Raw genomic sequence first — 72,089 nt, 5'->3', positions numbered from 1 at the left:
ATGGATGTGTTCTCGTAATAGTTGAGATAGACCTGGGTTATAAATCATTGCAGATATAGAGTTTTGGGTTATAAATCTGTTTCATGGGGATGTGTCCCAGGTGAGCGTGGGGCATACTTTTTTTGTTTTGCAGGTGGGGCATGTTTTTTATGTTTCCCATGCTCTTGGGCAGGACAGCACAGGACAGGACAGGACAGGGTGCTTAGGGAAATGTTTACTGCAAATCTTTTTTTGTAGAAATCTGGGGAAACATTGGGCAATGGGTATCCCCTCAAAAGGGGTTGGGCTTGGCTAAATTTTGATTAGAGATAATATTTTATTTTTTCAGAAAAAGAAATAACAATAGTTTCTTAGATATTATATAAAAACCTATTTACATATGCAATTAATCCGATCACAAAAAGAGATGAATACTAACATGTATACAAGATCTAAAACATGTTTAACTTGTAACATTTTAATACATGATATCTTCAAATAAAGATATACCAGTCTACCCAAAAAAACAAACACAAAACATATAACTAGGATGCAACAAGTGCCTATCTGTCCGGTAACTAAAACAGTGTCATGTCATCACAGCAAAAGGTCCCACAAAATTTAAAGCGGGCAAATGGGCAAAACATATTAAAAGAATTTTCTCTGTCTTGAAAGGAAATGATATCGCTGGCCCAATTTAGAAAGTGTATTTGCAACTTCATTTTGTTTTCTACCCATATGAGAAAAAGTTAACTTTGGAATAGCCTATTAATACTCTGATTCTTTTCATCTTTTCATCTAATTACTAAGCATAGGTGGTTCACAAGTATACTGATCCATAATCTAATATATGTAGCTTTTCAATCCCCAAAGATATCTAATAATTTGATAGATAACTTGAAAGCATAAAATAAAATCCCACCAAGAGCAATGATCTCCACTTAGGTGTTGAAACCCCTCCCACTGTTCCAGCTGCAGTGATAAGAATCTTCAGGATTTATAATAATGTAACCCTCACTGCCACACAAAAACTTATTAAATACCTTATCAAAAAATCTCACTGGAATCTACACCAAATATTAGTGAGTTGGATGTTCCTCGAAATTCTTTGAGAGACCCTCTTTCATTAAAATATGCACATATCTTCATGCAAATGTGTTTAATGCTCTAATAATAACTTTCAAATATATAAGCATTCCTAGATCTCCATATACCCCAAAAGATGTAAAAAGTTAGCACACAGTGTTCTTTATATCCAATCATCTAATCCAACAAGCAAGTCTCAATAGATGTAGAATTCCAATGAACAAACAAGTTAAAGATGTTCATGACTCCATACTATATGGAGATTGCAAGGGGACATTTAAGGAAAAGATAGACCACATCCTCAACCTCCGCCTTACAGAATACACATTTGTTGGGACCATTAAAATGACAACGACACAAATTATTCCATGTTAATATTCTATTCTACTAAGCCAACCACCCGAAGCATTTTAGCTTTTGTGGAAGTTTCCACTTCCAAATTTTGTAGAACCACCTTTTACTTTTGGATTGTGGTTTGGAGAGAGAGATAAGTTTGTAAACCTCTAGTACCGAGATCTACCCCTACGAAAGTTTTCCATCCCATGTGAATATATCATCCTTTTGAGTCAATGCAATACCAACTGAATTGTTGGGTTGTGTTATATTCTTTCCACGACTAGCCCACATAGTTAACCGGGGGGTTAGAGGGGGGGGCGTAGCTCCCCCTTCGTTGTGCTGATTGGGTAGCGAGGGGAGTCACAAGGGGTTTGAGGGGTACAGGGAACCCCACTCTATGGGGTTCGGGGCAGCGCCCCGGAAAATTTTGGTTATGGACCCTATGTTAGGTTGGGTGGACCTACCTATGGTTTTGTGCATGTTTTTCGCACATGGATTTGGACGTAATGGTTTTCGGTCCATGGTTTTGGACGTGATGGTTTTCGGTCCATGGTATTGGATGCTTCAACATGTATAAATATGTATTGTAACATTGAAAGGAACATAATGAAAAATCAAGCTGGTAGTCCCAGTTTTGGGATCTAGGGGAAAATCTCTGTGTATGTGTGTTTGATGTGTTATGCTCTTGCATTGTTTATTTTCTGTGTTTTAGAATTCGTATGCAAGTAATTTCTGTACGGGGTTAAAACCTATATTTGGTATCAGAGCTGTTTTGGCTTCAAGGGTATGCCTTTGTCGTTGAAGGGTTTCGCTCGGGCTTGTGGTAGACCCCGTTCAGTGGGAGATCTACGAGATCGTTTATGGTGGTAAAAGAAGATGGCGAGAAGTGGAAAGATAGAGATCGAGAAATTTAATGGTCAGAGTTTTGAGTTGTGCAAACAAAGCTGGAGGATCTATTGGTGGATAAAGATCAGTAGATTGCGGTAAATCTGAGTACTAAACCAATGGGAGTGTCCGATGAAGAATGGAAGAAGTTGGATCGGATGACAAAGAGCACAATACGATTGTGTGTCTCAGATTTAGCATTGTTGAATGTATCAGGGGAAGCTACGACGAAGGATTTGTGGGACAAGTTAGGGACTTTGTACCAATCTAAGTCTCTAGTGAATAAATTGCTCCTGCAGAAAAAGCCGTATAATCTGAGGATGAAAGATGGAGACTCGGTGACAAAGCATCTGAACGCATTTAATACTGTTGTAAGTCAGTTAGCATCTATTGATATTAAAATTTTAGATGAAGATAAGTGCATCAGTTTGTTGTGTTCTCTACCAGATTCGTGCGATAGTCTAGTTATTGCAATAAGTAGCAATGCAACTCCCTTGCAGTTTGATGAAATAGTCTCATCCTTGCTGACGGAGGAGATGAGATGAAAAAATGTGGAGAGCCAGAATGGTGATGCCTTGTCTGTACGAGGACGATCCCAGAACAGAAAAGGAAAAAAAAAAAGTCATCAAGTGGGAGATCTAAATCTCCAGGAAACCCTGTAAAGGTGGTGTGCTGGAAATGTGGAAAGTAAGGGCACTACAAAAGGGACTCTAAATCTACAGCTCCTGATAAAGGAAAGGGATCTGATGATGCTCCTTCTGCAGAGGCGAAAACCACCTCAGATGAAGGTGGAGATGTGTACTTGGCATATTCAAGTACACATGTAGATCATGAGGCATGGTTGATTGACTCAAATGCATCCTTTCACTTCACTTCCCGTAGAGAGTGGTTCTATGAGTATGAGAAATATGATGGTGCTAATGTCTTCTTGGGGGATGACAGGAAGGCTAGAATCGTTGGTTGCGGAAAAGTAAAGTTGAAGTTGCAAGGTGGAAGGGTTAGAACACTTCCGGGTGTTCTACATATTCCTGCATTATCCAGAAATCTGATTTCTGTAAGCAAGTTGGACGATGCAGGTGTAAAAATAGTGTTCGAGAAGGATACCTGCAAGATGGTTCGGGGAGCACTGGTATTGATGCGGGGAGTTCGGAATGGAACTCTGTACAAGCGGTAAAGTAGCACTGTTGTTGATGGGTGCAACAGTTTTGTGGTTCCTGAAAGTGGAGCAGAAAATCTGGTGGTCTCTGGAGAGAAGACCATGCTGTGGCATCAAAGGCTTGAGTCAATGCAATACCAACCGAATGAAGATTGTTTACATAAAAAACCCACCGCTCCACCAGCTCCCCGTATAGGCCTAAATCCCCTCAACACATCCAAGTGAAATAAAGTTTATGTTCTTGTGAAAGTTGAATCTAATTTAAATAGTAGATACCCACATTATGGATGTGTATTATAAGAGAGACAGGTAATGGATGATCTCCATCGAAACCTTTCATAGGATTAAGACCTACCTGGACTAATGTACCAACTCCTATCTCTCATTTCAAATGCCTAATCATCCATTATTTCACTTTTAGCATATTGTTCCATATGTAGGAGACCATGCAAGGTGCACAGGCACCATCCTTTAGCCACCCCAAAAAAATTTTTTGGTACTTCTCCATAATAATCCTCTCCCAAATTCTAATACCATTTACAACAAGCCACCTGCTCTTAACTAGTGGAGCCCATCCAAAATTTTCAATTCCCATTATACCCCAACCAACCTCCTCATGGCTCTTAGATATAGCCTTAAGTCGAACAAGATGGATCTTACGTGCATCCTTGGACCCAACCCATATAAACTTGGAAATACATGAATTAATCCTACAGATCTCTTGGGCAATAAATATAAATGCATCCAGTAAATAGAAATACCCTGTAGAACCGATTGAACAAGAACCAATCTACCCCTAAGGGTTAACCATTTGTGTGCCCAGGTAGTAAGTTTGTGTTCAAAATTATCAATTAGCTAGCACTAGTCTTTGATTCCATAATTGTTTGATTTTAGATGGCATCTAAGGTACTCCACCTCAAAAATGTTAGCAATCTCCATCACTAAGTCCTCCACCTGCATCGCAGTAATCAATAGTGATTTGGATTTGCTCATGTATAATCCTAGAGCATCACCAACAAAGCATATAATTTGATCTCAAATCTCCATTCTGAAACAAGGAAACTTCCAAGAATGAGAACATCGTCCACAAATATAAGATGGGAAATAAAAAAAAATTGTGATCTGGAGTCTCGAGAAAGACCCACTATAGTGTGTCTCAGAAATCAACCTACTCCATCCATCAATCACCAATATAAATAACATAGGTGCTAGTGAACATTCTTGTCTTAAACCTCGAGAAGCCTTGAAGAAATGAGATGGAACTCCATTAATTAAAACAACGAAATTGGCAGTAGTGACACAAGCCATAATCCAATCTACAACCATCAAAGAAAGACCAATCTTATGCAAGACGAACCTCAGGTATCTCCAGTCTACAGAATCAAATGATTGATTAAATCAATTTTCATAATCATAGCATCCATCATTTTTTGTCTTAATAGTATGAATGCCTTCTTGTGTTATAGCCATATCATCCTAGATCTAACAATGCTTTAAGAACCCAAATTGTTTTGGGCTAATGTATTTTGATAGTGTGTCTTTTATACGATTTGCAATGGTCTTGAAATTTATTTTGTAACTAATATTATATAGAGATATAGGTCTGTAACCAATAAAGGATGTAGGCCTTGAGACGTTAGGAATTAATGTGATGAAAGTGGAATTTATGGCACCCAAAATCTTACTCGTAGTCTGCGACTCCTCAACCAGATGAAGCAAGTAGGGTCCCATGATATCCAAGAAATGTAAAAAAAATCTCTGCAGTCCACTCATCTAGGCCAGGAATAATGTAAACTTTGAAAAGAGAACTATAAATTCAAAATGGGAACTTTGGCCAAAAAACCCCATAAAAACATTAAAAACAGTGTTGAAAACGAAAAGTGTTGATGCTGGAATAACACCTTTTTTTTTCTACGGTAAATTTTCAACATGTTTTAAAAATGGTGGTGAGTACCAATTTTTTGTGCAAAAATTGTCCAAAAAACACCCTTAAAACGAAAAGTGTCGACACTGGGATAACACTTTTTTTTTTCAATGGTAAAATTTCAACATTTCAAAATAATGGCCTAAAATATTTTATCATGAACCCGAAAAACATTAAAATTAAAAAAAAAAATAATGAAAACATAAAATAAAATAAAAAATAAAAAAATTAAAACAATGAAAAAGCACAAAACAAAGAAAAAGTTAAAAAAAATAACAAAACATAAATTAAAATATATACTAAAAACAAAGCATAAAAAAAAAAAAAAATAAATAAATAAAAAAAAATTCAAATATATAAAAAAAGACGAAAAAAAAATCAAACATAAAAAAAAACAAAATTAATGATAAGAATTAAAAAACTAAAAAAAAAAAAAAAAAATTATAAACAAATAAATAGTAAAAAAAACATATTTAAAAGAAATGGACAAAAAAAAAAAAAATCTTGTAAACCATAAAAGAAAATGGCAAAAGAAAAAAAAACCAAAAATATGGAAAAGATGAAAGAAAAAACATTAAAATAAACTATAAAATTAAGAAGGTAAAAATAGAAAAATTTAAAAAACATTAACAAAAAACTAAAAAAGAAAATGAAAATTAAAAGCAAACTAGATTTAAACAAAAAAAAATAGAAAATTAACAAAACAAAAAAAATTAAAAACTACTAAAATTAATATTAAAATGTTGATTACTTAAAAAAACAAATATAAAAATATATATATAAAAAGACAAAAAATAAAAATAAAAAATGTTAAAAACAAAATTATCTCATAAACCATAAAATAATTTGTAAAAAAAAACCAAAATAATATATATATATATATAATTAAGTAAAAATAGAAAAATTAAAAAAAACACTAACAAAAATTAGGAAAAAAACATTAAAAAATTAAAAAACAAACTAGATTAAAAAAACCCAAAATAATTAATATATATATATATATATATATATATATATATATATATATATATAAGAGTAAAAATAGAAAAATTAAAAAAAAACACTAACAAAAACTAGGAAAAAAACATAAAAAAAATTAAAAAACAAACTAGTTTAAAAAAAAAAAAAAAAAACTAGTAAAATTAATATTAAAAACATTTAAAAAAAATTAAAAAACAAAAATAAACTCAAATTACAAAAAAAAAAAAAAAACCAAAAAAAAATGAAAATAGTGTAAAATATATGTCTTTTCAAACAAAAAAATAAAAACATTTATAAAGAAATATGTATTTTTGATTTAAAAAAAAAAAAAAAAAACTTTTAAAATTTAATTTTTTTTAAACAAAAAAAATTATTATTATTATTATTTTTAAACAATTTTTTTTTTTCTTTTTTATTAAAAGAAAAAAAATCATAATTTTTTTTTTTTAACAAATTTAATTTTTTTCTTTAAAATTTTAAAAATTATTGAAAAAAGAAAATTTGAAAGAATTATTAAAAAAATTTGATTTTTTTTAACGAATTTCAAAAAATAAAAAATAAAAAATTGGTGGCCCCTTCGCTCGAATCGTTGCTCCGCCTGCCCTCTGCCCGTGGTGGCGCGACACTGGGCCGAGGGTTTGTGTGCAGGCCCTCTGCCCAGGGCTGCGCCACCACGGGTGGTGGGCGAGTGAAGGGGCCACGAATTCTTAAAAAAAAAAAAAATCGTTAAAAAAAATCACTTTTTTTTTTAATATTTTTTTTTTTATTATTTTTTTTAATTTTAATTTTTAAATGCTTTAATTTTTAATTAAAAAAATTGTTTAATTTTTTTTTACTAATTTTTTAATAATTTTTTTTTTTTTAATTAAAAATAAAATTGTTTAAAAAAGATGTGTTTAAAATTTTGTTTTTAAATTTTTAATAATTTTTTTTAAATAAAAAAAAAAAATCGTTTAAATTTTTTTTTTAATTTTTTAATAATTGTTTTTTCTTTAAATTAAAAAAAAAAAATTTATAATTTTTTAATCTTTAATTTTTTTGTTTTTAAATACAAAATGTAAGTTTAATATTTTTTTTTCTTTTTTAAATTAAAAATACATATTTCTTTAAAGCTTTAAATGTTTTTTTAATTTTTTTTTTTTTCTTAATTTGAAAAGAAATATATTTTTAAAATTTTCATATATATATATATATATATATATATATATTTTTAATATTAATTTTACTAGTTTTTGTTTTGGTTAATTTTCTATTTTTTTTTAATCTAGTTCGTTTATATATATATATATTTCTAGTTTTTGTTAATGTTTTTTTTTTTTTTTTACTTTTTATTTACTTAATTTTATATATATATATATATATTTTCAAATTCTTTTATGGTTTATGAGATAATTTATTTTTTTTACATTTTTTATTTTGTTTTTTTGTCTTTTTTATATATATTTTTATATTTGTTTTTTTTAAGTAATCAACATTTAAAAAAATAAAAATAAAACAACTTGAAAATTCATTAAGTAATCATAATTAAAAAAAAATGGACATAATAAATTTTAAAGTGTGAAAAATAAGTCCTCTAAAAAAAAGGTATGCTGCATCAACACATTGCATCAGCACGTTTCAAAATCAGCATGAAAATCACTAACATTTAAAAACAAATATTTATATTTGATACATAAGAAAATTTAAAGTGTAAAAAATATGCTCCCAAAAAAAAGAATTGTATTCTGCATTACCACTTTTCAAAATCGGGTCACATTTTTACTACCCCTATGAAACGGATAATCGTATCGGTTATTTAAAGTGCCAAAAACTATGCTCTAAAAAAAAATAAGTGTTCTGCATCGCCCCTTTTCAAAATCAAGCCAATTTTTTGCTATCTCTACGAAACGGGTAACAATATCAGCTCTCGTTTCAAAGTTTACGTTGTTCAAGGCTCTTGTCCCTAGCGAATGACTTCAATGCAATAACCAATTCATCATATGTAATTTCCTTATTCATAATATCATTGTTTGCATAAAAAAGCATTCTTGGATATAGTTGGATGAACTTCAATGGATTTTCTATATCCACATTCTCCTTGGCACTATATAAAATACCAAAGAAATGAATTGTTACCTTATGTAGTTCTTTCTCAAAATTTATGCTCCTCCCCTCACTATCTAGAAGCTCCTAAATGGTGTTTTCTCAAGGCTGTTGAGAAGGAAATTTATGATTTATTTTGTGTTTTTATCTCCAACTCAGATCCAAATTGCACAAATTTTTAGTCTCCACTCTTCCTATTGTTGTTTAAAGATCACCCACTTATGTCCTTCTAAAACCAACATCTCTTGGTTCTGTGTATCTGAGAAAAGAGTAGTGTCATATGGATAATGATTAGTGCCCTATTATTACTATATGATTAATGGTAATGTTAAATTCTAAAAGTAAAAGTAATCCTTTTACTTAATTTGTAACATTACCATTAATTGTTTCAGGATGTTTGAGAGTGGTTCCAACATCATTGGATTTTATATGGAGAAAGTACAATTTTAGATCCCACTTAGAATCCAATAGGTTTAATAGTTTCTAAGATTTTGTTAGGATCATCAAGCCAAGAGAAGTGGCGGTGTCTAAATATACCATTGCTCGGACCCCAATGGTCACCAAGACAAACTAACATGGAGTCTTTATGCCTTTAAATATGCTACACGAGATGAATACCATGGACAAAGCCATGTGTTCCCATAAAATCTGGAGATCGAAAACAGTTGATAACTTCACTAAGTCAAGTTTACTAGAACTATCATAACGAATTTCAAGAATGGGGAGATTGCAACATTTCCATTGAAATCTATAGGAGCATCAAGCCCTGTATGTACCTTGATGTTTGTGGCATTGATTGTTGAACTCCTATATTATGAAACTAGTAAAAAAGTATTCATTACTCAAAGAAGATATTGATTTAACATGTTAAGCTTCTTTTATCTTATATTAATGTTTAGAGGTTGATATTAATGATGAGGATCATGATAGAGGCAATGGTTTTGATGATATCTAGGTATTTTTTGTAACATGATTTTTTTAGACTATAAAGACCATTTAGAGTATTTTTGTTGATGTATTTTTTATTCAAATATAGATTGTAGTTGGTGTTATTTTGGTTATATACACTTTTACTTGCTATATATATACTACAAGGAAAATACCTTCTAGCAGAGGTTATAAAAGAGGGTTTTAATGTTATAAGATTGACAAAAATTGTCAAAAAAACATCCACTAGAACATCCATTTGGGATAGCGGAGGTTTTAATGGAACTTCATACAATTGGAAAATTCTAGGCGGCTTGAAGTTCTAGAGGATGTTTTTTTTCGATGCGCTTAATGGAACAAATAGAACTGATGCACTACATACATAAAAACACCGAGTGACATGCATAACTAAAAAGAATGAGGCATTGAATGCAAAGAGCATTGGTGCGTAATATATACCACAATGGTATCAAGGGATGAAAAAACCCCAGGGTGTTGTTCTAAGGAATGACACCCAGGCACGCAAAAAATAATTGATGCGCTGGTGTTTTTTTTTTTAATTCCTAATGTGTTAGTTATACAAAAGGACTGATGTTGTTAGTTATTATAAAGCACTAGGATGGAAACAATATTTGTAGGACTAGGGAGTTAGTTATATGAAAGAAATAGTGCGTTAAGAATTACAATGCACCAGAGCGTTAATCGTAAACATGACCAACACTTGAAGTGATAGACACACCAAAAGATGTCATCACAGTGATTTTATATAACATAAGGCACCAATGTTTTTCTATGTTATAGACGCACCGGTTTTTTGAATGACATTTTCTCTTTTTTGAAAAGTTTAACCTATGACAGTGAAATTATTGTAATTTTTAAAATTTTTATTCATCGAAAAATCAACATATATCTTATAATAGCATTCATATAATTAAAATTTCATTAGTGCATTTGTATATGATGTTTGGATTAATTTTTTATATTATCAAATTTCACAATTCTTCATTATAATATTTAATCATCCATATATTTAATCAATTGTGTAACATTTCACAACGACACTCAATAATAAAATAGAATAAATTAAAATGTATTTTATTATATATCGATAAGGAACTCTTTGTCATACAAAATGGGATTTCTATTGGTAACCACTTGTCTTTCAATTGGGACACTATCTCCATTACATTAAAAGAAATGTCTGATTTTCATAGATAATTATTTCAAAAAATACAACAAGTTGGATTAATATCCAAATTGATCATCATTTTTCGCTGGAACTACTGTCACTGCTCGAGCTACTTCCATAACTTGGGTTATTTGGAGGAATGTTTTGTTGACCGCGTCAATTGTTTTCGTCTTCTTGATCTTGCAGTTCCATATGAAAACATAAAAATAAAGTGTAATGAGTGTATCTACATTGGTGAGAATAATGAAAATTGAAATAAATAATATACATCAATATAAATCAAATAGAGATGGACCATAACAAGAAGTGACTCATAAATAGTGCACATGGTTTCAAAACCAAGTCTCATGCCTTGTCACAACACATCTTTTGCTGGCATAGTTCCATACTTTGTTTCCTGCATATTTTAAACCCCATTATAAATCATAGATTTAATATAAATGATTTTTTTGTTCTATTAATTTGAAACTCAAAGAAGTAAACAACAGAGATACTTACAAATTCCACAATTAATTTTTGATATGCCAACATATACTCACAATCTTTATTTAACCCAATGTCAATACATTCTTTTGATGGCTCTTTTTTATATGTTAGCACCTATTTGAAGACATTCAATGATGATTGTTGTAAAACAACTTAAAATATACAAAATGAAACCTTGAGTTGTTATAAGGAAATATTAACAATTACTCACAAACTTTGAAATCAACCATTTTTTTCATTGTCATTATGTTTTATGTTTGCTGAATGAGTTCCATCTTGTTTTATTTTCTACGAGAGAATACTTGAAATTTAATATTTAATGTTAAATTACTTTTTTATATGTATAAAGCCAATCGTGATTACATACATTTGAATCATGTTGTTGTTCAGATGGCTCCTCCCGCGATGCAATTATGTCCATTTATTTCACTATCTCCTTATACACATTTTTTGACATTCTTACTGGCATGTTTTGCATATCAATGCATTGATCATTTTGGATTTTCATAATCTTCCTGAAAAAAGTAATAAATTATTTTTATAATGTTATATGAAAACTAAATATAACAAAATCTATATTAATAAATTAATGGGTTGTAGTAATATATACATATAATTCTAAAAAATCATTTTATGGAACTAGGAATATTATCTTTTGAATGATTTTTTTTGTTTTTGTATGTTTTTGCTATTGCAAGTCTGACATGTCTCATTGACCATTGCTCTAGATACGCTTCTTGTGCTTTGGATATAGTTTGGTTCTTAAAATCATTAGATTGCTTTTTGTATTGTAAGTGGAAAGTATGTATATACATTTGTTCCACTAGATCCCTCATAGTTATGTAAAATCCCCCCCGCCCTTTCATTAACCTCCAACACCACTTCAGATAAGCTAAGGACCAATTCATCATCATTTACATGTTCTATATTTTTTGTTTTCTTAGAAGGACATTTTTCTTTTCCATTATTGTTGCTCCCTATAGTACATTAAATATATATGAATTAATAGATTGTTTGAAACATGTTATCTAATATTCTTAAGTATATAATTAGTAAAAAAAACTCATATTTAATAGTATTTTTTCTTTCACCTGATTCATCATTCTGCAATTTTTCTATCAGACTTTTATGCTCTTTTACAATTAGGCTAGAAATAATCTTATCGACCTTTTTCATTTTTGTAGCTCTGCATGACACATAATTTTGTAAAGAATTTACAAAGAACTTGTCTTGTCTTCTTTTTTTGATGTGCTATCACCGAGTCGATCAATATTTTTGTTACTTAAGACCTTTTGAGATATTTTTTAATCAATATATAACATGTAGCATTCAATATAAAATTTATTAAATATATTTTACAGATAAATCATATATTTTTCAGCCAAAAAAAACTCTAATAATGAGTGTGTTTATCGAAATAAACATATCGTACATTTAGAACTTTAAAATTCACCTAGTGTTTAATGGTTCAAGCGTACTATCATGGAAAATTAATTTTTATTTATTATGGTGCGATTTGTAAAGATAAACACGTTGAAATGATTTAATTGTGCTATTTGGAAGAGGCGCGTCTGTGCGTTATGTTACACCGGGAGAAATGATTAACAAACTAGACAGAATAGGTAGTGTTCTAATATGCTGGTGCATTGTATTACACAAGAAGCACTCATATATTATATCACAGAGGGTGCACCATGGAACATATATCCATTTTTAAAATAACGAAGACTACTGATAGGGTTTAGATCTAATTCAACAATTGACTCCCCTACTTTACATGTCAAACACCCTATATATATTAAGTACACAAACCCATTAAATCTAAAATCCCTAAATTGAAAAACCATAATTGTGAAGTGGTAGAAAAAGTTAAACCCTAAGGTGAGCAAGAGTTCAAGGTAAATATTGATTTTCTTTTTGTTTGAATTTTAATTAAATTTAAATGGAAAAACATATCGTAATAAATTTTACTAGTAAAATATATAGTAAATTTTTTATTATATACAGTTTTTACTCTTTTTTTTTTTGAATTGTGAATAAATCTAAGAGAAATTGTAAAATATTTTAACAGTAAAATTTAAGATTGTTGCTATCTAGGGTTTTGAATGAATCACCATACCTTTCAACTTCTGATCTTTCAATGGATCCAAACTAGTTTGGAGTTCCACAGTGCTCTTAGTATGTCTCTCTTGCAAATGATATCTCTTTTAATTAAACCCTAACAAAAATTTTATATTTTTTTATTAGTAAAATAAATAATAAAATTTACAAATTTTAGCATGCAGGATTTTTATTGAATCACCATACCTTTCAACTTATGATCTTCTGAATAGTTTTGGTGCTCCAAAGTATTCTGCTACTACACAATACTCCTCATATATTTCTCCTGCAAATCACTCGCTTGAAATTTTGGGTAAAATAATGAAATGGTGAATAATTTTTAACTATTTAAAAGACTATGAATTTATATTTCGAAAAATATATTCCTTCTCATTTTTTAATTTAAAAAAAGAAAACAAAATTGCATTTTTTTTCAATTTCTTTGCACATCGGTGCGTTCAATAGTCAAGCACATCGGTGCATTTATCCAAAAAACACACCGACATTCCCGGGGCGGGGAAGTTTTTCAACACACCGACATAATAAATTTTTTATTTTTTTTCAAAATCCCGAAACAGTGCATTTTCTATTTAAAAACATCGGTGCTCTAATTGTTATAAGAGCACCAAGTTGTTGAATTCATTTTTATTTTTTAAAATCAGGAAACAAGTGCATAACAATGTTATTTTTTTTTAAAACTCGTCGATGTGTTTTTGTAGAAGAGCATTGATATGATACCATTTTTTTCTTCAGAATGTCAGAAATTGGTATGGGTATTATTTGAATGTCCCAGTGTAGTTAATCTTTTAAACGCATCTGTGCGCTTTGTTCTAATAACCACACCAGTTTGGTTTAAAAGCTATCTGAAGTTTAATTTCTCATAAAATGGCATATTAATCTCAAATTATCATTTAGAATGGATCCATATGAATTAAAATAGTTCATAGTATACATTTTCCACTTAAAGTTTCCTTATTCTTAAAAAATGGTCTGAAAACTATATGGAAATTCATATTGAGATTATATCGTTGTCGAGATTAATTTTGGATATGCACACAATTTTTTAATTATGATTTTTACCAAATGAAGGGACAAAATCTCAATAATATATGCAAATGGCCAATTCTTCAAATTCCAACTTGTTCCATATTGTTGATCAAAGTCCTTCATAGAGTTATCCCTTTCCATCTCTAGTAAATTCATATTTTATTTGTATTTCGATTCTTTAATTGATTTTTTTTAATCCATGTCAATTTGAATAAAAATGTATCCAAATTTGCAGGAACCTAATTCAGAATCAAGTTCAGATGCAAAAAATATTACTCCAAAGTTTCAAAAATGCTAGAACCTCTTATAAGGAGCAACATATCGCAAGCAATTGGTAGATGAAAATGGACAACCTCTTCACCCAGCCAATTGGAACATGACATCTTCCAACAACAATCCTGGATCAACAATGGTACTCATTATTTGGTATAATGTAATTTCAACAAACCAATTGCATTGACATGCTTACTAATATCATTGATATTGTTGACGTTAAATATTGTTTGAAATTAAGATTCTAGTGATGATGAAGAACCCACCTATCATCTTCTGGAGCACCCCACTAGAATGTCAACTCAAGAGAAGGTTAAATTTAGAGCAAGAATCAGAGAGGAACCATACAAGGAATGGTTGAATCAACCACCTATGTAATACCCACTAAGTCCAGATTCACTAATTAGGAATGATTACAACAATAGTAGTTCTACACCACAAGTTCGAAATGTAGGAGGCAGCCAAATGAAGGTTCATATGGATGATTACTTACGAGATACGACTGCCATGGAGGCAATGCTGCTATATGCTTTCCAAAATGATGAGTTAGGGAATGATTCGCATATCATTGATAGCTTATTCAAAAGCCTAAGATTTGCTTCTACCACCCCTATCTTTGGACCCAACGAAAAGTCAAAGTCTACTCAACTGGGGACAACAATGTTGTTGTACAATGTGAAAGAAAATTTTGGCATGTCAAATGCATGTTTCTCAACAATATTGAGGTAATTGAATTGCATGATCAATCAAGTTCCTTATATTTTGTCACATAATCAAATTTAAAAATGGTTGATTTTATGAATGTTAAATGTTTACATTGTACAATTATATTCCCCACCAACTGTGGATATTCGAGGATAAGGTTCTTCTACGTTATAATGTCTTGTCGGGTAGTTGTGAAGAGGCAAAAAAATTGTTGAAAATGTTGGGTGTTGAGTACATATCATATGATGCATGTCTGAATGATTGTATTCTATATATAGGAGAATATGTAGACAAAGGGGTATGTTTGAAATGTGAAATGTGGGCATGACAGGCACCGTAATTAAAAAAAAATGGGTAAATCGAATGGTCTTTTATGGGCCTCTAAATTAGACATAATATAAGGCCCGTGCCTCTAAATTAAACATAAATTAAGGCATATGACCATCCTTCAGCACATTAAACCTCTCTTTTTGCATTAGATAATGCATTTTTAACTTTAATATATTCATTAGGAAGGTTTATGAATAATTTCATATTTGTGTCTAATAATATTTATTTTTATGGAATATTATGATAATATTGGGAAGATTATGAAGATTTGGACGAGGAGATAATTTAGGGACTTGCTCCCTACTACAAGAGGATCATTATTAAATAATAAATCAACAAAATATTATGGAATTATGGAACAAATTGTGGAACTCCAATGATTGAGAAAATCTAGGAATGTGTTCCATGCCATTTAATGCAGATTCCTAGTATTGGGAACTACATCCACTAATCAAGGGATTTTGGTGGGGAAAGCTTCCTCCTTTCATGAGGAATGATTCCTAATCATTTTGTATAAGTACCAAGTCAAGTTTGCCTCTAGGGAGATTTTTATTAGTGTTCTTGTGGAGAGAACTCGTATTTTTGCAGCTGCATTGTATTTTCTTGCACGAATGTAATTGTCTTGATGAAAATAATGAATATTGGTGTCATGTTCAGCTTCTAAATCTTGTTCTCCTCCATAGGTCTCTGATATTCCTTGGTCTTGGCCATCCCAGGAGCCTTAGAGCCTTTTTGTATCATTTTCTTTCCTTTTTTTCACTTCTTATTCACATGCATCTTTTGTTTTTATTTCTTTCTATTTCCCCATTTAGTATTAATCATTTCTTGTTGTAGGATTGGGTTAAATGGTTGATGTATGTTCTTTTGTAGGATCAAAAACAGCATTTCATCTTTGGAAAAGATTTGGAAGGTCATATGAATCATTGAGCTACTTGGATTAACTTTCTTGTTCCCAAATCTAGATTTCTTGAACTCCTTTGTGGCAAAGAACAATAAATTTATGCTATTTTTTAGAGCATGATAATGAGATTCAATCAACTTGGTTCCACTTGAATTAGATCACAAAAAAATTCTAGTTCACAACAAAAATTACCCGATTGCATTTGCACTTGATTAGGTTACGAATTTTATAGATTTACGAGCTCACTAGTTCTCGAATTTCTAGATTTTCGACTAGTAATTTTTTTGATATCTTTTAGCATGGGTTAACAGAGGTATTTTTGAGTGATTCCACTTAGAATGGGGACCTAAGAGATCCTATTCAATAAAAAAATTTGTCCCATCCAATTTGGATTTGATTTTCTTGGTCATTCGATGAATTATAATTTCATATAGTGAATCTGTAACATCCTGTAGTAAAACTGGGGATCCTATAGGAGAACTAGTACATCCTGTAGGAAATCCTGTAGTGGCCTGTTTTGATCCCGAATTGAGAAAATGATCATTGATTATGGGATTAGGCCCCTACTTGACCTCCAAGCCATCAAAATCATTGTACCTGTCTTCCTCCGCACCTGTCTCCCCTGCCAAAGATCAAGGAAAGATTAGCATTTGCATTTATAAAGAAAAAAGATTAAAAAAATGAGTTCTTTTATATTTACACATGCACACAGCAGTTAGTACACTCTATATCAGATTTCATGCTTAGATTTGTTAAAACATCACATGTGACAAATAGGGTTAAAGTAAGGTTCTTTTACATGCAAAGTGTGTTAATAAGTAGATAGAGGATTTCATGTTACTTTACAAGCATTTTTAAATTCAGTGTTTCATTCTTGCAAATAAGCAACATTTCTTTTCTCTCATGACAGCAAAGGAATGACACATTGTATGTTGTACATATAGTGCCAATACCTCTTAAGTTTGTATGAACCCCGGGTTGATAAGTAAAGTCAGTAGCCTTGGGAGTTGTAGCATTCTTGTTGCAATACCGAGGCTCATCACTTTTTGGTGCCGTTGTCGGGGAGGTGTCAAAGTATGCATTTTTTTCTTCCCTAGTTGATTCATTTCGTTTCACTTTTTGCAAAAATAAAAAAAAAATGCATTAGGCATATTTCATTTTAAAAATAGAAAAGTGCATTGCAATAGTCTTTTCATTCAATCATAAAAGAAAAAAAAATTCTCCAATACCAACCCACCCCACATTTGATCACATGGTGCAGTAAGAGCCATATCAACATCCACTTTTACAGGTAGAAGAAGAAGTGATGACAAAGAAGGTAGAAGAAATGGATGGAGATAATGACAATGAGGAAGATCCCCTTGGATTTCCCATTCAAGATATTGATGTTAGTTTGAACATGAAGAACATCCCTCCATCTTTTCTGCCAAAATTTCATGGTCTAAGGTTAGAGGATCCAGAAACATTTCTCTTTGAATTTGAAATTATTTGTAGGTCTTATCATTACTTGTTAAACACTCAAAAACTAAGATTGTTTCCAGCAACATTGAAGGATAGAGCTCTTAAATGGTTCATGAGTTTAGGGGCTAATTCAATAAGATAATGGAATGATATGCAAAAGATACTTCTAGAAAAATATAAAGATGATGATCTTAAAGAAGAAATCTTTAGAATGAATAAAAAAGAAGATAAGAGTCTAGAGGATGTAATAGAGAGGTTCATGTATAATGTTAAGAGGGAAAAACTACATCATTTAGGATCTGACACACTAAAAACCCTCTTACTTAGAACAATTAGGGATGAGTGGATTGATCTCATGAGTAAAGGTGATGTATACCAATTATAATTTGAAAAAAATTGTGAAACATGAAAACACATATTAAGAGGAAGGGCAAGAGTAGGTAAATCAGCATCAAGATCAATAAGTCAAGCTAAACTTGAAAATTTGTTTCATGATTTTAAAATAGAAATTCTTAGCAATCTAACCAAACAAGTAGAAATGTTAAGAATGCAAGATGAAGAAAAAGAAGATGCTGATATTTATGTTGTCCATGTAGAATCACATGATGTTAAACATTGTCCATCATTACCAAGGTTGAAGGAAGTTCACCAGGAGGAAAATGGAGCAAGTCAATTGCCAATGCAGCTATGTTATGTAGCTCCAAGAGGACCATGGCAGCATATTCAAACTAATATGATACAAGAGCCTAATTCACAATTTCAAGCTTATGCACATCCATCTCAAAGTTATCTTGGCAACAAGGTTGGCAAGGAACCTATGGGAGCCATCCACAATATCCTCAATGTTTTCCTCAATATCCTCAATACCCAACTTAATGTTATCCCTGTCATTCACCTACACGACAGCCACAACCCCAAACACATCCATCTCAAATATAAACTCCCACTCAACTACTTGTACCACCATTTCCAAACCCACACAATGAAGTATCTCAACCCACTTACAACATTGAGGTACAACACTTCCAAATATCTCCTTTCGATCTCAATGGTATTCATCTCAGCTTAGGAAGAATATTCAAAAAAAGAGATTCTCTTGATGTCATTGAAGGATAGCGTGAAGAAAAATAAGATTCAAATGAGAACACCAAAGGATCATGGGATGCATTTGATGCAGAGAAGACATCAAAATCAGAGATCGAGAGAGCTCCCTCATGGTTGCCATCAAATCCTCCATGTATTTAAGAGAACAATCAACAAAAAAGAGGAATTTTTGAAGGTCATCGTAGAAGAAGACATGAAGAATGATCCAAATAAGCAAGGAAACCAAGGACATCAAAGCTATATTGAAATATCGTTCCAAACAGTCACTAAGTTGCAACATTATTCTCTTCTTCAATTGTGCTTGATATCATTAAAATCAAAGCATTTGATCACTCAAATTCAGGTACATGTCAAAGCATACATTTCAAGCATGCACATCAGTTTTTCTATTATCTTAATGTGCACATGGATCCATTGGAAGTATTCTTATACTTGAAAGTGATTTTGATATTCAAGTAGGGTAGGGTAAAAAAAAATAAGAAGAAAAATAAGAAGAAAAAAAAAATCTTAGGTGAAAACCTCCTTTGAGGTGCCTCAGATTGGCTCATTGATTGAAAACCTCCATAAGGTGGTCAATGGATTGGGAAAAGAGAAAAAAGAGAAAAAAAAAAGATCCTAGGTGAAAACCTCCTTTGAGGTGCCTAGGCAGGACTACTAGTTGAAATCCTCATTGAGGTGGCTAGTAGGCCTAGAAAAAAAAGGAAAAAAAATAAAAAAATCCTTGCTCCATGTATCTCTTTGATGAACGTAGGTGCTCTCCAACATCTACAAGGAACAAAAACAAGTTTCCACCAAAGAAAGATAAGATAGGTCAAACCTAGTCAAAAGAAGTCAAATCTTGACTTTCTCCTCCTTTTCTCGAGTGCTCCAACAAGGCCAAGGCCATGTCAATCCATCACCCTCATCTATTTCGACCATCCACCCATCATTCTCAAGCTTTTTCCATTCAGTTTGCTTGCTGTCCTAAAAAACTATAGGAAGGCTTTGTTTTACTACAGGAAACAAAAATATATAGAGCAGAAATTTGTCTTTTCCATAACTTGAAAACAATGCATCCATTTTCTAAGAAGTTTCAGTGGGAGATTCATATGGATGATGGTAAAATGCTCACACAATTTTAGCAAATTCCAGTGCACAGTTTTCGATAAATCAACCTCCATCACCTACAACCATTTTTGCATTTTCTCAATATCCGTACATCCATTTAAAAATTTATTTCATAGGGAAATGCATATGGATTATGGTAACATGCCCAAGAAATTTAAGCAAATTCTAGTGCACGGTTTCCAAGAAATGGGCCTCCATCATCTTAAGCCATTTTTAGTCTTTCTTGATATCTGTGCATCCATTGACCATTTTTTTTTTATGGGGAGGTGCATAATGATGATGGAAACATGCTTAGAAAGTTTCAGGTCAATCCATTCTACTGTTTGGGAGATATGGACAAAACAAGTCTGCTACAAGAGATTGTCCTGAATTACTATAGGAGTTTCCTGTAGTACTACAGGAAGTTCTAAAAATCTACAGGAAAGGCAGTCCGATGGAGAAATTTTGATGCAAACCTGTTTTGGGATAGAAAAAAAGGACATTGAATTCAACACATCTCAGCCAACACCCATCATGACCATGTCACTCTATGGCCACACCTTCCACTCATTCCAATACCTATTTACCCTCCAATAGGGAAAGGACACAAATATTTTAAAAAAGGTAGCTACAACAACCTATTGGAAGTAATAGCAGGCTCCAAGCCTAACCTTCATCACCATGATTGAAATAGGAGAAGCATAACTACAAGCATAGTGAAACTCCTCTAGAGCTCAGCAGCAATAGAGGAAGCCATCACCTGCACATCAACAAGAAGACAACCCATCAACAAAATAAGATCAACAAAAAAGAAAAATACAATCAAGAAGATGTACCTGAGTCATGAGAAGCACAAAAACATCAACTCAACAGCAACATGCATGTCTTTCCAACAACCATCAGGTAGGTAAAGGTATGCAATATTCTTGACATCTTCTCTTAAGCATATTATAGTTAGAAATTTGTTGTCAATGCATGAGAGATGAGGTTTTATAAGCTAGGGATGGGTCAGTAGTTTCAGCCACCTTCAACTAGTTAATTGCATCTCACTCCTTCACTAATGCAATGTTGAAAGTCAAATTATGAAGGGTGATGATCTCAAGGAATGAGGACAGAAGTTAAAAGAAGAAATTTTTGCAAAAACCAAGTCACCACAACATTCCAAGCCCTCCATCCACTTCATATTCACTATCTATCCATCATTCATTCATCCCATTTCATAATTTCAAGAACAAAAGCTATCTCACCCTAAAAATTTCTTGAAAAGGAAATAGAGAATCCTCTCCATTTTCACAAACCTACATCATTTCTCATCACTCCCATACAGTTAGAAGACTTTGAAGGAATAATGACTGACTACTACAGAAAGGCATAATGCTGCTACAAAAAGGAAGAAAGAAAAAATTGTGCTAAAACACAAAATGACAGTGCTTAAGAGAGACCTAATCAAAACAGAGAACTCCAAGGCCATTAGGAAACCATCTAGGCCACAAGAGAGAAGAAGAAGAAAACAAAAGGAAATGAGGCATCCACCATCGAAACATAACTCAAACTGCAGTGATGAAAAGAGACTTTCCAAGAGGTCTCTAATCTCTTTCTAGCTTTTGTCAAAGGCCTAAAAGATGTTATAGAAATGAGAGAAACACATGGGAGTCAAGTTGAGGGCTTACCCTAGACTTAGACTAACATTTATGCTAAAAAAAGGTTTCCTGTAGTTTTAACAAGGTTTCCTATAGTTTTGATAGGAATTACTACAGGATGTCCTAGTTCTTCCCTAAAAGCATTTTCAAGGTTTCAGAGGTGTCCATACAGTGGAACAAGGTAGCCAAAGGTTGATAAGGAGGTGGAAGACCTTGCCAAACTGAAAAATATTCAAAAATCATCTTGAATAAGGGGAAGAAGGAAAACTAATGGTCTTAAGAAACAAGGATTTTTCTTTGCACAAATATGTTTTTGGGCTTGTCCTTGCATAACTTACAACCAATATTCTTAATGCATAAGAGAGAGGCCACCTGGGCCATGAATGAGGCACAATGAGGTCACTAAGTTGCTCAGAGGATGACCAACACTTTCAGTAGGGGGTATGATGGGCCTCTAAATTAGACATAAATTAAGGCCCATGGCTCTAAATTAAACATAAATTAAGGCATATGACCATCCTTTAGCACATAAAACCTCTATTTTTTCATTGGATAATGTATTTTTAACTTTCATATATTCATTAGGAAGGTTTATGAATAATGGCATATTTGTGCTTAATATTATTTATCTTTGTGGAATATTATAAGAATAATGGGCAGATTATGAAGATTTGGAGGAGAAGATAATTTAGGGACTTGCTCCCTACTACAGGAGTATCACTATTAAATAATAAATCAACAAGATATTATGGAATTATGGCACAGATTGTGAAACTCCAATGATTGAGAAAATCTAGGAATGTGTTCCCTGCTAATTAATGCAGATTCATAATATTGGTCGAACCAGATCCACTAATGAAGGGATTTTGATGGGGAAAGCTTCTTCCTTTCATGGGGAATGATTCCTAGTCATTTTTTATGTGTACCAAGTCAAATTTTCCTCTAGGGAGATTTTGATTAGTGTTTTCATGGAGAGAACTTGTATTTCTACAGCTGCATTGTTATTTCTTGCAGGGATGTGATTGTATTGATGAAAATAATGAAGATTGGTGTCATGTTCAACTTATAAGTCTTGTTCCCTTCCATAGGTATTTGAGTTTCCTTGGGCTTGGCCATCCCAAGAGCCTTAGAGCCCTTTTGTATCATTTTATTTCCTTATTTTCACTTCTTATTCACATGCATCTCTTGTTTTTATTTCTTTTTGTTTCTGCATTTAGTATTAATGATTTCTTGTTGTAGGATTGGGTTAAATGGTTGATGTAAGTTATTGTGAAGGATAACAAACATCATTTCATCTTCGAAAAAGATTTGGAAGGTCATAGTAATCATTGAGCTACTTGGATTAGCTTTCTTATTCCCAAATCTAGATTTTTGGAACTCCTTTGTGGCAAAGAACAATAAATTTATGTTAATTTTTAGAGCATGCTAATGAGCTTCAATCGAGTTGGTTCCAATTGTATTAGATCAAAAAAAAATTCTAGTTCATAACAAAAACAACCCCATTGTATTTGCACTTGATTAGCTTATGCATTTGATAAATTTACTAGCTCACTAGTTCTCGAATTTCTAGATTTTCAACTAATAATTTTTTGATATTTTTTAGCATGAGTTAACAGAGGTATTTTTGAGTGATTCCACTTGGAATGAGGACCTAAGACATCCCAATCAATAACAAAATTTTCCATCCAATTTGGATTTGATTTTCTTAGTCATTCGATGAATTATACTTTCGTATAATGAATCTATAACATCCTTAGTAAAACAGGAGATCCTATAGGAGAACTAGTATATCCTATAGGAAATCCTTTGGTGGCCTGTTTTGAGCCCGAATTGAGAAAAATCATCATTAAATATGGGGTTAAGCCACTACTTGACCTCCAAGCCATCAAAATCATTGTACCCATCTTCCTTCACACCTATCTCCCCTGACAAAGATTAAGGGAATATTAGCATTTGCATTTATAAAGCAAAAAAAAAAAATGAGTTCTTTTATGTTTACACATGCACATAGCAGTTAGTACTCTCTATATTAGATTTCATACTTATTTTAGTTAAAACATCACATGTGACAAATAGGGTTAAAATAGGGTTCTTTTGCAAGCAAAAATGTTAATAAGTAGATAGAAGATTTCATGTTACTTTACAAACATTTTTAAATTCAGTCTTTCATTCCCGCAAATAGGCAGCATTTATTTTCTCTCATGACAACAAAGGAAGGACACATTGTATGCTATACATATAATGTCGACACCTCTTAAGTTTGTAAGAACCATGGGTTGATAATTAAAGTTGGTAGCCTTGGGATTTGCAACATTCTTGTTGCAATACCGAGGCTCATCAGTCCTCCTCATAAGATATTGAGAAACATGCCTATAATCCCAATGATTCAAAGACTCTTTTGTTGCAAAGAATTAACTATGTTGCAGGGATGACATGCCTCACATAGAAGTGAGTCAGGAGTTATGCGAATCCCAATAAATTAAATAACCATGAAGCATATAGAGGATACTTAGCCTGAGAAATTCAAGGATGAAGTGCGAAGTCTATGAATCAACATAGCCATGGATGGTGTCAACCCATATTCCCTCCAAAACACCAACTATTATGTTTGGCTTGTAATAGTGATCAATAATAATACCCCCCATGGTTGTCCGTGAAGAATGACGATATTATGTTGGTTTTCATAGTCCATGCTAGAATATAAGTGAAGAATATGGATGTCTACTTACAACCATTGGTAGATGAATTGAAGGAATTATGGGGCCTTTCCCATAGTTAAGAAAAGAAGTAAAGTGCTTAGGCCATATGTGAATTTTCTTAGAAGTGAACCTTGCCATGTAGTTCTTAAGCAACCAAGGTCTATGTAGGGGTTCTTTGGCCTATGTGGTGGTCAGCATAGTTGAACATGATTAATCGCAATCATCATGCCTACCAAATTCAACAAAACTGAACGTTACATAATCATTACAAAATGTCACAATGGAACATAGACATTAAGGAATATAACAATTTGAGAGAAGACAAATAAGATGAATGCCTGAATGTGCCATAATCCTTATGGAATATAACAATACAACATAATTAACCAAAATTGATTATGGTCAACTACAATGAACCATAATTTCTCATAGTTAACTAAGATGAATGTCGTAATGAGACATAACCATCAAGGAGCAACAAAGTTAGTCAACCATAGCATACAGTCAACCCAAGTCAACCATTTTCAACAATAGTTAAACATCACAAATCATGGTTAAACATGGTCAAATATACTCACCATTGATCAACCATAATCAACCATGATCAAGTCATTTCTATGTGGTCAACTATAGTTGTTGACCACATCGACATTAATATTATTAATGTGATTTTTGCTAGTACACTATATCTTTACTTGGACTTTGGTGGGATCCCATAATAATATAATGGGATGGAAGGATGCATTAGAATTCATAATATTATAAGTTTCTATCTAGTGTATTGTGGAAACTCAATTAAGTGTCATTAAAATTAATTACATCGAAGGTATTTGTAGTGTGTAGCTTTCAAACCTTTTGTCTCTAACCTAATATGCACTTTATCATCTACATGCAAAGCGATTATAGTCCACTTCAATTACTAGTTTATATTTGGTCCACATAACATGTGCATTCATGGGATATTAAAGAATACCTCTAATCTCATTAGATATTGATAAATATCTCCCAAAATATTTTTATTAATCACACTCCCAATACATCTTTTTTTTATAAGCTTGGTGGGACTACATCTTCATCATGCCCAATATATCACCCTGATCGGGGTGGGAAATTAAACCAGTGTCTTAACAGAGCAGCCAATCACCATCTATGCAAGACACCATGGACCACTCCCAATACATCTTTTTAGTTAAGAAAAACACCATATTTTTAATAGATGCATTTTTCATATATTAAAGACTTATAAATCGACCATACCCACATCCCCATCTCCAATATCAGTGATAGACTGTAATTTTGACAATTTTAAAACCCCCTTTATAAATTAGCATGATAAGGTATTGGTAAATAAGTGAAAACCCTATGTTGTTTTCTTCTTTCCCTTGTATTTATCTGAAATATCCTATGCTTTGTATCCAATATTTAATTGAGGACAACTAGTTTAAATATCTGTAACTCTAAGCATAGGACTTCATTCCTTATAATTACTCGATAGACTTGTATACCAATAATACTTGTTAATTTAACTTACTTTCACAGTGTTCTAGTGACTATTGACATGATCTGAGTTCGAACCATTGCATATTTAGTCATGGATTATAATTAAATGATGAAATTTTATTAAGGTCGATCTCGTTTATAGAAGGTAAGAGATCACTTGAAATTGTATTTGAAGTCATTACAATGGATTACCATGAATTCTAATCGAACCAAGTACAACATAGCTTATCTTGTGACTTGTGAGAATTGAACTACAGTGGGGAGGATAACAATAATTTCTTCCAAGCACCAAAAATAAACCCAATTGATAGAATGTGAAAAGTATCAAAAACTTAAATTGCACCATTTCTAAAAACTTAGAGAACCATTGACATAAGATATGAGAGTAACTCTAATCTTATTAGATATTAATAAATACCTCCCATTTTTTTTGTTGAACCACACTCCTAATTTTTTTAGTTAAACCACACTCCTAATACATCTTTCTAATAAAAAAACAAGAATATTCTATTTTTACTAAATACCTTTTTTATACCTAAACACTTATAAATCCCCATACCACATTCCACATTCCACATGTCTCATATAGATGATAGACTCTATTTTTGAGAATTTTAAAACCCCTTGTATAAATGATCATAAAAGATATTGGTTAATAGAAATTCTCAACAAATTTTAGATACTATATACTATTTAATTTAGATTCTATATTTTTACGAAATTTATATAATTGAAATTTTATAAAAATTAAAATAATAAAATTTCCATGATACCATACCCATTGAAAAATAAAATCATATAAAAACATCATACCACTGGGAAGTCTTTGTCAGGTCCTGGTGCATCCATCTTGGATCGAGCCAATATTCAAATATTTAATACAGGTCAAGTTTTAATTTAAAACGCGCAATTAACCTTCGAATTCAATAGTGTTGGATCAGCCAAGAACCGTTCTCAATGATGAAAACTCATATAATTTTTTTAATTAAAAAATCGATTGGTGAGCAGAACGCTCTCCGCGTTGTTACATAATTTCAAGAATATCTTATGATACAATTGAATAAAAATTCAAGTGGTATCTTAGTAAACAATTGAATAAAAAGATTGCAGTGTTTATATAATAATATATTTGTTAAATATAAAGTTTTGACAGTGTGAATGGTTTTAATGGCTAAGAACGTATGTTTTTAAAATTATATGTTGTGAATAGGTTTAATGGCTAAAAATGTGTGTTTTTTTAAAATTATATGTTCAAAACTAGAAAGATAGAATATGCACGTTTTAATAATAATTAGATTCTTTATCCTATAAATTATATGACAATTTAGCAGACTTGGCTATAACTTTAATTGAATAAAAAATCTAATGTACACTTGGCTGACTGGGCTATAACTTTAATTGAATAAGAATAAAAAATCTAATGTACACTTGGCTGTAACCTCACCTCAAAATGGAATAAAAAGTCCCATCTTTGTGCGTAATGTACCTGGTCAAAAGCAAGGAGCAAGCGGCGCATAAGGAGGATCGTGTGTATTTGGTCCCAATCCTTTGTGTACAGTAACCAACTTGACCTGGATCTTTTCACCCTTCTAGATTTTCATCCCTTGCTATCTTCTTCAAGTTGGCCTCTTATTTATCTGAAATAATCCTACGCTCTGCATCCGAATTTTAGTTGAGATAGCTGAATATCTGTAACTCTGAGCACATGACTCCATTCCTTACAATTACTCAGTAGACTTTTATATAAGCAATAACTGTTGATTTAATTCGGTTGAGCTGTGTTCTAGTAACTGTTGACATGATCTGTCTTCGAACCATTGCAGATATGCAGTCATGGATTAAAAATTTAGTCATGCATGTGTTCCAGCAACCGTTGAAATGATATGAAAGGGCTTCAACCGTGTAGATGTTATGGATTATATATAAATAATGAGAGCTTATTAAAATTGATAGGCTTTATAAGGGTAAGATATCACTTAGAACGAGTGTTTAGGCTTTTGTGAGAAGTAATTATACTAAAGTTTATTAAGTTAGTTGTCGGAATTGAATTTAGGTGGCGGGAGGATAACAACAATTTTTCCAAGCATTTAAGATAAATCCAATTTACATAATGAGCTTTTTTATTATCTATAAAATGCGTGATCTGATTAACAAAAGTTTTGACATTGGTGACACAAATTTGGGTTAGATTATAATTTCTTTTTTAAATGCATAAATAGATTCAACGCCCTAAAATTTCCCTAAGATACTTAAATTTGTAGATTACACAACTCAAACTTAAGATTTTAAAAATGCTAGACTTGGGGCAAAATTAACTAGAAAAAACCAAAACATTTATAAATTAAACCATACTCCATAAAATGTGAAGTGACCTTACTTATCTCCCTCAATAATAAACAATGATCATATTGATTAATTTGTAATTAGTGGCATCCACAAAATATAAAATATTGTCCATATATTTGTTTATGTATATAATAAGTGAAATGCATAAAATATAAAATAGTGTCCACAACTTTGTTTATATATATATATACTACTGTAATGTATCACTAATTAGTTGGTGTAATTTGGGTGAGGCCTAAAATCAAACTTAGCAGCTGCCACTATAACATCAAGAGTATATTCAACATCTAGATATACCAGGAATTTATGAACCAAGACTCCACTAAAGTGGGTGTTAGGCCTCTCTGCATGAGCCCCATGAGTGACATGAGCTAGATGAGAAAAGTCACAAGCCAAGGTGTCCATTGCACCTTTTGCGACATTTATGCAACGTTTTGGGTGTTGTGGCACGAGGGGACCAAGAGTGCCCAATGTGCCTGAATCATCATGAGAGCACTTACCTAAGGTGTCTGAGTTGCCATGAGAGCACTTGCATAAGGTGTTTGACTTGACATGACCACGCTCAGAATTTGGTGTCCATGGGTTGGTACGAGTCTGCCCAAGACAATTGAGGTGGAATGTAAGGCACCCTAAATGACCTAGAGTGCACCCACATGATGGTGATTGAGTTGGAATGGTTGTTCTTGATGATTTCCCAAGGTGCCTAGTCGAAACAAATGCATCCACCTAAATGCACTCGAGGTGGAACATGTGTGACCACCTGCATTCGCCTGAAGTGGAACAAGCATGCTTGAATGAAGGAGATGATGCAAGACTTCATGATCCCCACGCACGAGATGAAAGGAGTCGATCACCTGGAATTTAAGGTTTCTTGAACAACAGGGGATGAAACAAACATCACTTCGATTGACCAAAACCTACTTGAGTTGGCATGATGGAACTGTATATATAGGACAAAATGGATGGAATGAAAGGCAAGCAGAGGAGGAACATAGTCACATGATAGGGTGAGGTCTTGGCATGAATCAAGTGTAAGACTAAATGAATGAAGTGTAGGTCCAAATGAATTTGAGGGAGCCAAGCCAAATAGAGGTGAGGTCATTCCAACCGAGTTGGAAGGTGAGATGGAATGGAGTGAACAGAGAGGAACCATGCACACCCAAAACCATGTGAGAGAAGTTTTGAATAAAGGGTGTGAGGTTTTTGTTCTTGGGTTTTGGACTTGGTTGGAGGAATCAAGATTTGTCTTCCTTGTTTTCTGAGAAAGGTCGAAGGGCTTGGATTTATGTAAGTCATAATTTGAAGAAATTGCAATATAATTTGAAGAAAGGATTGAAGTGTTCTATTGTACAATTTTGGTGTCTATTCTGGTGAAATTCTATATTGCATATATTTGATGAAGCAATGTCTCTGATGAAATACTGTAGCATATTCATTTGTGATGATGTTATGAATGTGAACTATATGATGGACATGAAAGTGTAGTTTGGCATTATACTTGTGTTAAGATTGAATGTTGGATTTCACAGACATAATATATGTTACATGTGAATAAGTATAAGTGATAGAGGCATAGTCTAAGAGTCAAGTGCTCATGAGTTGGTCAAAGCCATTGTGAGGAACTTCGCTGATACCGCATATTCAAATGGCCTCAACGTGACTTCACTCGAGGAGATTGTGCTATGGGGGCATGGTAGGTGGTATTAAAGCGAAAGAAGGTTGAAGGTAGTTTGGTATGCTATTCCTAACGTGAAAAGTTATTTGACAATAGCTCAAACCAATGGAGGTCGAGAATATAGATATGTACACTAAGAGGTGGTGCTTGAGAGTCAAGCTTGTTTAATTTGATTCATCAGGTACTTGATAAAGTTGAGGTTGATGGAAGAATAATGGATCAGTTGGAGATGTAGGCTAGGGAACTTGTGTCAAGGGTTCGAGAGTAGTCAAAGATGATTGTTGTATTGAAGAAAACAGTTGGGAAGGGTTTGTCTAGTACTTCAGTAAAGGTGAAGGTAAAGGAAATAGAGTTCTATTATCATACCAAATGTGTTAACGTGATTGGAAATTTCTGTTGGGATGTGGGGAAATATCTTGGACAATTGGGTGCATCCCTGTAGGAGGACAAGGTTAGAGTTGTTGCTATATATTTGATAGGAAATGTGAAGGACTAGGGTAGAGGATATTGTTGTTGGTCACATCTAGGATGACAACACTACATGGGTGGATATGCAAGAAGCTTTCTACATGGAGTTTGCACCAAGAGACCAGATTTCAAATGTAAGGACTAATCTAAGGATTTTGAGGTAAAATAATAGCATATAGACTTACATACATGAGTATTTGGGTCTCATGTTGGAGATCAAGGATATCTCCAATGGAGACAGATTGTTTAACTTCATGCAAAGATTGCAGTCACGGGCATAGATAGAAGTGAGAAGAAATAATGTTTAGATAGTCAGAGAAGCCATCACCGTAGCAGATAAGCTCTTTGATTTTCATGCAAATGGAAAGTCATAAGGGAAAAATTAGGGTGGTGATAAATGCGAGAAGAAGGAAGATAAAGGAAAATGGAAGTCTTTGAATGGGGATGGAGGGAAGCAAATAATTTTGTGAAAAGAGAAGAAGTCTCTTTCATGTTGGTTATGTGGAGAAGATCATATGGTGAATAATTGTCCGTGGAAGCAAAAGGTGTATGTTATGAAATAAGTAGAGAAGCCATATGTAGGGGTGATGTAGGCTTTGGGTGTAGCTTCTTCGAAAGAGGCTACTCCAAAGCATGATCATAGCAGGAAATGATTAAACTATCTGAGAATATGTGTAGGTGCATGGCAAAAAATTGCTTTGATAGATAATGGTGCTACTCAGAACTTCTTCAGGGAGAATGTAGCAAGGAGATTGGGTTTACATATTACTCTAATCCATATTTCCTTCAAAGCAATGAATTATGAGGATAAGATTCATTGGGATAATCATATATGTTCCATTGAAGATTGGATGTTGCAATGGGAAGATTGACTTCACCACCATTTAGGTTGATAACTATGAAGTTTTATTGGGATGGGAGTTTCTAATGTGAGGGAGAGTTTTTCCTATACCACATTTAGAGTGATTGTTCATTCTTTCAAGAGTAGAGCCTATGATTGTTTTGATCATGTAGTCCATTATAAATGGAAGTTATAGAATGACAACTATTCATGTGGAGGAGAGACAATTTGTTGATGAGATTGTTATGAGGTTGGACTATGTAGATTCTACTCTTCTATGATAGACAAAGATGATGATTGATTTGGTAGAGATGATTTGGAGTCTTGCTAGGAATCTTGAGATGGTTGATGCTGAGACTTCAATATCTAGATATGTTGACTTCGTTGACATATATTATGAGGAGGGTGATTTGATCTGGGATCACCTTGTTGATGATGATGGATTCTGAAGGATTTCATTTGTAGTCTAAGATGATGCTCAAGATGATGAACCTTGGTATTAACCATCATGTAGAGAGCTTGAGGATTCGAGTGAGACAACTATAGCAAAATATTGGCTTGAGGATCTAGAGTTGGAGACATTGATTGAAGAGAACATGGGTAGGATAGGTTCCTAACCTCCTTTGCTAAGATACATTTCAAGCAGGTTTGGAGGGTTCATTCCAGAAGTAGGAGGACCATTTCTAGGATTGGATAGAGCTTATTTGAGAAAGAAGAGTAAATCTTCAAGAGATGGAGTCAGAGTTTGGAGAGACAATCCTTGAGGCTACCCCACTTCATATTCTTTGTGAGCTCTTTGAGATGGGTTGATTATCAGTTTCATAGGGTGACGAGTTTGATGACATGTGGAGTTCCTAAAAAAGGTACTTCTTGATGAGCATATTTGAGATGTTCAGATGGCATGGAGAGATGTGATGGTGTTTACGTTTATTTGAGTGATGTGAGTTCTTGTGGATTTGGTGCTATGATTAGATTAGCTACCGGACTAAATGACGACACAAGGGGATCCAAAACATGTCATCCTTATAGGAGAATTAATAGAGTCATAGAGATGAGTAGTGTCAAGAGATGAGTATTCTTCATAAAATTGATGTAGTTGGGAGGTTGTTTGATGGTAAGAGGTGTTAGTTTAATGAGTAGTCTTCTTAAGGTTTTAGTTACTTTTGTGATGGATGGTTTTGCATGGGAGGTTCATTATTGAGCACGACAACGTTTTCTTGGTGGGCGAGGATATTTAGGCCTCTATGCATAAGTGCCCATGAGCAACCTAAGCTAGAAAAGACAAGTCATTATGTGTGATGGCCATTGCACATTTATGACATTTATGCAATATTTTGGGTGTTGTATCATAAAGGGACCGAGAGCACCCATGTTATCACGAGAGTGCCCAAACAAGGTGCTTGAATCAACATCAACATGCCCAAAATTTGGTTCCCATGAGTTGGTATGAGCCCACCCAATATGATTGAGGTAGAACAAAAGGCACTTGAACTAACTTGGAATGTGCCCATAGGATGGTGCCCAAGTTGGAACAATTATGCCCAATGTAGTTGTAGATTTTTACTTGTAGATTCAAACTAATCATGTGATATACTAAAACATAAGACAAGAATCTACTCTATTCTTCTTAGAGGAAACCAAACTTGATTGATGAAAACAGTAAACAGAAAGAGGAAGAATATCAATCGCACATAACACAATATTTCTCTGGGAAAAATAACTGCTCAAAACCATGACTATCTATATTGCATTAACCAGAAGATCAAAGAAGAAAATACAATGCTTGTTCATCTTGAACAATTCTTGCACAAGTATGATCTAACTCTTTGCCTCGCAAGCCAGCTCAATCCAACACTTTGCCAATTTTGTTGCATTCCAAGTTCCTACTTCCTTGTCCAATTTCTAAGAGAATTGGCCCATATTTAGTTGGAAAATCCTTCCTCCATAACTAAACAATCTAAACATAGGTCCTCAACTGATTGCATGCACCATCTGTACAACTCGGAAAATTATACAACTGATAGTACACTATCCCTGCACTCTAGTCTCAACTAAGTCTTCCTCTGAATTGACATGCATGAGTTATTTATGAGAGAATATTCAGTTAGCTGGTGTGGTACTGGGGATGCACTGGTGCACTAATCTACTACTAGACCTCTACTAGTTCCTCCAATAGTTAGAACTAGTTTAACTTATTATAACCCAGTTAGACTAAGTTATCTAATTACAAATCCAAAGAACTCAAATTGGGCCCCTAATATTTAGGGATCACTCTACATGACTCTAGATATAATTCCAACTCAAATTTCCCAAGTTAATTGACTCAATTTAACTTAATTAACTATTACAAGTTGCTATGAGAATATAATTACAATTTTAATTCACAATTTAATTCAAGGACAAATTAAATTGGAATTTCTTGTTGCTATTTTTAACACTCCCTCTCAATAACAAAGGGATTATAAGCTACCCTGATCCTGTCCCTATGAAACTTGAATTTACATCTTGACAATGCATTTTTGAAGGTATCTGCATCCTACTCCTCTGTGGGAATGTACTCCAATAAAATAATCTCCTCTGCACACAATCTCGAAGATGATTATACTGGATATCGATATGCTTGGACAGATCATGAAAAGATGGTTTTTCAAAGATTTTGGTACAACTCTGATTGTCATAGTAAATCACAGTTGGATCCATCTACTGACCAAAAAAACCAACCGGAATCTTCCTCATCCACATGGCCTCATAAGCTGCTTGACTAGTAGCCATGTACTTTGCCTCTGTTGAACTGAGTGCAACTGATCTCTGTTTAACTATTTACCTAATACTGAAGATCCCTCCTGATGTTCTCTTCTTGTTGGATGTACTCCCTACCCAATTTGCATCGGTGAAGCCTTGAATCTTAACTCCCTATGTCTGTATGTACCATAAACCATACTGAGTAGTGCCTCTAAGGTATCTCAGCACATGCTTGGCCATCTTCCAATACAACTTGGTCGGCCTAACCATCACTTACTATGCTAGTTAACTTCATAACACATGTTTGGTCGTGTGTTTTCCAGATACATGAGTGAACCCACAACATGTCCTTAAATGGTAACTTCCACTAATTCACCAGAAGTAGCATCCTCCTTCCTCAAGTTACCTACTAGAGGAGTCTCCATGGGTTCACTTCTCTCCATGTGGAACCTTTTCAGTATCTCATTGGCATACTTTCCCTGAGAGACAAAATTCTCCCCATCACCTTTCCATACTTCCATGCCCAGAAAGTAGTGCATGAGCCCCAAGTACTTCATTCGAAACTCTCGTGCAAGATCCCCTTTGCAAGACTTGATCAACTTATCATCACCAGTCAGAATCAAATCTTCAACATATAAAACAATAATCAACAATTTACCTTCAACCACAATATGGTAAAGGTTCACATCTGCTTCAATTTTGGTGAAGCCCAACCTGGTCAAGTAGCTATCGATCCTAGTGTACTCTCGGTCAAAGATCTCAAAAACTTCAAGCTACGCAATATACAACTCTTCCTTAATCATGCCATAAAGGAAGGTTGTCTTTACATCCATTTGATGTATATTCCAACCCATCTGCACTAACACTGCCAAATGGATTTGATTGATGAGTACCTTGCAATAGGAGCAAAGGTCTCATCCTAATCAATCCCCTTCACCTGAGAAAATCCTTCGGCAATGAAACTAGCCTTATGTTTCTCCACACTACCATCCGCTACTTTCTTTACCTTGTAAAGCCACCGGGAACTCACCACTAACTCGTCTGCTGGTATTGGGACCACATCCCAAACATTGTTCTTTACAATGGATTCATACTCCTCAACCATGGCATCAACCCAAATCAGTTGTTGCACTACCTCGTCAAAAGAATATGGATCTATCTCAACACATCCCCTCATAAGGGCCAGGTATCCAATGTACCTCTCTGGTGACCTCCTCTGCCTGTGCTATGATGTGGGTGCTCCCACATTCTCTCTTGCATAATGAAATAACCTGTCAGCCTATTTGGTGCACTTTTTCCCATCTTTGGAAGACTTTTCCTGAGTGGATGTCTCCACTCCCGGATCCTCTGCATGTGGCTTCCCCACATCAATCTGAGGTTCCTCCTTATGAACTAAAAGCTCCTCAACTGAATGTAGATGAAGCTCCCTCTCAAGGGAACATCTCATGGCCTTCTCTTCATTGAATTTTACATCCATGTGAACCACTATCATCCTACTGGTCGGCAGGTACACCCGATAGTTGTGAGGTGTATCAATGTACCCCACAAATATCCCCAACTCTACTATTAGCTCAAGATTCTTCCATGCATCTTTGGTCGCATGGAAATATACCAATGATCCAAAAATACTGAACTGAACCACATCTAGCCCATTCCCCGAGAAAGCCTCCTCTGGTGTACTCATCCGAAGAATTCGATGAAGGCTTCTACTTTGCAAATAAATAGTTATGTTGCATGCCTCGCCCCACAAGTGTAGTGGTAGGCCCTGATCATGCAACATCACCCGTGCTACCCCTACAATGCTTCTATTCTTCCTTTTAGCCACCCCATTTTGCTACAGGTTATTAGGTGTTTTCAACTCTCATCGAATGCCTTCTGTCGCACATAAGTTTTTAAACTCATTCAACACATAGTCTTTACTGTTATCACTCCTGAGAACTTTAACCTTCTTTCCAGTATCTTTCTCGACCAATGCTTTAAATTCACAGAACTTTGCAAAATTTATATCTTTCTTCTGCATGAAAAGTATCCAACATTTACGATAAAAATCATCAACAAACATAACATAATACATGTGCTTGGCCATGGATGCTGTCGGGAATGATCCACACACATATGAATGGACTCGATCAAGGATTGCATGTGCTCAATTGATTTTGTCATGAAAGGAAGATTTGGTGAATTTTCCCAAAGCACACCCTTTGGATGTGTCAACTTGCTCTAGTGTACCTTTGGGAAGTTTGGTAGAAATTTCGTGCATGATTTTCAAAGGGCCATGATGGAAGTGAACCAACCGCTTGTGCCAAAAGTCACTGATTTCTTAGCTCCGCACCTTCTCTAATTTCGTGCTCAAGGCCGCAAAATCTTCTACCTCCAACTTGTTGACATTCTTCACTCGAATCCCTATCCTCTTTACCTGTTCCATGGCTATGTGACGAAGGAACAACTTTCCCTTACTAAATATCACATCATTGCCTCTATCCTCCAACATGGAAACATATACCAAGTTATTATTCAAACTAGGAACATACATAACATCTCACAAAGTGAAGGGAGCACCCGGCTCCCCCTGAAAGGTAATTATACCAAGCCCGATAGCACTATACCTCCCATCATCACCCATCTTGATATGCATATGGAGATCCTTCTCCTCCAAATTACTTAAGAGCTCCTTGTTACGAGTCATGTGGAAAGAAGCTCCACTATCTAGGTACCATACATTACCCATCATCAATGACACCATACATGTGATGAGGGTAAAGTTTGGTTTGATTATGAGGCAAGAGCCTCACCTGTCGCTCATCTTGAGGGATTCTTCTTAGACTTCTTGAGTGGAAAATTTGTAGCAAAATGTCCCATATCATGACAATGAAAGCACTTGAATTTTGACATGTCCTTCCTCTTGCCTCCATGACAAGAATCGAATTTGGAATGGGATGCCTTCCCTTTCTCTTTCTTTTCCTTACCTGCTAAGGAAACATTTTCCTCATCACCAATCTTTGATGAGGATCCATCTCTGGTGTTCCTCCGAATCTCTCCCTGTGCCAAATCTGACCATAACCATTCCCAATCTGGCAACTTCTCCCTCTGATTGACAAAGTCTTGATAACTGTGCCGACTCTTGGGAAGTGCAAGAAGAGCTAGGATCACCATATCTTCCTTGGAAACAATAATCTTGACACTTCCAAGCTCATCATGACAATGAGTGAACTTGGTCACATATTTTAGAATAGAGTCACCCTTCTCCATTGTGATCTTTATGAGTTTTTCTTTCAGTGCCAACTTCATATGGTCACTGCTATTCTAAAACAGGTTCGTCATTGCCTTCCACATTGAGAATGGAGTTTCCTTGCTGTGGATACTTGAGACAATGTGATGTCGAACTCCCTCAAGGATAATCTCCTTTGACTTTGCCACACAATTTCTCCATTCAGCTCGATCTTTAGCATTTGATGATGGAGGCTTAAGAATGTCTTGATCAATGAATTCCTTGTGGCCATTTTCTTCCATCACTACTTCCATCTTGTCCTTCCAAGCTATGTAATTCAAGTTGCTTTCCAAGGCATACTCAAGTCTCAAACTGTAGAAATCCATATTGTTGACTCTGAAGTATGAACCAAAAATTCGATTTTCACCTCCACAACAAACTCAAAATCTCCTCTTTTATATTGTCTTTAGCTCCGATACCGTGTAGTCTTTACTTGTAGATTCAAACTGCTCATGTGATATACTAAAACATAAGAAAATATATGCTATACTCTTCTAAAATGAAACCAAAAATGATTGTTGAAAATACTAAATAGAAAGAGGAAGAATATCAGTCACACATAACACAATATTTATATGGGGAAAGAAACTGCTCAAAACCTCGACTATCTATATTGCATTAGCCAAAATATTTGAGAAGAAAATATGATGCTTATTCGTCCTAAACAATTCCTGCACAAGTATGATCCAACTCTCTGTCTCACAAGCCAGCTCAAGCCAACACTTAGCCAATTCTACTGCCTGCTAAGCCCCTACTTCCTTGCACAATTCCCAAGAGAATTAGCCCATATTTAATTGCGAAATCCTGTCTCAATAACTGTGCAATCCAAACATAGGTCCTCAACTGATTGCATCCACCATCTATACAACTCGGAAAATTATACAACTGATTGTACGCTATCCCTGCTCTCTAGTCTCAACTGGGTCTTCCTTTGAACTAACATGCATGAGTTATTTATGAGAGAATCTTTATTTAGTTGGTGTGGTACTGGAGATGAATTGGTGCACTACTCCACTACAAGACCTCTACTAGTTCATTCAACAGCTAGAACTAGCTTAACTGACTGTAACTCAGTTAGAATGAGTTATCTAATTACAAATTCAAATAACTCAACCTCGTCTCCTAAAATTTAGGGATCACTCTACATGACTCTAGATAGACTTCCAACTCGAATTTCTTAAGTCAATTAACTCAATTTAACTTAATTAACTATTACAATTTACTATGAGAATAGAATTACAGTTTTAATTCACAATTTAATTCAAGGACAAATTAAATTAGAATTTCTTTTTGCTATTTTTAACAGTGGTCCCAAGGAACTTAGATAGAATGAACACGCCTGCCTAAATGCACTTGAGGTGGAACAGGGGTGCTTAGAATGAGCATGCCTAAATGGAGAAGGAGCCAACTCGAGATTTCACAAGCCCTGCATAGGATTCAACTAAGCAAACTTTATGGTTTCTTGCATGGAAAGGGATGGAAAGAACGTTAGTCCAACCACCCCATGACTTCTGGAGTTGTCATGATGGAACCATATATAAGACGAAATATATGGAATAAAATGAAAGTGAAGTAGTCATAGAGTCACATGATATAGTGAGGACTTCACAAGAATGAGGAGTAGGAGATGTTGGCTTGAGGGGGCCTGACCCAGGTTCGTAGTTAATTAGCCAAAAAAATCCCTACACTACTAGCCCTTTCGGCAATAGCCCACGGAGCGCAGACTGAGGTCCTACCCAAAGCAGTATCGGGGGATGATGGAACCAAGTTTTCGCACCCTTGAGATGTCTAAGGGGTCGGTTTAGTCCAATTGTGAACACCTTCACGCAGGTCACTTCGTGCTCTGTCCTAACATGTGAGACCTTCACGATCTGTTATAATTGCCTTCGCACCACCCTCACCAAGGCCTGAGGTGATTTCACACTGCCCTAGTAGTGATTTGTGCTACTTCCCCAAGTTACACCGTGTATCTTACTTATCTTCTTATAACAGTTAGTTATCTTTGCGTAAATATATACTTTATCTTATATTCACTTTATCAAAAAATTCATATAAGTTCATGCATCATATAAACAATAGAAATACAATTTATATCTGATACATTCAATGCACAAAATAGGAAAAAGATACACATAAATGATGTAAAACTTCACTCTATTACTACTCCAAAGGTTACAGAATCGACTCACCTTGTGCACTCAGCTGCAGGGGTCCGCGCACTCAGTTATGGACTACTAGGCCTCTGCGCACTCAACTGTAGAGCCTTCTCTTATTGTACGACCCAAAGACTCGACTCTACACTTAGATAACGCTTAATTCTCCATCTAGTAGTTCCACTTCTCTAATTGATTTACAACTTAGAACCTCGTTCTATTTATACAGTCCCATGGTCTGTGGACCATGGGTAGATCTCTAAAGCCGACATTACATTACAAAGATGAGGGCGGACAACCCTATGAGTCATTTACAAGCTCATGCTCCATGCCCACAAAACATGGAGTCTTTTAATCGGATTTAGTCAAAATCTGGGTTTTAAGCCCCAAAACTTCCATTGGGGGATCCCACACCCAACAAGACCCTAACATAAACATCGTAACTTGCCCTCGAGTCACTCTGTCGGTGCAGAGATCTTCATGCGGAGACCTCCCAACTCTGTCCAAACTGTTGCAAGATCAACATCGCACTGAGCAACTACTTGCTGTATCTCCTGCATGCGTTGTTCAGAGACTACTGTATCTGAAATGCTTCCCTGCATCTGTTTATATTCTCACGCCTCTCTTCAGCTACCTGGAGTGCTAAGACTATACTTCAGTAGGCTAGTCAGATAGTCGGGCCACTCGTGTATGGCTTCAATTGACTGCCATTGACTCTTCTTGGGAAAGGTTCTCCATTTAACTTTACCAACTGCACCGTGCCACCATCTGCGATCCCCTTAGTAACATACGGTCCAATCCAAGGCATCGAATTAATCAACTCTTGCTGGTAGTCCCCAAATTTGTCAACGTAATCGTGTGCATCCTGTTTTATCACCACAATTTGCTTAACAAGAAAGTCCTTGTTTATTCCTTCCTCAAGATCTTGACTTCTTCTTCCACCATGGTGCTTTTCTCCCTCAGCTGAACTCTTTCATTCATGAGTTCTTTGAGCCTAAGATCACCCCACTGAATCTCTTCATCAGGTCCCAAGCATTCTTCTTCGAGTTCTTCCAACTGCGCCATCCCATCTTCCAAGGCTCCATGATTCATCATATCCATGGGCGCTGCTACGCGTAGACTAGGCATGATATACTCCATCGGTATTACAGCATTCGCTCCATAGGCCATCCTAGAAGGTGCCTATCCCGTCAGTTTCTTGTACGTTTTCCTATAAGCCCATAAAACTGCTAGTACGTGCAGGTCCCAATCACTTCACTATGCACAACATACCTTTTTCAGTGATTCACACACCTTGTTAAGTGCTTCCACGTGGATAACCTTCTGTGCATTCATTCTCTCCACATTCTGTCATTCCAACTTGAGGAGTTGTTTGTGCAATTTCCCCCTCAACACATGCTTATTGACCGTATTTCCCAATTCGAAGTTCATGTGCATCCACGTAGGTTTTTTTCCATATGTCGGCATCCACCTGGCCAGATTTGCACACGGTTTATCTTGCCCATTGCATTTATCTATCAATCGCACTCTAGGCTTCCTAAACCATGTGTGCATCATTCTTCTGCATTCGCGCCAGCCCTCAAAGCTTCCTTTGTGCGTACCCAACCACCTTGTGGGCATAGTGCACAGTACCCAATTCAAGGCCTGGAAACATTTCTTTTCTAGCACCTCCCTTTCAAACTTATCTAGGAAAGTATCTACCTCACTTAACCCATCATAAGTAGGTAGATCTTCTATCGATACGTAGTGCAATGATCTTGTCATCATATTACAGCTCAACGTGGTTACCCCATGTAACCGATTCTGCCATCGCTCTATCTCCTCATCAGGATCTGACGTATAGGAGCTTTTACTCTCCCATGAGATGCATCCGTCCGTGGTGGGATTTACCTAGTCTTGCTCTTGCACAGTTATCTTGTAGATGCAGTCCAAATCGTCATCGCTTTCATATTCGCGCAATGGCTTAGTGTAGCGTGATCCCTCAGCAGGGTCTAAGGGTATAACTACGTGCAGAGACTTCTTCTCAAAAATGATCTTGCGGTTCTTTAGATTAATCACCCCGTTCATGTTAGTGGCCCAATCAATTCCTAAGAGCACAGGGTAGGGATTATTGTCATCAACAATCTCTATTACTTCAAAGTCTGCTAACGCGCTCGCTCCCTCAATATCCACGGTGATTCCCTGCAATCATCCCATGGGTATTATCTTCTGCTGGTTCGCCATTCACAGCTAAATAGGAGACCATTGCAACGTAGGCCTCCCCATGTGCTCCCATGTCTACTTTGGCAGAACTTTCACATTCAATCCTAAATCCAGAATTACTTGGTCCATCTCATATTCTCCAATCTACACGGTTAGCCTTATTCATCTCCCTATCCTAGTCTTGTGTTTTCCAATCTTTTGGACTATGCACGGTTCTCCTAGCGTAGTCCCAACGCATTTGTTAATGAGCTCCTGCAAAATTTTTACAGCCTTACTATCACGTAGTAGCTTCATGCATGTTTCCAGGAATGTCGTAAGCATAGATGGGTCCATTTCTGGCTCTGGTCTATCTTTTCTTTCTAAAGTGGATGCACAAGCAAAGATCTTCTTAGCTTCCATGAAGGTTTCCTTAGCGCGCTCCAAATCAAACTCTGCTTCTTTCGTCAGAGCCTTGCAAACCCAAGTACCATCTTAGGGATGTGTGCCTTTATCATCTGCTGTTGCGATTCCACTTCAGAGCACAATGTTCACATTTGGATCTTCCTCGCACGGCTCAGACCTCATCATCTACAGGTTCTGAGTCGGGGGAGGCGGTAATGCTCCCTTGTCACATATCCTAGCTATCAACATAGGACAATCTTCTATCTCATGATCAAACAAGGTACAATACAGACATGATGGATGCATTGGGTTCGTACAATCACTGACATAATGTCCTGGCCCTCTGCAATTGTAGCATATCAGTTATCCATGACCTCTTCCGGGTCCTCCTCCACCTCGGCCTTGTCCGCCCCCTGAAATCAAGTTCGCGCCACTCCTGCATTCTGGTCTAGGGGCCACGTTTCAGACTAATCTCTATAGGTGGGATTTATATCCATCATCAGCTCATAACTTCTACAAGTGCACTCATCATGTCCAATTGATCTACAAAAATTACAGAACAATTGCTGCGAATTTTGTGTATACTTTTGTAACAAATGGTAGTTGTCTGTAGAGTGTTTTCCTCCTATTTGACAAATTGCACACCACAAAGTAGGCGTTGCGCTAGGTCCTGCTTGTGCCTCTAATCTTAACGGCATCATCCTCCTCCCATGAGGTAATTTGTGAACACCGGGAAATGGTCCTTATCATGACCCTGACCCTTGCATTTTACGCACCATATCTCTTTGTGCACTTTTGGTCAGACTGTCCTGTCCTGTTTCAGACTCTGCATCTCAAGGCATAAGTTTTTCAACTACGCGTGGATCTACTGAACTCCCAATTTAGGATCCTGCATCGGGGTTTCATGCAGCCTCGTCGTGATCTCTAAGGCCTTTTCTTGAGTCGTTAATCGTGAATCTTGCACTTCAGCCTTTGATCTAGCTCCCAAGGAGTCTTGCTTGGTAGCATTGTGATTTCTTTGAACCCGATGATTGACTGTGCCTCTGACTTCGGATTACTAAATTATCTGTTTAGTGATGCTTGGATATCCATGATTCCCACATTCAGATTGTCATTAGAATGTTTAATATACCAAGTCAGCGCGCGGTCCTGCAGAGCGCTGACTAGCGTTGCTTTCTTTATATTATCATATGTAACTCCCTGTGCTTCCCATACGGCTCTTATGGCGAACCGAAACTGGTTCGAATCTTCATTTCCTACTCCCTTGAACACAGGAAACTTTATCGTGCTTTCCATACTGAATTGCGGTGGCGGTGGAGGTGGTACGGGTGAAGATGGAGGTGATGGCGGTGAAGCTGGCGGTGGTGTGGGTTGGGGTGGTATGTGCGGAATCCTTTGCCTTCTCAAATGGATTGCACTTCACGGTGAGACCTTTGTGAGCTCTTCCTCGTCCCCTCACGGAGGTGAAATAAAAGGGCTATTCTCTGGTCCCTTACTTCCTTTGTTTCTGTAGGTTTTTCCACTTTGCGTGGCTCTAGACATCAAGGTAATTGCATAGCACTCTTTTCACACAATAGCATTTTAAACCAAGTATTCAAAGACTTTACATACTTACCTCGCAGTCCTTTGATAAAGCGTCGCTTTGCCTCGCTATAGCTGACTGAAGTATCTACCGCGAACTCAGTAATGAATCCTCCTATAATTCGATCGAGCTAGTGATCAACAGCGCAATGATCTTATCCTCTGATGCTTCCAATCTACACACCAACTCTGGGGTTCACACAATAGGATTGTCGAGTTTCCACCTTCCTTAGCTATCTGCTAACTTTGTGATCCACTCGTACAACTCAGTATGGAAAGATGCGAAGAAAATTTCATAGATTTCTGTGTACAGGTAGCAATCTAACCACTCTTCTTTTGCCATTCGTGGATTCCTATTCTCCTGCACTGCGAACTCATGAATTATCCTATCCAACCATCCTTCAATTTCCTTCTTAATTGGATTCCAATGATATGACATCAAACATCTCTATGTAGATTCTGGTCCCGACAATGGAACCATTTGTTGGATTGAGGGGGCCCAACCTAGGTTCGGAGTTAATTAGGCAAACAAATCCCTACACTATTGTCCCTTTCGGCAACAACCCATGGAGCGTGGATTGAGGTCTCACTCGAAGCAGTATGGGGGGATGCTAGAACCAAGTTTCCACACCCTTGAGAAGTTTGAGGGGTCGGTTTAGTCCAACTATGAATACCTTTGCACAGGTCACTTCACGTGCTGTCTTGACCTGCGAGACCTTCACAATCTGTTACAATCACCTTTGCACTGCCCTCACCAGGGGCTGAGGTGATTTCGCACTGCCCTAGCAGTGATCTGCGCTACTTCCCCAAGTTACACTGCGTATCTTACTTATCTTCTTATAATAGTTAGTTATCTTCGCGTAAATAGATACTTTATCTTATATTCACTTTATCAACACATTCATATAAGTTCATGCATCATATAAACAATAGAAATGCAATTTATATCTGATACATTCAATGCACAAAACAGGAAAAAGATACACAGAAATGATGTAAAGCTTCTCTTTATTACTTCTCCAAAGGTTACAAACTCAACTTGCCCTACGCACTTAGTTGCAGGGGTCCGTGCACTCAACTACGGACTATGAGGCCTCTGCACACTTAGCTGCAGAGCATTATCCTACTCTACGACCCAAAGACTCGACTCTACACTTAGATAAGACTAATTCTTGATCTATTACTTCCACTTCTCTAACTAATTTACAACTTAGAGCTTCGCTCTATTTATACAATCCCATGGTCCGCAGACCATGGATAGATCTCTAAAGCCGACATTGCATTACAAAGATGAGGGCAGACAACCCTATGACTCATTTACAAGCTCATGCTCCGCGCCCACAAAACGTGGATCTTTACATTGGATTTAGTCAAAATCTGGGTTTTAAGCCCCAAAACTTCCCTTGGGGGATCCCGTGCCCAACGGGAGAAAGAAAATGAAGTGCAAGACCGAATGAATTTGAGGGAGGTGAGCCCAAGAAAGGTGAAGTTTTTCCAATCAAGCTATAGGGTGAGTTGGAATAGATAAATCCGAGAGATGCAATGCATGCTCAAAACTGTTTGAGAGAAGTGTTGAACAAAGGGTGTGAGGATTTTACTATATGGTTTTGGACTTGGTTGAAGGAATAATTGTATTTTTCTATAAGAAAGGATAAAGGGCATGGATTTATGTAAGTTATAATTTGAATATATTGTAATATAATTTGAATAAAGGATTGAAATGTCCCTTTGTACAAATTTGGTGTATTTTGGTGAAATTATATATTGCATATATGTAATGAAGTAATGTATCTCATGACAAAATATTGTAGCATACTCATATGTGATGATGTTATGAATGTGAACTATATGTTGGACATGAAATTGTAGTTGGGAATTATACTTATGTTAATATTGAATGTTAAATTTTGCACACATAATATATATTAAACGTGAATAAGAAGTATAAGTGCTAAAAGTATAGTTCATGAGTCAAGTGCTCATAATTTGGTCACAACCATTGTGAGGAACGTTGCTAGGGCCATACCCTTAGAAGGCCTCAAAGTGCCTTAACTCGAGGAGCACTCTTGGAGCATGATAGTGGGGGAACCTACTCCTTAATCCTTATCACAAGGGGCCTTTGAGCCACCAAGACTATATCCAACAACCATATATACCGGGAATTTATGAGTCGAGACTCAACAAGGGTGGGAGAGCCTACTCCTCTATTGAATAGCCATATATATAAAAATATATGATCTAAGACTCCACAAGGGTGGGGGTTCCTACTTCTATATCCAACAACAAGATATACCAGGAATCAATGAGCCGAGACTCTACGAGGATGGGGGAGCCTACTCCTTGAGCCTTAACAAAATGAGCCAAATATATCCCCCCATGATATTTGAAATAGGTGGAATGTATAACAATGTGGTGGGGGAGCCTACTCCTTGATGTTTATCACAATATACTAAAGTTGTGCCCCCATTGGGCATAGAAATGGGGTCGGGGATCTTACTCCTTGAGCCTTATCACAATTGGTCAAAGAAGTCCTCCTATGGGATTTGAAATAGGGTGGAGGGGATAACATCCCATTATGCCTACCACACATTCCTCTAACAAGGAGACCACACACACACACACACACACACACACACACACATATATATATATTAACCATGGTGAATCTATAACTCATTGGAGTAATCCAAGAGTATATCTCATGTATTTTTCTCATGAGAATCACACATTTACAAGTTGTAAAGGAAAATTATCATGACACCAAGATGCTTAATTTCTTATTTAAATTCCTATCAAAAGGATAAGATAACAAAAAGAAAAAAAATGAATTTCATAAAAATGCCAATTTAATATGGAATGCTTATAACATTAAATATAATAAAATCAAATTTAATTTGTATTCAAATAAGTCTATATTAAATATTAAACTTTAATTGTTAAAAGTTTATAAAGTCAAGCACAATGTTAGAGTTATAAAATGATGATTGATGAGTTTTTATGAAAGAGAAAGGTGGTAAATCCTCATTATTCAACTTTTACTATCCTAAGACAATAATAAATTCCTCATTCATCAATTAGTCTATGAGATTTATTAAGGAGTTAGATTTTTCATCATTTTACTTTTACTCTCCCAAGACAACAAGATATTCATCTTTCATCAATTGGTCCAAGAGATTCCTTATTCGTTAATAAATCCACCCATTATTTGCATCACTTTGGAGTTAAGGTCCTCCTTATATTGAAAAAAAGATACATGGAATTTCATCATCCATCAGTAGGTAATATAAGTGGTTATGGAAACCACAATCTTAAATTTGGCTCTTCTCCCTTCTATTCTTTTTCTCAGTTACCAACTATAGTTACCAATTCTTGCCACAATAAGAAAATAAATATAACAAGATCTTATTTCTTAGTGTGGTAGTGAAACTCATCTTAAGGTCACCTCTAGCTTGACAATATTAGCATCCAAGGTTGATCTTTAAGCATACAATAAACTCAAAAAAAATTCTTGGTTGAGTGACTAATTTGACCTCAAAATTGTAGATCAGTTTTGGTAAACTAGGGAGAAAAAGGTGTTCCCATTCCATGTGGAGGTGGGATGTTTATCTTCCTCTTGAAGGTCAATTAACCCTACCATAAGGGTGAAGGAGGTACACGATAACTACTAACAAACAAGTCACATCATTTCCAATAACATAAGGGTGAAGGAGGTACACGATAACTACTAACAAACAAGTCACATCATTTCCAATATGAAACAAGTTAACTCATTTCCAAAATAGCACTTGTTGAGCAATGATTCTTAGAATTTGTATGGTGGAGTCATCAACCAATATTTGAGAAAAAACTATGGAAACAAGGAAAGGAAGGAAGAATATAAGGAGTTACCTATGAATATATTCTTTTTTATATTCATGTGACTAGTAACACCACATTATTTAACATTAATACAAATCAACACATTAACACACACACACCATCAGAAACATACACATGAGATAGAGGTTTAATGTGGAAACCCTTGTGGCAGAAAACCCACCAGAGATTGTTTGTTAGTTGATGTAAATAAGATCACCTATTCATTTACATCAATGTTTATTTATGAGCCACCACTTATAGGAAGAACCAACTCCCTTTAATTTTTTGCTAGCACCCACTAGCAGGAAGCACCAACTCCCTCCCTTTGTAGACACTCGATCAATTTACTAGAAGCACCAACTAAATCACCAACTTCATGGATTTTTTGCAAGCACTAGCTTGCATCTCCTTGGATTTATGCAAGCACCAACTTGCAGGAGGAAGCAACCCCCAAGCTCTACTCAGACATCCACTAATATGGAAGCACCAACTCCCTGTATGCAGGATCTAACCCACATTCATTAAGGAACGAATGATCTATGTATTTGGTATCCACTCTCCTTGATTTCATCTCTGTGTTCATCAACTTGGGCCACTCAACTGGCACTTACTCTACCTAATATTTTTCTTTGTTCTCCTCTGTAGCCTTCACTTTGTTTAGCATGCAACACTATGTTTCATTGTCACTCAGCAACAACACACATTCTCACAACTCTCGACCCTTTCTCTCAGCAACATACACTCGACTCTCAACCTCTTTCCTTTGCATAGGCAACCTTAGCCTTTCACAACAACATGTGCACACTTGGCCTCTTATCAGCAGTGCTTCACCCACAAATGTCTCCACTCATCTCACTTACCAATGCTACATCCCCCCAATTGTACAACTGCAATCCTTGATTTTGCTCCTCTGCTGCACATGGAATGATGATGTCTTTGTTTTCATCCACACTACTCACGTGTTCTCAAGTCATGGATTCCCATACTACATTTACTTATGTTCTCAAAAACAACAACTGAGTTAATGCAAAGAATGGGTTTCTAAGCTGTTTCCTATGCTGAGAATTAAATCTCAGTCTTACCTACACACTCAAGGAGATTACTCATCATGGCTCTCTATGCTGTTGTTACATTGAATTTCCTAGATTTTGCAACCACATTAAACATTGGGAATGGACTCCATTCACTCAACCATTGTAGTTGCACTAAATCACAGAATGGGCACTTGAGTGTCTCTCCATGTTTATTAAATTGATCATAATCCTCAACTCGTACTCTTGGCATGACTCTTACGGTCTATGGTTAGAGCTTCTGCACCTAGCCATCTATTCCATTTATTTTTTCATAATGTGCAAGAAAGCTCAAACATGGCTATTTTGGATAATGGTCAAATCCTTGAGCTATTTTATTCTTATTATGCATGGAATATCAAAGATGGCGAATTATCCTTGAACCATTCCCATAAAATTAGCTCTGAATTTCATTGTTCTTATTAACTTAATCTAGGGCTCTTCATAATTTCCATTTGCTTCATTTTCCTGACCATCATTCAAATAACTTGCGACTCATTTTCATGCTCAGTGGCATTGTAACTGTTAGCCCTGAGATGTAGTGCTGCTATGTTGAAGGCTAAAGGAAGGAAATGGTTTTTTTTGTTGTCATGGAGAGGTTCCCACACGGGCCATCACCCTACTTTCCTCACTCTTCTACTTCCATTCTCATCCACTCATATCCTAACCCAACCCTCACATCCTAACAAACCCACTTTTTCCTTGGCGCTACGTAAATTAACCCATGCATTAATGCGCAAAAAACCCTGAAAACCTTACCTTTCTAGCCATATGCACCCTTCACACATTTCTCTAGGACATCCCGTACCTCCGTGACGATTCGCCATTGATCTCCCCACCGATCTGACGGCCCGCACTTCACCCAACTGACGAGAAATGCTCGATCAACCTTCACCATTGGATCACTCCTACCAGATCTAATAGCTATCACTCATATCTCTCAGGCAACTAGTGAGGAGGATACCCGCTCAATAAAGGCAGTTTCCTCTCTCTCCTCTGCTACTACGTGGCACCCAATGAACGGAATCGAGTAGGCTCCGACCATTACCGCTTACCGCCCAATGACCGCTGGATGTAAAACATTTCCCTCTTGGGTAAAACCGCTCCCGGGCGTTATCTTTCGAGCACCTCCTCCGCCCGATAGCCATTCGATTTGCTCATCTGTGATCTGACGGCTTGGACTCATTCTGCTCCCGCCACGACTTCAGGCCTCCTGCGTTCAATCTCCTTCGTCCATTTCCCTCGATCCAACAGCCCATATGCCCCCGTACCCCACTTCCCATTAGTCACCCAGGGAGGAAAGTTGGTGGCTCTGTCAGTGTTTGTGACAGTCGGACAGTTGAACTAAAATAACAGAATCCATCTCCGAAAGGGGAAAAAACAATAGCACGATGCAGCCGAATTAACAGAAATGATCATGGAACATCAGAGCACGTGCGAGCCACTTGACAGCGTGGCAAAATGGCTAGAATTTGGTTACTAGTTTGTTAGAAACAGAGCCTCTGTGCTCATGCTTGTCTAATTATGGCATCAAGTAGTTAGAAGCCAGAGAGGATAGATTAAGACATCTCGAGACCTAAAGAGCTCGAGAGCACTGTAAAAGCCTATAAATGGTTGAAAGTTAGAAGGAGTAAGGGTTCAACTTTTGGATACTGTGGATACTCTGTTCCTCTCAGTGTCTCATCTTCATTCTAGTAATACAAGCTTATTTTGTTGTTACATGTTCAATTGACATCTTCTCCTCTGTTCTAATCTTGCACTTGAATAGGTTATTCATGTTTTCTTCTGTGTCTAATGCCAGATAACTATAATATTATCTCTCCGTTGATGAATTATATTTGAAAGCTTCATTTACTTTCTGTAGCTAGCCATTCATATATGTTTGTGTATGCATATGCTGGTACAATAAGTATTCTCCATCTATCCATTCAATCTATAAACTATTGAGCATTAATGGTCTAAAGCCTTGTCAAGCTGAGGGTGTTCATGCATGTCTAGAGTGAAAACAGAGTTGAAACAGTCATTTGACTTGATCCAAACCTTAATCCATTCTAATAGTTTAGAGAACAATATTGAAGATTTATATTTTACCAAGCATCTTCGAGCTACAACCTAGGAGAGTTTCCTGGAGTGATAACATAATTGGCGCCATTGCCAGGGAGATGAGACTGAAGCTCAGATCCCTGGGGGACGACACTGATGCAACTTTGATGATAGACAAAGTTTGGACACTATTTGGGTTGTAATATTCTATCTGGCGACTCTACTGGAGGATGAACCTCTTGGTGACTCCACTCCATAGTTCTGGCTCAGTTTAGGAGGCATACTTGGAGAAATCCTCAGAAGCCACAAGCTGACCCAATACCTGACCCTGAAAGAATCATAAAAGAAAGAAAGATGTTGTAGAAAGGAGCATCAGGTTTAGGTAGTTCTAAACAATATTCTATATCTCTTCAAGAAAATCCTGTAATAGAACAAATACATGTTGAGAGCATAGCATCTAATACTAGTAGTAAAGAAAAAATATCAGAGAGTCATAGAGCTCCTTATTCTTTAGGTTCTTCCTTTGTTGTAAGCCCAAAGGAAACCTCTCCTCCTATCCATCATACTCCTTTAATCCTATCAATCACTCCTCAACCCTCTGTCATTCAGACTTCCAGTACCCTTATAGCCACCACAGCTATGGCAGGACCACAAGTACCTACCAAAATGGAAATAATCATAGCTGCTAGGTATGGACCTCTAGTACTGCCCACTCCTTTGAATGCCATTCCTACTGGAGAATATCAGAATTATATGCCTAAGTTCACTGGGACTAAAGATGTTACAGCTGAGGAACATCTTGAATCATTCTATAGCTATGCTGATAACCTAGACATTAGTGAAGATGATGTGTGGATGAGAGTCTTTGTCCAAAGCCTAGATGGAGAGGCTAGAAAATGGTTCAAAGAATTGACCCCAAGGTCTATGGTAGATATTGAGGCTTTAGATGATGCATTCCTAAAGCATTGGGGGGATAAGAAGGATCTACTTTACTACCACACCGAGTTTGGAAACTTAAAGAGGGAAAATGGTGAGTTGTTGTATGATTTTAATAAGAGATTTAACCACATGTATAACAAGATACTAGCTGAAGTAAAACCCACCACTACCTCTACTAAACTCACCTATGCCAGTGCATTTGACTCTGACTTCTGTCTAATGTTGAGGAAGAGGCGATGTGCTACCCTGGCTAATATGTAGGATGCAGCCTTGGAAGTAGAATCAAACATCATGGCTGCAGAGAAGCTCAAGGGGAATGTTGATAGAAGGAGACAAAGGGGTGAATCTTCATCATCTTCAAATCCCAAGATAGATAAAATGACCAAGATGATAGAGTCATTAGCCTCTGAAATCTCCAAATTAAAGGTTGAGCAGCACCCTGGGAAAGGAAGAGTTCCTAATACCTTTGCTCCTAGAAATCCAAATCCATATAGAAGAGCTAATGAGCAGTTGTAGATTCTGCAAAGAAGCAAAGATGCCAATGAAGACCAAAGGGTGAAGACCCCTTTCCAGAATGTAGTCATGGAAGAAGAGTAGTTTGATGAATATGATGAGATCCATTGTATTGAAGACAAAGGTAATGCCTCCTTTTTGACCTTAGCTACCTATGAAAAGTCATTATTCAATGACCAGATCAGCCAAGAGTGGGATGGTGAAGCTATTCTGCAAACTGATGATCGACATAGATATGATCTGAGGTCGAAGATGAATAATGTCAAGGAAACTCCTATTCAGAAAGTTGTTGTCCCTGCAATACAACAAGCTAATAAGCAGAAACGACCGACAGTTGATCCCATCATCCTCAAAGCTCCAGCTCACGAGGTAAGAGGCCTTGACAAGTCTCCTTCTCCTTTCAGTTTTGAATCAGAAATTCATAAGCTAAGGGTACCTATACCTTTGATTGAACTAGTAAAGAATGAGTCCTTCAAGAGATCTATCCTCGAGGCCGTTGAGCCTATTTCCATCCAAGCCTCCACTAACTATGTAAATCTGCAAGATGACAAACCATCTGTTGTTCTCAACCAAATTGTTATCTCAAAATCAGACCTTGGAAGGCTACTGACCAGGAAGACCTTAAGTAACTATTTCAAACCTACTTTAGGCTGAGGCTTAGCCTCCCCAACTGAAGAGGGCTCTCTCAAAGGATTTATGATTTTTTTTTAATTATGATTAAGATGGCTAACTCTTGTACAACAAATGTAGAAATATAAGTGGTGGAAACACAACTAGAAGGTATCCATTGGGATTATGGAGTCAAAATCGTTTCAGTATAACAATGAAATCAACCTTACATAGAAGTCAAGACAATCAGAATTCTACCATTCATAACACACCAGAAAGATATGGGACAACACAGTTTATAAATATGTGAAGGAAATTAGAGCACAATCAGTGATTTCTAAGTAATCACACATCTATACTACTGAAAATACTGAGGAAAGGAAAATACACAACATTCTGAATAGTAAATTCCTTATGATTCTTGAGAAGTAAAGCCAAGTCTTGTATTACTAAAATAGAGTCATATACATAGCACAATAGTTCCAATTTCTCTGAAATTTTCCAACCCTTGGTACATTTCCCTCTCTCCTATATATAGAATTCTTTTACAAGGCTGAGATTCCTCGTCCAACATGAGGGGAACTCGAATTCTACTTCCTATGACACCTATTCAAACTTTAACTACCTATTAAATGTAACAAACTGCTAACTAGACTTTTTAGAAACCTAAGGCAATTAGGAGTCTAACTCCTTATCATGATTACAACAACCTTATCTAAGCATTTAAAGCATTTTTGACAAATTTCAACCTCAAGAAGTCGAATTTGATGAAGCCTCCCACGTGGTCATCTGACTGCTAAAGACAAACCCTAGAAATTAGGGAACATGTTTCCCTGTATTTAGGTTTAGGATCCCTGAAAATGGCACGTGGGACATAGAATTTATCTCCTCATCCATGACACATTTTTCGAAACTGAAGGAGATTTTTGTATTCTAGGATGTCTAGAACAAAAACCTCTCTTTTTTTTTAAAAAACTTCTCCAGCTGTCCAGAATCTATCCTTGAAAAACACTTGTCAAACAGGAAAAATCCGTTCTCTGAATTTTGGGTTTCAAAGAAATCTTATTATCTCCCAACTGAAAACGCTTATGAAGAAAGTGAGATAGGTTATTGTAGCTGGAGAGCTGATTAAGAGAAACCTCCTTCATAATTCCAAAATACCTTTTCATGTGACCAGAAATGGATCTTGAAAAAGACTTCTAAAACCAGAAGACAAAGCTTGACTTTCAGCAGTTTCGTAGCGCAAGTTTAACCATAAATTCCTCCCACCTCAGAATGAATTGGAAGAAACTGAAAGAGGTTTTTGTAGCCTGGTGTGCTAGGAAGAGAAGTCTCTTTCAATTTTCAAAATTGAGTTCTTAGCTGCTCTGGAACCCTTCTGGAAGTTGACTAGTAAACGCAGAAAGCAAAGTTTTTTTATGCTGAAACAGGGTTTTTCAGGGATTTCGTAGCGCGCTACGAAAACTCCTAGTTCAGTGATTTCGTAGCTAGTTTCAAAATTTCTCCAAAATGATGTGAGATATGACTTCTAAACACCTGGTAAGGCTTCTATAACATGGAATGAGGCTGTGAAACTTTATTTGGAAAAGAGATATGACCTTAAAAGACTTCTAACCTTATGACCTAACCGTTAAAGCATGAAATGACCTAGAGACCCTTTAACACCATGACTAGAAGAAGGGTTTGTAAATGAGAATGAAAATAATTGTGATGAGATGACTGAAAAATTATAAGAATATGACTAAAAACAAAGCAACTTTCCAAAGCTTAGAGACAAAGATTTTGGGGTGATAACACCAATGATTGAAAATTATGATGACAACTCCATATCATTCTATGTCTCTTTGACTATTCATGAAAAAATCCTCCACAACTGCCTTCTGGACACAGGAGCCAACCATAATCTAATGCACAAGGCTATCATGGATGAGTTGGGTCTTGACATTACCAAGCCTTATCATGACCTGTTTTCTTTTGACTCTAGAAAGGTGAAATGTTTGGGATTAATCAAGGACCTAGCCATCACCTTGTCTACGCTGCCCATGAAGAGCATGATGATGGATATTGTGGTAGTAGATGTACCCCCTAAGTTTGGCATGTTGCTTTCCAGAGTTTGGATCAACAGATTAGGTGGAACGTTGCAAAATGATCTGTCTTATGCTACTATCCTAGTTTTTGGAGGTGAGAGTAGGAGATTACACAGAGAAGCTCAGTTCGCTTATATCATCAGTGATGAAAGGAATCCTACTGATCATCCCATCTATGCTATTGACACTGAATTTGGAGCATGTATTTTTCAGATTGAAGAATCCCAGTTGGCCTCCATGCAGCTTAGGAAACTGGTTTTCCAGATCACAGAGGAGGAAGGCCCACAGATTTGGGACATGTTCTTTGATGGAGATTGATCTAAGGAAGCTGCTGGGGCAGGTGTAGTCCTTGTGTCCCCCATGGAAGAATGCATTCATTTATCTTTCATGTTAACTTTTCAGGTCACAAGCAACTTAGCAGAGTACGAAGCCTTGGTATTAGGCCTAAATGCTGCTAAAGAAATGGGCATCAAAGGTCTAAAGGTGTTTGGAGATGCAAACCTTATAATTCAGTAGGTGAACAAAGATTTCCAAGCAAAGCATCCAAGGCCATAGATAATTTTAAGGATGGAAATTTATTTTAAAGATTAGAAACTTTGGTGAATCTTATTAATCCCTAATATGAAAATTGTAAAATGTTTGGTAAAAGAATTCAAACTTCTAATGATTTTACAAAGCATTTATGAAGTTTTTGTGATAGTCTCTATAACATTTTGGTGATTTTTAATGTAAAATAATTTTATCCTATAAAATTTGGGCAAATCGATTTTAGGAAAAATGGAAATTGGCGAATGTTTTTTTTGGAAAAAGCATGGAAAATTAGCCCATCTACGAATATTAGCCCTTAAAATTTTCCATTTCCAAGGCTGAAAGCATATATAGATGAGGTATGAAAGCTCAAGGGTTCTTTTTATAGTTTTAGCATTTCTTACATCCCTAGAATGAAGAACCAACTTACTGATTCCCTTGCTGTGTCTGCTAGCACGTTTATCCCTCCTTTGCCTCCCAAATTGACTTATGAATTTCAGGTGAAATATAGACCATCTCTGCTTGACAATGTCAAATACTGGAAAGTTTTTGAAGATGATAATGAAATTAATAGGTTTTTACAAGTCATTGATGAATTTTCTGAAATGCACATTGACCAAGAAAATGAAACCATTGAAGAATGAAACCAGTCCAAGCTAAAGGATGAAATTGGTCAGGCTAACATTGTTCAGCTGCCTAGTAACCATATACCCAAAGGATTGGTGCCCCTAGAGAAGATGTTTGATCATAATGAAGTACCTTATAAGCCCGCCAAAAAAGAAAATGAGTTTGCAGTTCATAGACATAATGTAGGGAGTCCAGACCATCCAAAGTTCATAAATCTATCCACCCACTTGTCTTCCGCCCAAAGTCCTAAGTATTGCACCCTAATGAAACAATTTGTTGATATTTTTACCTAGGAGTATAGTGATCTTAAGACCTATGACACAAACATCATTCAGCATAAGATTCCACTGGAGAAGAACAACATCCCTTTTAAGCAGAAGTTAAGACCTATTAGCCCTCTCTTATTGCCTTTGATTGAAAAGGAAATTAAAAAGCTATTGGATGCCAAGATCATACTTCCCCTAAGGTATTCAAAGTGGATAGCTAACCTTGTGGTAGTAAGAAAGAAGAATGGAGAAATCAAGCTTTGTGTTGACTTTAGGAATCTGAACAAATTCTCTAGAAAAGACAACTACCCCCTGCCTAAGATGGAACACTTGCTGCAAAAGGTTTCAGGGGCTAGAGTCATGTCTTTCTTAGATGGATTTTCAGGTTACAATCAGATTGTTGTACATCCAGAAGATCAGGAAAAGACCGCCTTCACTACTCCTTGGGGCACTTTCATGTACTCCAAGATGCCTTTTGGACTGATGAATGCTGGGGCTACTTTTTAGAGGGCCATGGACATAGCCTTTGTGGGAGAGAAGGACAAGTTTGTCCTTATTTACCTTGATGACATAACAGTCTTTTCCAGCAGTCACAAGGACCATTTGCAGCATTTGAAGAAGGTGTTTCTAAAATGCAGACAGTTTGGAATTTCTATGAACCCAAAGAAGTCACAATTTGCTCTAGAAGAAGGCAAACTTCTGGGACATATTGTTTCTGCTGAAGATGTGAAGATTGATCAAGCAAGAGTTCAAGAAATTCAGACATTTTCCATCTCAAGATCAAAAAGGGAAATTCAATATTTCCTGGGTAAGATCAACTTTGTCAGGAGGTTTATTCCAAACTTTGCAGAGCTAGTGAAGCACATCACTTCCATGCTGAAGAAAGGATCAAAAATAAAATGGACAGATGGCACAAGAAGCTCTTTTGAAGCCATCAAATAAGCTATCGTGGAAGATCCAACTCTAATCAGTCTAGACTACACCAGGGAGTTTTATATCTTCTGTTTTGCCTCTTATGATACACTTGCAGTAGTTCTATTGCAGAAAAATTATGAAGGTGTAGAGCACCCTGTGGCCTTTTTCAGCAAAACTCTAAGGGATGCTGAGCTAAGGTATGACCTTATTGAAAAAAAAGCTTATGCTCTCATAAAATATTTAAATGCATTAAGAATTTATATTCTGCATTCCAAAGTGGTTGCGTATGTACCTTCAGCCCTAGTAAAAGATGTCCTAACTCAGCCAGATATTGATGGAAAGAGAGCTAAATGGATTGCAAAGTTCATAGAGTTCAACATAGAGGTGAAGCCCACCAAGCTTGTCAAAGGCCAGTGCTTGGCTAAGCTTATGGCTGAGGAAAATTGCAGTTTGCTAGACATAAATTGTATGGGTTCAAATTCAGGTGGTGAGCAGACAGAGGAAGCAACAGAAGAGCAAGAGCAGAATCAGTCTTTGGTTGAAAATCTAGCCACCTGTGAGTGGTATTCCAATATAGTTCATTTTTTACAGAAGCTAGAAGTCCCTCTAGTGCATAGCTCAAGTCAAGTCCGGGCCATTAAGCTCAGATCATCCAAATTTTGCATTAATAAAAACCTACGTTATTGGAAAGACCTATCAGGGATCCTCTTGAGATGTCTAGTCAAAGGAAAATCTGTGGAAGTCATGCACCAGTTCCATTCTAGCATCTGTGGAGGGCATAATTATTGGAAAACCATAGCCCACAAGATCTTGAGAGCTGGGTATTATTGGCCTACTCTGTTCTCTGATGTGTTTTCTTTTGTGAGGCCTTGTGACAAATGTCAGAGGTTTGCAGGAAGACAATAGCTAAAATATCTGCCCTTGAAGCTCGTACATGCTAGTGGCCCCTTTCAGTAGTGGGGCTTGGACTTTATAGGTGAGATCAATCCACATTCCAGTGGCTAGCACAAATGGATCTTGGTAGCCACTGATTATTTCACCAAATGGATTGAGGCTATACCCACTAAGAATGCTAATCATCAGGATGTCTTAAATTTTTTGAATGAGAATATTTTCACTAGATTTGGTTGCCCAACCAAACTAGTCATTGATAATGAAACAACTTTTAGGGCAAAAGAATTGGTAGACATGTGTGAATCCATGAGCATCTAGTTGGTGCATTCTACCTCATATTATCCTCAAGCCAATTGCCTGACAGTATCATCTAAAAAAAGCCTTGTAAGGATAATCAAAAAACTGTTGAAGGACAACAAAAAGAGCTGGGGTTCCAAGTTGACGTTTGCACTATGGGCTGATAGGGTTACCAATAAGAAGTCCATAGGACATTCTCCATTCAAGCTGGTTTATGGCACTGATGCTATTTTTCCTATCCAACTGATTATCCCTGTGGCCAAATTCTTGCAAGAAGAGCAGGATGAAGAGAATGACATCGCAAGGAGAATGAGTAACTTCGTTGAATTACAGTAGATCAGAGAACAACTGGTTGAGAAATCAAGAATTCATCAGAAGAAGATCAAAGAAACCTTTGATAGAAAGGTGAAGGTGGACAGTTTTCAGGTTCGTGATTGGGTTCTCAAATGGGATGCATTAAAGGAAAGGAAGGGAAACCATGGTAAATTTGATGACTTATGGACAGGACCGTTTGTCATTGCTCAAGATTAGATGAACAATACTTTCATTCTGCACAATTTGGAGGGGGAAGGTGTATTTGATGGCCCAGTCAATGGGTGGTTTTTGAAATTTTACTTCATATGAGGCTTTAAGGTTTTACTATTGTAATAGGTTTTTTAGTTTTTTTTTTATGCAAATAAACTCCATGCCCAATGGAACACTAGAAGATAGGTTTGTTTTGGTTGTTACTGGAAAGGCAGTGATCTACAGTTCTTGAAACCTCACAGGGAGGCTTTCATCCCCAAAAGGAGCTAGTGTTAGCCCTGAGGTGCAGCGCTACTATGTTGAAGGCTAAAGGAAGGAAACGGTCTGTTTTGCTGTCATGGAGAGGTTCCCACATGGGCCATCACCCCACTTTCCTCACTCTTCCACTTCCATTCTCGTCCGCTCATACCCTAACCCAACCCTCACATCCTAACAAACCCACTTTTGCCTTGGCCCTACGTAAATTAACCCATGCACTAATGCGCAAAAAACCCCTCGAAAACCTTACCTTTCCGCCCATACGCACCCTTCACACATTTCTTGAGGACATCCCATACCTCTGTGACCCCCTGCCGTCAATCTCCCCACCAATCTGACGGCCCGTACTTCACCCGACCGATGAGACATGCTCGATCAATCTTCACCGTTAGATCACTCCAGCCAGATCTAACGGCTATCGTGCATATCGCTCTAGCAACCAATGAGCAGGATACCCACCTGATAAAGGTGGTTTGCTCTCTCTCCTCCGCTGCTACATGGTGCCCGATGAATGGAATCAGGCAGGCTCTGACCTTTACCACTTACTGCCCGATGACCGCTCGATGTAAAACATTTCCGGCTTGGGTAAAACTGCTCCTGGGCATTATCTTTCGAGCACCTCCTCTGCCCAATAGCCATTCGATCTGCTCATCTAAGATCTGACGGCTCGGACTTATTCCACTCCCGCCACGACTTCAGGCCTCCTACGTTCGATCTCCTCTATCCATTTCCCTCGATCCAATGACCCTCGTTCACCATCACCATAGTCCGCCCTCCGCTGCCTGACCACCATCTTGACCATCGATCCATCCCATCCAATGGCCCATATGCCCTTGTACCACACTTCCCATCAGTCACCCGGGGAGGAAAGTTGGTGGCTCTATCAGTGTTTGTGACAGTTAGAAAGTTGAACTGAAATAATGGAATCCATGGCCAAAAGGGGAAAAAACAGCAGCACGATGTAGCCGAATTAACAGAAATGATCATGGAACATCATAGCACATGCAAGCCACCTGACAACACGGTGAAATGACCCGAATTTGGTTACTGTGTTTGTTAGAAACAGAGCTCCTGTGCTCATGCTTGTCTAATTATGGCATCAAGTAGTTAGAAGCTAGAGGGGATAGATTAAGACATGTCGAGCCCTAGAGAGCTCGAGAGCATTGTAAAAAGCCTATAAATGGCTGAAAGTTAGAAGGAATAAGGGTTCAAATTTTGGAGACTGTGGATATTCTATTCCTCTCAGTGTCTCATCTTCATTCCAATAATACAAGCTTCTTTTGTTGTTACATGTTCAATTGAAATCTTCTCCTTTGTTCTAAGCTTGCACTTGAATAGGTTATTCATGTTTTCTTCTGTGTCTAATGCCAGATAACTATCATCTTATCTCTGCATTGATAAATTAGATTTTCAAGCTTCATTTACTTTCTATAGCTAGCCATTCACATATGTTTATGTATGCATCTGCTGGTATAGTTAGTATTCTCCATCTATCCATTCAATCTATAAACTATTGAGCATTAGTGGTCTAAAGCCTTGTTAAGCTGAGGGTGTTCATGCATGTCTGGAGTGAAAACAGAGTTGAAATAGTCATCTGACTTGATCCAAACCTTAATCCATTCCAATAGTTCAGAGAAAAATATTGAAGATTTATATGTTACAAGGCATCTCTGAGCTACAACCTAGGAGAGTTTCCTAGAGTGATAACAGTAACCACCCCTCCCACATTTACCCAGTTTCATCGGCATGCCAACTACTATGACATGAAGCATGAAGAAACCTCCTAGATCCACTTAACAAAGTGGGGCCAACAATTGGAACTTATTAACCACAAAATGACATCCTACAGTGTTCACAGGACACTTAGAGGAAAAACAACCACTCCCAATTCCAAAACCCTGAGCTAGATTTCCTTTTTAGTGAGTTGCTCCACAACTGCATGCATGACAAGGCCTGCATGTAGATATAGGCCTCTAGTCACATGCATAATCTTGTAATGGTGTTGCTATTATTCAAAACGTCCAGTTTAGAGGGTACAATCCCAGATTCCAAGCCACCATTTCAGGCTAGCCTCCAGCCTACTTCCCAAAACTTAGTGAGACTTTCCATAATTATAAATAACATCACGAAAAATCCATTCATACAAAACTTGGTCAAGTATTTGAGCTAACCAGGCCTAACAATGACAGTCATTTTGTCAAACATATGGTGAACAAGTAATCTACAGGTCATGCATTCATATTTTAACATAGGGGTCTGAAACTTATATGAGAATCATCGAGAAGGTATAATGAACTCTCATAATAGCTACAATAAATTTTTTAAGCTCATGCATTCATTAACCATTCATCAACTAATCTAAACATATCAAGAGCCATAACTAGAAATTGTTATCGAAACATGCTAATAGCCAACATATAACCATAATAATAACCATGATAGAATAACCATCAAAGCCACATAATATCAAGTAAAAGTACTCATAAAATACAATAGGAAAATAACTCTTATTATCGTATGCAAAATCCAACCAAGTCAAGATTTCTACATACCATCTGATAATAGATTGGGTTGAACCAAATCTCTCTTTCAGCGAATCACCCCCATCCCATATTCCAAGCATGAATGTATCATGGAATAAATCAAGCAAAACCAAAATGGGGTTTGTAGAGGCCAAACCACTTCAAACCTCAACCAGTGATTCCATCTCATGGTCAGACATCGCTAACACCAACCAGATTGGTCTCTACCCAAGTTGTCTAGGGCTCTAGGAACTAGTAACTCAACCCACCAAAGGCTCCAGAGCGTTTGTCCCAACCTAGGCTCCATGACTAGCTACTCAACCCAGGTTGTTCCAGGGCTTACAAAGTGTTTGTTCCAACCCACAAGCATAAGGAATTATGAGCATAAACTAGAAATCAATCAAGTGGAAAACCAACAATGCCACATCTATCCAAGAAATGGCAAGGCAAGGCTAAAACCACTATCCATCCAGGTAATCCTCCATGCTAATGAAAAATCATAACCAAATAATCACATGCATATACCATGCATCCATAAATCAACAAGGGGATCATACATGCAACATGTACCGACAAAGAAATCCCACTTTAGCTATTGATCCCACTGTCCCCCTTTACTTTCCTGCTTTTCCTTGCCTTCCTTATCCAAATCCAATGTATGCTAGAGTGCTCCATGCATGCTACAAGGATTATCTAAGTGTGCAAGAGTATGAGAGAGCAAGAGAATAAAAGAGAGCTCCAAACTAAAACTGACAAAAGGTTTCACTGACAAAACATGTGAACTAATCCTCAGAAGCCTTTTTATCATTGAGGCCTCTATTTTCTTCATTTTCCTCTATTTTTCCTTCAATTTTCCTCACATGCATATCTGTGACCTTTCATATCCCCTTTCTCCTATTTTCCTTTATTTCATAAATAAAATGCCAATTAATTCCTCTATGCCTTTGTTAATGCCTTTGGCAATTTCCATAACCATTAATTAATCACTAGTGATATCCCATCATTATGTTTTTGCCAACGTTCACCTTGGAATATGTGTCCCATGACCTTGGTATTATTTTTATTTACATGAAAATCAACCAGGGATTGTTACAAACCCCTTCTCTTTGGGGGAGCAATATCCTTGTTGTTTAATGACACCTACAAACTAGAAAAACACATGCTACTAGTGAAGCTTTATAACACAGATCGATATAGAATTTATATTATATCATACTGATGAAGACATAACCAACATATCATGAACACCATACCGCTTATTAGATCTTTATAAAACAACTCGATGTGTTATTTACATACATATGCATATATGGACATAAATGAAACACAACATCAAAAGATATATCAAGGCACATCTACTCAGCCAATGAATAAAGAAGGATACATAGCACACATCTGATCAACCATCTCCCATGTAGCTTCATTGGTCCCAAAGTGATTCCACTACACTTTAAATTGCTTGATTTCTTGATTCTAGAGCTTGAGCATCTTTCGTTGCAAAATGAACTGAGGTTTCGAATGGAATTCTCCTTCTAGGTCCACCTGCAATACAAACTAGTCAATCACGTGATCAACATATTTCACATACTTTTTAAGAAATTATTAGTGCCTGGATCTACCTCAGGCTGAAGGAAGGCAGGTCTAGGGTAACATCAAACCATGCTTAACCTGGTAGCTAGCCCTACCAAGTCGGGAGAGGGCTCTCTCCTTGTCAATCTCAATTAGGATATTGGCAATTAGGGCTTGAGATGACTGAATTTAATATAGATTTTAGCCTAGGTATAGTAGCTCAGGGTTTCTAGTTTGTTTTTAGAGTTTTGGTTGTTGGATCAATTGGAGAAGGCAGATTGGGTCTGGGAAATCAACTCAGGGATACAGTCATGTCCTATGGGGCAAGGTAGACAAGGGTTTATGTACTAGCAATGGATTTAAGATGGCAGATTAAGACAACTGAGGAGTTGAGGAGGGCATAAAGAAACTATGAATCCTCTTCAAACAGTTGAAAACATTGAAAACCAAATGCATTCCCAAGACAAAGCACTATAAATTAGTGTATTTTGTTTATTCACCTTGATTCATTTAGTTTAGGGTAGAGATAGAGAGATGTGAATACATATAAAACATTAGAAAAACTCATTACAAAGAAGAAATAATACATAAACTCACTGTCACAAGAATCCGACAAAAATAGCTGTGAAACCTGGTTTTATTCCTTGCCAAACTGCTGATACAAATGTTCAATGAGAGCCATCACTTCTACCAAACTCCAACTGTTACAAATGACTAAGAAATTACATCATATAGGCAAGGAAACCAATCATGCTAGCTATCAGGGTCGAATCCATGAGAAAAGGGGTGGTTTCAACCATATCTAAACTAGGAACACAAAAGAAGGCAGTGGAACAACCTGCCTCTAAAAATTAGGAAACCAATTCATTACAGTTCAAAACCACTTTGAACTTGATGTATCTACCCTATGAGGTTATTTTCATCAATAATTACATCAAATACATCATTTACCATGCATACATTTACCAAGAAAAGAAGAAAAGTCAACCACTGAGGAAACTGGGCGAAATTTTGAGTTTTAGGCAAAATTGACAAAAATTTGCTTGATGCGCAGCGCCGCTTCAAGACTGCTTCTGGAGGCCTTGCACTTCACCAAATCAGGCCCAAGATAGCTTGTAGGAAAGCTCTGCCTGTCTAGTATCTGGAACACTTTGAATTTTCTGATTTGAAGTTGATTTTCCCCTTGGGGCACTTTCATGTACTCCAAGATGCCTTTTGGATTGATGAATGCTGGGGCTACTTTTCACAGGGCCATGGACATAGCCTTTGTGGGAGAGAAGGAGAAGTTTGTCCTTATTTTCCTTGATGACATAACAGTATTTTCCAATAGTCACAAGGACCATTTGCATCATTTGAAGAAGGCGTTTCTAAAATGCAGACAGTTTGGAATTTTTGTGAACCTAAATAAGTCACAATTTTCTCTAGAAGAAGGCAAACTTCTGGGACATATTGCTTCCGTTGAAGGTGTGAAGACTAATCCAGCAAGAGTTCAAGCAATTCAGACATTGTCCATCCCAAGATCAAAAAGGGACATTCAATCTTTCCTAGGTAAGATCAACTTTGTCAGGAGGTTTATTCCAAACTTTGCAGAGCTAGTGAAGCACATCACTTCCATGCTGAAGAAAGGATCAAAAATAAAATGGACAGATGGTGCAAGAAGCTCTTTTGAAGCCATCAAACAAGCTATCATGGAAGCTCCCACTTTAATCAGTCCAAACTACACTAGGGAGTTTTATATCTTCTCTTTTTCCTCTTATGATACACTTGCAGCAGTTCTATTGCAGAAAAATGATGAAGGTGTAGAGCACCCTATGGCCTTTTTCAAAAAAACTCTGAGGGATGTTGAAATAAGGTATGACATTATTGAAAAAAAAGTTTATGATCTCATAAAATCTTTAAATGCATTCAGAATTTATATTCTGCATTCCAAAGTGGTTGCGTATGTACCTTCAGAACTAGTAAAAGATGTCCTAACTCAGCCAGATATTGACGGAAAGAGAGCTAAATGGATTGCAAAGTTCATAGAGTTCAACATAGAGGTGAAGCCCACCAAGCTTGTCAAAGGTCAGGGCTTGGCTAAGCTTATGGCTGAGGAAAATTGCAGTTTGCTAGACATAAATTGCATGGGTTCAAATTCAGGTGGTGAGCAGATAGAGGAAGCAACAGAAGAGCAAGAGCAGAATCAGTCTTTGGCTGAAAATCTAGCCACCTGTGAATGGTATTCTAGTATAGTTCATTTTTTACAGAAGCTAGAAGTCCCTCTAGGGCATAGCTCAAGTCAAGTCCAGGCCATTAGGCTCAGATCAACCAAATTCTGCATTAATAAAAACCTGCTTTATTGGAAAGACCCATCAGGGATCCTCTTGAGATGTCTAGATAAAGGAAAATCTGTGGAAGTCATGCACCAGTTCTATTCTAGCATCTGTGGAGGGCATAATTATTGGAAAACCATAGCCCACAAGATCCTGAGAGCTGGTTATTATTGGCCTACTCTGTTCTCTGATGTGTTTTCTTTTGTGAGGTCTTGTGACAAATGTCAGAGGTTTGCAGGAAGACAATAGCTAAAATCTCTGCCCTTGAAGCCCATACACACCAATGGCCCCTTTCAGTAGTGGGGCTTGGGCTTTATAGGTGAGATCAATCCACATTCTAGTGGCTAGCACAAATGGATCTTAGTAGCCACTGATTATTTCACCAAATGGATTGAGGCTATACCCACTAAGAATGATAATCATCAGGTTTTCATAAAGTTTTTGAATGAGAATATTTTCACTAGATTTGGTTGCCCAACCAAACTAGTCACTGAAAATGCAACAGCTTTTAGGGCAAAAGAATTGGTAGACATGTGTGAATCCATGGGCATCTAGCTAGTGCATTCTAGCTCATATTATCCTCAAGGCAATGGCCTGGCAGAATCATCTAACAAAATCCTTGTAAGGATAATCAAAAAACCATTGGAGGAAAACAAAAAGAGATGGGGTTCCAAGTTGAAGTTTTCACTGTGGGCTGACAGGGTTACCAACAAGAAGTCCATAGGAAATTCTCCATTCAAGCTGGTTTATGGCACTGATGCTATTTTTCCTATCCAACTGATTCTCCCTGTGGCCAAATTCTTGCAAGAAGAGCAGGATGAAGAGAATGACATGGAAAGGAGAATGAGTAACTTGGTTGAATTACAGCAGATCAGAGAACAACTAGTTGAGAAATCAAGAATTCATCAGAAGAAGATCAAAGAAACCTTTGATAGAAAGGCAAAGGTGGACAGTTTTCAGGTTGGTGACTAGGTTCTCAAATGGGATGCATTGAAGGAAAGGAAGGGAAACCATGGTAAATTTGATGACTTATGGACAAGTCTGTTTGTCATTGATCAAGATCAGATGAACAATACTTTCATTCTGCACAATTTGGAGGGGGAAGATGTCTTTGATGGCCTAGTCAATGGGCGGTTTTTGAAATTTTACTTCATATGAGGCTTTAAGGCCTTAATATTATAATAGGTTTTTCAGTTTTGTTTTTATGCAAATAAACTCCATGCCCAATGGAACACTAGGAGATAAATTTGTTTTGGTTGTTATTGGAAACGTAGTGATCTACAGTTCTTGAAACCTCACAGGGAGGCTTTCATCCCTAAAAGGAGCCAGTGTTAGCCCTGAAGTGCAGCGCTGCTATGTTGAAGGCTAAAGGAAGGAAATGGTCTGTTTTTCTATCATGGAGAGGTTCCCACACAGGCCATCACCCCACTTACCTCACTCTTCCACTTCCATTCTCATCTGCTCATATCCTAACCCAACCCTCAGATCCTAACAAACCCACTTTCTCCTTGGACCTACGTAAATTAACCAAGAACTAATGTGAAAAAACCCCAAAAACCTTACCTTTCCACCCATACGCGCCCTTCGCACATTTCTCGAGGACATCCCATACCTCCGTGACCCCCCACCATCAATCTCCTGACCGATCTGACGGCCCGCACTTCACCCGACCGATGAGACATGCTTGATCAAACTTTACCATTAGATCACTCCAGCCATATCTAACAGCTGTTGTGCATATCGCTCAGGAACCAGCGAGCGGGATACCCACTCGATAAAGGGGGTTTCCTCTCTCTCCTCCACTGCTACATGGCGCCCGATGAATGGAATCTTGTAGGCTCCGACCTTTACCGCTTACCGCCCGATGACTGCCTGATGTAAAACATTTCCCGCTTGGGTAAAACTACTCACGGGCGTTATCTTTCAAGCACCTCCTCCGCCTGATAGCCATTCGATCTGCTCATCTGAGATTTGACGGCTCAGACTCATTCCACTCCCGCCACGACTTCAGGCCTCCTGCGTTCGATGTCCTTTGTCCATTTCCCTCGATCGAACAGCCCTCATTCACCATCACCATAGTCCGCCCTCTGCCGCCTGACCACCATCTTGACCGTCGAACCATCCCATCCAACAGCCCATATGCCCCCATACCCCACTTCCCATCAGTCACCCAGGGAGGAAAGTTGTTGGCTCTGTCAGTGTTTGTGATAGTTGGACAGTTGAACTGAAATAATGGAATCCATGGCCGAAAGGGGAAAAAACAGCAGCACGATGCAACCGAATTAACAGAAATGATCGTGGAACATCACAGCATGTGCAAGCCACCTGACAGCGCAGCGAAATGACCAGAATTTGGTTACTGTGTTTGTTAGAAACAGAGCCCCTATGCTCATGCTTGTCTAATTATGGCATCAAGTAGTTAGAAGCCATAGGGGATAGATTAAGACATCTCGAGCCCTAGAGAGCCCGAGAGCATTGTAAAAAGCCTATAAATGGCTGAAAGTTAGAAGGAATAAGGGTTCAAATTTTGAAGACTGTGGAAACTCTGTTCCTCTCAATGTCTCATCTTCATTCTAGTAATACAAGCTTCTTTTTCTATTACATGTTCAATTGACATCTTCTCCTCTGTTCTAAGCTTGCATTTGAATAGGTTATTCATGTTTTCTTCTGTGTCTAATGCCAGATAACTATCATTTTATCTCTGCATTGATAAATTAGATTTGCAAGCTTCATTTACTTTCTGTAGCTAGCCATTCATATATGTTTATGTATGCATCTGCTGGTATAGTTAGTATTCTCCATCTATCCATTCAATCTATAAACTATTGAGCATTAGTGGTCTAAAGCCTTGTCAAGCTGAGGGTGTTCATGCATGTCTGGAGTGAAAACAGAGTTGAAATAGTCATCTGACTTGATCCAAACCTTAATCCGTTCCAATAGTTCATACAACAATATTGAAGATTTATATGTTACAAGGCATCTCTAAGCTACAACCTAGGAGAGTTTCTTGGAGTGATAATAGTAGGCACCCCTCCTACATTTACCCAGTTTCATTGGCATGCCAACTACTATGAGATGAAGCATGAAGAAACCTCCTAGATCCCCTTAATTAAGTGGGGCCAACAATTGGAACTTAATAACCACAAAATGACATCCTACAGTGTTCACAAGACACTTAGAGGAAAAACAACCACTCCTAATGCCAAAACCCTAAGCTAGATTTCCTTTTTAATGACTTGGTCCACAACTGCATGCATGACGAGGCTTCCATGTAGATATAGGCTTATATTCACATGCATAATCATGTAAGGGTGTTGCTATGACGCAAAACATCCAGTTCAGAGGGTACAATCCCAGATTCCAAGCCACCATTTTAGGCTATCTTCCAGCCTACTTCCCAAAACTTAGTGATACTTTCTAGAATTATAAATAACATCACGAAAAATCCATTCATACAAAACTTGGTCAAGTACTTGACCTAACCAGGCCTAACAATGATAGTCATTTTGTCAAACATATGGTGAACAAGTAATCTACAGGCCATGCATTCATATTTTAACATAGGGGTCTAAAACTTATCTAAGAATCATCGAGAAGGTATAATGAACTCTCATAATAGCTACAATAAATTTTTTTTGCTCATGCATTCATTAACCATTCATCGACTAATCTAAAAATATCAAGAGCCATAACTAGAAATTGTTATGGAAACATGCTGATAGACAAAATATAACCAAAATAATAACCATGATAGAATAACCATCAAAGCCACATAATATCAAGTAAAAGTACTCATAAAATACAATAGGAAAATAACTCTTATTATCATATGCAAAATCCAACCAAGTCAAGATTTCCACATACCATCCGATAATAGATTGGGCTGAACCAAATCTCTCTTTCAGCGAATCACCGCCATTCCATATTCCAAGCATGAATGTATCATGGAATAAATCAAACAAAACCAAAATGGGGCCTGTAGAGGCCAAACCACTTCAAACCTCAACCAGTGATTCCATCTCATGGTTAGACATCACTAACACCAACTAGATTGGTTTCTACCCAAGTTGTCTAGGGCTTTAGGAACTAGTAACTCAACCTACATACTTCCAAGGTTGTAGAGAATTTGTCCAACCTAGATACAGGGACTAGTAACTCAACCCACCAAAGGCTCCAGAGCATTTGTCCCAACCTAGGCTCCACGACTAGCTACTCAACCCAAGTTGTTCCAGGGCTTACAAAATGTTTGTTCCAACCCACAACCATAAGGAATTATGAGCATAAACTAGAAATCAATCAAGTGGAAAACCAACAATGCCACATCTATCCAAGAAATGGCAAGGCAAGGCTAAAACCACTATCCATCCAGGTAGTCCTCCATGCTAATGAAAAATCATAACCAAATAATCACATACATATACCATGCATCCATAAATCAACAAGGGGATCATACATGCAACATGTACCGACAAAGAAATCCCACTTTAGCTACTGATCCCACTGTCCCCCTTTACTTTCCTGCTTTTCCTTGCCTTCCTTATCCAAATCCAATGTATTCTAGAGTGCTCCATGCATGCTACAAGGATTATCTAAGTGTGCAAGAGTATGAGAGAGCAAGAGAATAAAAGAGAGCTACAAACTAAAACTGACAAAAGGTTTAACTGAAAAAACATGTGAACTAATCCTTAGAAGCCTTTTTATCATTGAGGCCTCTATTTTCTTCATTTTCCTCTATTTTTCCTTCAATTTTCCTCACATGCATATATGTGACCTTCCATATCCCCTTTCTCCTATTTTCCTTTATTTCATAAATAAAATGCCAATTAATTCCTCTATGCCTTTGTTAATGACCTTGCCAATTTCCATAACCATTAATTAATCACTAGTGATATCGCATCATTATGTTTTTCCCAACGTTCACCTTGGAATATGTGTCCCATGAACTTGGTATTATTTTTATTTACATGAAAATCAACCAGGGATTGTTACAAACCCCTTCCCTTTGGGGGAGCACTATCCTTGGTGTTTAATGACACCTACAAACTAGAAAAACACATGCTACTAGTGAAGCTTTATAACACAGATCGATATAGCATTTATATTATATCATACTGATGAAGACATAACCAACATATCATGAACATCGTACCGCTTATTGGATCTTTATAAAGCAACTCGATGTGCTATTTACATACATATGCATATATAGACATAACTGAAACACAACATCAAAAGATATATCAAGGCACATCTACTCAACCAATGAATAAAGAAGGATACATAGCACACATCTAATAAACCATCTCCCATGTAGCTTCATTGGTCCCAAAGTGATTCCACTACACTTTAAATTGCTTGATTTCTTGATTCCAGAGCTTGAGGATATGTCATTGCAAAATGAAGTGAGGTTTCGGATGGAATTCTCCTTCTAGGTCCACCTGCAATACAAACTAGTCAATCACGTGATCAACATATTTCACATACTTTTTAAGAAATTGATAGTGCTTGGATCTACCTCAGGTTGAAGGAAGGCAGGTCTAGGGTAACATCAAACCATCCTTAACCTGGTAGCTAGCCCTACCAGGTCGGGAGAGGGTTCTCTCCTTATCAATCTCAATTAAGATATTGGCAATTAGGGCTTGAGATCACTGAATTTAATATAGATTTTAGGCTAGGTATAGTAGCTCAGGGTTTCTAGTTTGTTTTTAAAGTTTTGGTTGCTGGATCAATTGGAGAAGGCAGATTGGGTCCGGGAAATCAACTCAGAGATATAGTCATGTCCCGTGGGGCGAGGTAGACAAGGGTTTATGTGCTAGCAATGGATTGAAGATGGTAGATTAAGACAGTTGAGGAGTTGAGGAGGGCATAAAGAAACTATGAATCCTCTTCAAACAGTTGAAAACATTGAAAACCAAATGCATTCCCAAGACAAAGCACTGTAAATTAGTGTATTTTGTTTATTCGCCTTGATTCATTTAGTTTAGGGGAGAGAGAGAGAGAGAGAGAGAGAGAGAGAGAGAGAGAGAGAGAGAGAGAGAGAGAGAGAGATGTGAATACATATAAAACATCAAAAAACTCATTACAAATAAGAAACAATACATAAACTCACTGTCACAAGAATCCCACAAAAATAGCTGTGAAACCTGGTTTTATTCCTTGCCAAACTGCTGATACAAATGTTCAATGAGAGCCAACACTTCTGCCAAAGTCCAACCTTTACAAATGACTAAGAAATTACATCATATAAACAAGGAAACCACTTGTGCTAGCTATCACGGTCGAATCAATGAGAAAAGGGGTGGTTTCAACCATATCTAAACTAGGAACACAAAAGTAGGCAGTGGAACAACTTGCCTCTAAAACTTAGGAAACCAATTCATTACAGTTCAAAACCACTTGGAACTTGATGTATCTACCCTATGAGGTGATTTTCATCAATACTTACATTAAATACATCATTTACCATGCATACATTTACCAAGAAAAGAAGAAAAGTCAACCACTGAAGAAACTGGGCGAAATTTTGAGTTTTAGGCAAAATTGACAAAAATTTGCCTGATGCGCAGCGCCCTAAGCCTGATGCAAAACACTGCTTCAAGACTACTTTTGGAGGCCTTGCACTTCACCAAATCAGACCCAAGATAGCTTGTTGGAAAGCTATGCCTGTCTAGTTTTTGGAACACTTTGAATTTTCTGATTTGAAGTTGATTTGCCCCTTCAAAA

The sequence above is a fragment of the Pinus tabuliformis genome, chromosome Q (genome assembly GCF_031772625.1).
Source record: "Pinus tabuliformis cultivar Carrire ecotype Pingquan chromosome Q, CPIR1, whole genome shotgun sequence".
Classification (NCBI taxonomy): domain Eukaryota; kingdom Viridiplantae; phylum Streptophyta; class Pinopsida; order Pinales; family Pinaceae; genus Pinus; species Pinus tabuliformis.
The sequence above is the reverse complement of the archived record's forward strand: the minus strand, read 5'-3'. Positions refer to the sequence as shown.